This window comes from Abramis brama (genome assembly GCF_963993115.1).
Source record: "Abramis brama genome assembly, chromosome: 3".
NCBI lineage: Eukaryota > Metazoa > Chordata > Actinopteri > Cypriniformes > Leuciscidae > Abramis > Abramis brama.
In genome coordinates, this window is record NC_139965.1 from 32,685,647 (window position 1) to 32,757,735 (window position 72,089).

The following is a 72,089-nucleotide window of genomic DNA, read 5'->3' on the forward strand; positions in this document are numbered from 1 at the left end:
CACTTGCACCCCATCTGGTGAGCAGTTCTCTATACCAATTCATCTGGGGGTGGTGCGGAGCCAACTAAGGATAGGCAAGAATCAGCTAGAACCCAGAGCCTGGGTGAGATGAAACGGACCCTGTGCCAATTAACACACAGACAGCGTGGAACAGTGTCTGCCAAAACGCTTCTATCCATGTGACGTAAAATGGAAAGTTGGTTTTGAGTAAATTCAGTATCAATGATATTGCAGGCACAATAGTGTCTACATTTTTTTTGATTAACCTGATTCTAAATATGTTCATTTGAGGATTAGTAATTGCTGAAAGAATTTTCATTTTTGTGTGGAGTACCCCTTAAAACTGAATATAATGTGTGTTCATTAATTGGTAAAGAGAGTCTAATTGGTACAAGTTTTAATTAAAGGTGTTGTGTTGCATAAGGATATTTTCTGGGTTGATGAACACATTTAGTTTAACCTCTTACATCTATGAACGTTCCAGTTTGAGAAGCAAGACAATAATCATGAGGGCATCACTAAATGGTTTATGGCTAATGGATACAATGCATGGCCCGTGAATCACCAGAGATACAATACATTCTGGAAAAAGAAATTAAAAGGAAGTGAACATTTTTGATAAGTAGAGTATTATATCTCCACACATGCTAGAGGACATTCACTATACCCTGCAATCAGCCAGCCGAGCCATTCTTATTCTAATGGAGCTTGGCCACCTCTTTAGGGAAATTCACACAACTCTCAATGTTCGTCATCAGTCAGGCTCAATCAGATCACCTCTTTGAGAGCTTAGTGCTCTTGAAAGACTCGAGACCATTGTCAAACAAGAACTTCAGTGAATTAATGCTACATCAGTTTAGAGAGGAGAAGCAGATCATTGATGCTTAATCAAAGAAGCATATAGAGAATCACGTTGAACTATATGTAACAATTACACTGTAAAATAAAGTGTTACCAAAAATGATAACAGAAAGAGACATTTTTATTATAAAATAAAACCAAACATGTGCTGTTCACTGATAAAATAAAAATTTAAACATGAAGGATGCACAAGGTTGATCTGTTTTTGCTGAAATCTCACCTTCCTGTCAGTTGCTCTGTCCCTCACTGATTAAGAATGAGAGAAGGGGGAAAGATGAAATGACTGTGACATTTCGAGTCACGTACTGCAATCCCCCATTTGGCAGCATATCAGTGTGGATCTGAAATTAGAATGGAAGCACCAGGCATATGTAAACAATTGTAATAGACAGAATTAATATGCAATTCCTGTAGTATATTTGCCCTGTGAATGAGTGTGAGGTGTGTTTGTTCCTTCAGGGCTTGCTGTAGAAATATGCTTTTGCCTGCCTCAAGGGAGCAAAAAAGATTTACATTCAATAAGCAATCTTTTGTCTCCTCTTTGTTTATAAGTCATTTACATTTAGGCAAATCCTAGAAAAATGCTTGGTTACACATCAGTATAGCAATCCTTACTGTAGCATTTATGTGCCTTTACGCATACAGAACACAATTTTTGACAACACAAGGCATGGAGATCAGTAGCTCATCAGCATGAAAAATGAGCTCAATTGTCACTGCTAATGCCAATAAAATGAAACCTGTTTCTTGGAAGCCATTAACTCAGTTGAGTCACTGGGGCTGAGGCACAGAGTTTTGTTCAAACCAGTTTACTTTAACTGATTCAGAATTCTGATGTGAATTACTACTACTTTGAGTTTTCCAAAGCTTTGAAAAGCAGGTATATTTATAATGTGGCATGAATGTGAAAATGATCTCTAACCACATCCAGAGTATTTCACACCCCCTTGATGATCAGCCATGAGATGAAATTGTATAAGAACTCTATGCTGACTTTCATCTTTGTCTCTACCAACTCTTTCATGACCATTATGCTTCTGAGACAGAAGCTGATCTGTCTGCTGCAGTGATGACTCTGAATAGCTTCTGACTCTTCTGTTCCAGAGCCTAATATTTTGTCTTTAGCCTATGTAATGCAAGTAAGCTAACTCATTTTAATGCCTCACTTTTCCTGATTCCTTGGCACAGAACTAGTTCCAGGACCATATTTACACTTGTATTTTGTGCCCGGACAGGACATCTTGTCCATCTTTGAATATTATCACATGTTTACATAACACAAAACATGGAAGAAACAAAAGCAAAATGTGTAAGATAAAACCCCATAAAAGTAGCTTATACAACTCATGCTGTATTCCAAACCTTCTGAAAACCATACAATGGCTTGGTGTGAGGAATAATAATCGCAGTATAGCTCTCAAATCTTATTTCACATTTCAATATGTATACGTAAAATTGGCTTCACAAAACTTGCCGTCATACATTAGTGCGGCACATGGATAAAAGTAAAGTGACTTTCCTTATGAGAGCGTGTTGGGTTGGATCACTCAAGTCGGATGTTTATATTTTTCGACTGTCTCCTTTTATGGCACACTGTGGGACAATGGCACTATTTTGTGTCCTCCAATGAACTTAAGTTGCTGTCAAGTGTTATTTGTCTTCCCCACTCCACCTGCAAGCCGCATGCTTTTGTGTATCTGGTCCCCTGTGAATCTCGTGCTGGGTAAAGACATAAGTTTTGTAAATATGCAGTTTGAACTTTTTATTTTTATTTTAGGGCTGTCAACGTTAACGTTTTAACGTATGCAATTAATTTTTGTCCAGTTTAACACGTTAAAATTTTTGTCATCCTTTTTCTAGCTTTACATTATATGATCCCACTCTTATTCATGGAAATGCTTTTAAACCATTCAAGCACGTCAAATCAAAAGAGGACATGCTGTCTGTGAATATAGGCTTGTTTAAGTTGTAGGCGAGAGTAGGCGGCTGCAGTGAGGGAAGGAGTGAGAAAGGTACAGGCAAGCCAGACAGTTCCCTTTCAAAATCTACAGTCGATAGCGATAGCTGCGCTGCTTGTGAATATAGTGTGTATCACGTTGTAATGTAGTTCTACCAGAAAGACTCGGGAGATAAAATGATATAACAAGAGTAAATTTATTAATAGCTCAGCAAGCATAAATTTTATAAGTCTTTGGCGTAGGCCCAGTCCATAGCAAGCAATGCGAGGGTAACGGAATCTGCAAATCCCGCCTGAAGATGAAGGCAGAGGCGCAGCCGACCCCCTGGAGGTAAAGGAAGGGATCATCCTGGTGGTGGTGGGGAGGATGGAGGGAAAGGACCATCTTGGAGGTGGTTGGGGAGGATGGAGGTAATTGGCGCCGTCAGTATCTGCGAACTCAGACGAATGTAAGTACCATTCTTTTATACTGAGAGTGTTAACACATGATTGGTTAGAAGTGAGTTAATTCATGACGCGCTGATTGAGTCTTCCTGGCAGAACTTAACGCTAAGCTTACATTTCAGATATTATGGGAAGAAGGAGGCGGGAACCGGCAATCATTCAACAGATTTTAATGATAAAAATAAAACAAATACAAATCGAAAGTAAATTGGGATTCGATCACGATGCGGGCACAACTGTCTCCCGCTCGAATCGAGACCATTCGGCACACCATGAGCAAAGTCAGGCTAGGCCAAGATCGCACTGTTCGTCAGTACCAAAAAAAATTAGGTTTCATGGCTTCAGCATCCACGGTGATTCCTCTGGGGCTGTTGCACATGAGACCGTTTCAGTTGTGGCTAAAAGCCAGGGGATTTCATCCAAGGGCCAATCCTCAAAGGCAAATAAAGGTGACGCACCGCAGGCTTCGTACCCTATCTCTGTGGCTCAGACCCCGGTTCCTCACCTTGGGTCCGATTCTAGGGGCGCCTTGTTGTCGCAGACTGTTAACGACAGACGCCTCCCTGATGGGCTGGGGAGCGGTCTTAAGTGGTCGTCCAGCTCAAGGGGAATGGGAGGGTCATCAGCTCGATTGGCACATCAATAGCCTCAAGCTGATAGCTGTATTTCTGGCCCTGAAATACTTTCTCCCTCAGTTGAAAGGCTGTCATGTCCTAGTGCGGGTGGACAACACAGTGGGCAGTCTCTTACATAAATCACCAGGGAGGTCTGCGCTCACGCAATCTGAACAGAATAGATTTTTCTCTGGGCCCAGGAGAAGTTCCTGTCACTCAGGGCAGTCTACATTCCGGGGCATCTGAATGTGGGAATGGATTTACTGTCCAGACAGAAATTACAGACGGGGGAATGGAAACTCCACCCAGAGATAGTCAAACAGATCTGGACCAGATTTTACGAAGCGGAGGTGGACCTCTTCGCCTCCCATCTGACTCTCTGAGTCACTCAGCCCCCTGGGTCTGGACCCGATGGCGCACATATGGCCCAAAATGTGCCTGTATGTGTTTCCTCCAGTTTCTCTGCTCCCGGGAGTTCTAGCCAGAGTTCGCCAACAAGGGTCGCCTCTTACTGATAGCAAACAGAGTATGGTTCTCGGAGACAATATCTCTTCTCGACGACTCGCCATGGGCGATTCCGGAGAGGAAGGACCTTCTGTCTCAGGCGGAGGGCACGATATTCCTTCCCAGGCCCGACCTGTGGAACCTTCATGTTTGGCCCCTGATGGGTACCAACTGGGGGACACTGGGCTTTCACCTAATGTTATTGAGACCATTCCATGTGCTAGGGCTTCCTCCACTAGAAAGACTTATGCCAGTAAATGGGGTGTCTTTGAATGGTGGTGCACAACACATAATGCAGATCCAGTCAACTGCCAGATTGCTTCAGTTCTGGACTTCCTGCTGGAAAAGTTGTTGACAGGCACATGCCCCTCCATTCTCAGGGTTTATGTGGCCGCTCTTTCGGATGCCATGCCTTGGTGGACGGGGCGGCACTCGGGAGATATCCTCTACTCACTCACTTCATTCATGGGGCCAGACGACTGAGGCCACATGTTAGAACCAAGATCCCTTCATGGGACTTAGCTATAGTCCTCGAGGGTCTGTTTGAGACCCCCTTTGAACCTCTAGAGTCAGCGTCTGACAAACTTCTGACCCTAAAGATGGTTTTTCTAATGGCTATAACTTCTTTAAAAAGAATCGGGGATATGCAGGCTCTTTCGATCTCATCATTCTGCTTAGACTTTGCCCCAGGTATGGTGAAAGTGATTTTGCATCCTCATCCTGACTAAGGTTCCTTTCTCAACTGTACATCCGGTCACCCTTGAGGCCTTCTGCCCTCCACCGTCCAGTCCGTGCTCTTCAGGCCTACGTCCAGAGGTTAAAGTGGGCCGGAATGGTCCGGAACTGTGTACCGGCACCTCAGATAAATGAATAAATAAATAGATTCATTAATATCAATGATAGCGCAATGGTAGGCTATTGATGGTAGGCAAACACGCTTCCCGACGTTATGTTCTCAGTCACGGTTCTCCTGTCTGATTTGAGTGCATCTACGCCGGTTCACGCATGCAGACAAAGTCCTTCCTCTCCTCCTGAACACCAGTGATTATGCGTGAAATGCACTCATGGTGTTTGAGCGCGGTAAAGTCAGTTTTAGGTTCGATGTTCACCGGACATTTGTTTGTCCTTCCCACTGTTCTATAGGGTCGGCAGTCTTACAAAGATATCAATAGCAGGATTAGTTTTAACATTATGTAACCATTGTATATCGACATGAAATATTAATTCAAAATCACCTACGTGCGTTAATGCTGCATATTTATACATGAGAATGTTCTGACGCGTTTCCATGGCGCATGATGCCTAAGGGAACGTCTGCCAATTCCACCAACTGCGGTAAACGTAGCCTATAATTTGTATTATTTAAAATTACTTTTAACATTTAAAAACAGACGTTTTCAAATTCCAAAGCTTGTAGAAGGTTCCTTTTGGCAATACTGACTTAGCCTTGAGTAAATTAACTTGTCTAAGAAAATGATTCATAAAAACATATAAATATCAGTTGAGCCTATGTTTACTTTCTTCACTGACACAGACGACAATTAAAAGACTATCAGTCAAAGTTCAGCTTTAGGAGGGGAAGAAATAGGGCAGGATAAGGAGACAGAGAAAAAGAAATATGAAGATGAGGAGAGAGCAGGTAGCCTATTGACAAATAATCGAATGCCCACTGACGGTTTTAAAGCTATTTCTTATCCATTTTTTTGGATAAAAAAATTGCACGTATGTAGGTCAGAGAAATCCAGATTTTCTCGGGGTAGCATGAGCCCCCCTAACTACCTCACATTTCAATGCCCGTGTCTGTGGCCAGGCCTGTGGATGGTAACAGTGCCAGGGCTGAATTTTTGTCCCAGTCCATTTTCAGCCCAGTAAATTTTAACATAGTACCGTCATCATCATATCAGTGTAGCTAGATGTAGATGGACCAAAATAAAACCATTAAAATATCAAGTAAATAAGTATTTTGATAGTTGGTGCCACAGTGACACTCTTATCCCATAAAGTATTGCTATACCACGACACTCAATATATTGTCCCACAGTGAGTCATTTTTCCCTGTTGCACCTACACAAAATTTGAGGGTTCCCCCACCTGCCAAATCCCACTTTAACCACTGCCTACGTCCACCGCACTAGCCAGTGGCGTAAGTCAGAGCAATTGTTCGTCTGTTATGGGGGCAGTGTTATCAGCGGATTCTGTTCATGTGTGCCCAGACATTTTAGAAATCCCGACCTGCTGATGTTTTACGGCCATGTCCGGAATAAAGAGTAGGCCTCCTATGTATGGTAAACCTATATACAGTTAGGGTGATATTAAAGGACATAAACCGTGATATAAGATTTTCGCCATATTGCCCATCTCTCATTTTTTCCCTGCGTGACCTGTAAAGTCACGTCCACAAACCTCTTGCGTATTGTTTGGTCACACCACAAGGTGTCACTGTGGCCTCAAAGCTTCAGCACTGCCACTCTGAGCTCGATTGCTATGTCTGAGGTAAAACACTTCATTAGCATACAGAGCAATAACTGTATAAATAAATAAATGTGGATCTAAATAAATGTAGACATAAATACATATATACATAAATAAATGTGAAAATAAATAAAAGTGGAAATAAATAAATGCGTAAATGCATAAATAAATAAATGAAAAAATAAATAAATGTGGAAAAATATATAATTAATAATAATTATACATAAATAAGGAAATAAAAGTATAAATAGTAATTTATTTTTATTTTTTTACATTTCTTCGCATATTTATTTATGTATTTATTTATTAAGTCAGGTTTGGCATTCCATACTTATCACATTTATTTATCTATTTATTAATTTATCTATTTATTTATTGATTCATTTATTTATTCATTTATTCATTTTTAATTTCTGCAGGTTTGGTCCTCCATAAAAGTACGTTTCTCTTTCTTGGCGAATGTCTCTAAAGAGCATAGCGCAGATGATTGAACAATTTTATCATGAAAGCGCCTTTTCCTACAATGCATTCCACGGTGAACAGCATGCCTATTTACAACACATTTCTTCATTGCACCAGGGTACAGACAATAACATTATGTGATGTGCCTGCAAACCACATGACACAAGGCACAATTATGTTTCTCTTTCATCTTCTCAAATACAACTCATAGGTACCAATTTAAAAGCAAATATATGTTATGTTCCATATACTTTTTCCTTTTCCTGTTGAAGAAAATAATATATTTGGCTGGTTGGAAAAAGACAAGGAATTTAACGTTTCCATATTCAAAAGTATGTTAAGTATAAGTTAAGTATGTACCATACAGTTAAGTATGTACCATGTACTATTAATAGTCTTAATAGGATTTTTCATGTTTTACATGTATTTTGATTTTTGAATTATGAATTGGATTGTGTTGTGGTTTAGATTTGAAGGAAATTACAACTAGCCTACTGTCCTGACAGAAAATTGCCAGTACCTTTTCCATTTTTCTACATTTTTTTTTCTTCTTTTTTTTACAGTGTATGCATTCCTTTTGAAGGCATCTAGCCTTGACATAGTTTTAAATGAATACATACACAACAACAACACAATGACAGTATAAACTACACTGTGCACCACATGCTTGTATTTCGTTGAAGCACAGCTGACATCACAGCAGATATACTGAAACAACATTCCAGCTTGTGTTAAGATGGAATTCAATTAAAACCTTTACAAGGTCAGGTAAGAATTTTAATCAGAGAAGCATTGGTTTACTTATTATCACAGTAGGTTAAATATAATGAACCATGTAGTGCTGTTACACATTTGAATGTGGTGCATTCTGAAATGCTAAATTTTCTTCAGTTGGGATTTTCACACAGCGTTTAAAGGCAGGGTAGGTAGGATTTTTCTAAAAAAAAAAACATTCCAAATTTGTTTAAACTGTCTTTATATACCAATACATAATTAAAATATAAGTACTCTGAAAAAGAGAGTATAAAAATCGAGTGTCTGTAGACAGGGATGGGCAGTATTTCAGATACACGTATTTAAAATACGTATTTGAAATACAAAATACTATTTTGTATTTGTATTTAAATACATTTTCCACACAGTATTTTGTATTTGTATTTAAATACATTTAAGATGAGTATTTTTGTATTTTCAAAATACATAAAATACTTTTTGCCAGTCAACCTCTTTATCAGGGTATTGATTTTGTGCATCAACTAGTTCAGACATTCACTAGCTCAGCATTGGATCAGCGATTTCTTTTGGAATGAAGGTGAGAATGTCATGATCAATTCTACTTGTTGATTAAAGTTAAAATAGTGCATTATTCACTTCAGTTAACATGAAAGAATAAAAGAGCACAGACAAGTGGGAAAATAGCGTTAGCCAATCAGTCTTCTTGACCGGTTGTTGATTTTTATCAACTAGCTTGTCAAATGTGTTTAAAGGTTGTATCAGCGATTTCAGGCCTAGACATAAATGATCACATTCATCTAATCTTTCCTAACGATCCGCTAAGCTGCCCGTCCCATAAGCATGCTGTCAAAAAAACGCGTCTCTGTAGGCAGCCTAGGCTCTGAGATCTGCACACAAAAACAATTGGTTTCACCAACCACTCAAAACCAAAATAAATAGTGTTCCAAACAATCATCGACAGGGTGTTGTGAGGTTTTGCAACCTCACAACCCCTACAGAGACGTGTTTTTTTGACGGCCTGCTTATGGGGCGGGCAGCTATCGGATCGTTAGGAAAGATTACATGAATGTGATAATTTATGTTTGGGCCTTTTTTGGGCCTGAAATCGCTGATACAACCTTTAAAGCATTACTGCATGTTAGGGCTGGGTGATATGACACTACATATCATAGCGATGATATAAAGTTTGAATTGATGGAAGTTTTTCTAAATCGTTTACATAGATGGGCCTATGTGTGAGGTAAGCAAATTTATCCGTGCAGCTTTTAGTGGGCAGGAATTACTGGAACGTTGGAGTGGAAAAACAAACACTGATGAATGATACACCACAAAAATCTTCAGCTTTTAGTTTTATTGTACATAAAAATAATAATAAAAAAGGGGTAAATAGTGTCAAATGAATCTAAATTAATTCTAATTTAAAATTTTAGATACACTTTCTAATTTTAATAAACTTATAGAAACAAATAAACTTTACATAAAATAAACATAAAATTACTTAAAAAGCATTGAGACTACCTGCAAAAAATAAATTAAAATAAAAAAACCTCAAAAGAGTTTGAAATTCAGTTTATGCTGTGGAATCAAAACTGATATTGAGAATTGTGAAACCATGATATCGTTACTGTGAAGTAAAATTGAGATTTTGGTCATATCACCCATCCATATTCTTTGCTAGATAGCAGAAAAGGTTCCCACATATTTACATACAGTATGAATTTTTTAATAGTGTTCACCACAAGTAATAGACTACATTGTAACCAGAAATAAGTATATAAATGGCTGCTATTTTGCATAGGTTTATTTGTAATTGAAAGAAAGAAACAAACAAAGAAAGAACGACAGAGAGGGCAGAGATGAGGTTAGGAATGATAAGTCAGTAGGCCTATGTAGTTTCTTCATTCACTGTGACCTATACCTGCACTGGATGGCCAATTTCACATGTATTTTGTGTATTTTCAAAATACAAAATACTGTATTTGTATTTAAATACATTTTTTCCCACAGTATTTTGTATTTGTATTTAAATACATTTTTCCACACAGTATTTTGTATTTGTATTTTAAATACATTTCCATGTATTTATGCCCATCTCTGTCTGTAGACCTCTCACGACTGTTGTAAACACAGCTAATTATTTCCATTCACTCCACCCCCTCCCTTCTGGGCTCCTTCCAAAGCCCCCCAAAACACATGAACGCGCGACGCCAAATGCTCAGGCTCAGGAAGACGCATTTATTTACCTGAGACGAGTGGAGAGGAAGGAGCGCAGTGCATGCAGTGACATCATGTCAGAATTACATGTAATAAACTTTATCACTAGAAATATAAACAAATAAGATGGCTTTTAGTACTCACTATCAAGCTAGCATATCGATACTGGTAAAGTTTAAAATATATTTTGTTTGATTCGGTAACGAGCTATATTCATAAGGCAAAGCTAAAAACAGGTTGCATTGATACACGTTTTTCCATTACCATCAGTTAAACTGTGATGAAGGTGAATTTCGTGTAAGAGTCATAACATATACGGTGTTTTGCATGTAAGAGTTTACATGATGAAAACATTGTTGACTCTGATGAGGACTAACGTTACGCTCCGGTGACAAGTACCGCATCGTCGGTTCAAGGACAGGTCCGGGTCGAGGGCGAAGCAGAGGAGGTCGTTCAAGAGTGCGGGCAATCAGGGTCCGAGGAAGTAGTTTTTGCCTTGTTTGCCTTCGCTGACTGCATATGCAGGTGCTTTGAATTTTGAATGCTCTTTTTCTCTGCCATAATTTTACTCTTCGTAGGTTCCGCGCCTCTCTTGCACTCCCCTCAAATCAAACGGGTGCGCTTGCATATGGGCAGATCTAGCAACAGTGGTGGTAGCCTTGGTTGCGAGAGTGAGTGACAGTCGCCCCAATCAATTGTTTCGTCCCGGATGGAAATAATGAGCTGTGTTTATTGCAGATTAAAAGGTCTACAGTCACTCGATTTTTAAACTCTCTTTTTCAGAGCACTTACATTTTAATTATGTATTGGTATATAAAGACAGTTTAAACAAATTTGAAAAAAAGTTTTTTATAAAAATCCTACCTACCTTTAATTGGGATATTGTTTTTTTTTTTTTTTTTTTTTTTAACGGCATGGCATAGGGCCGTTGTAGGCTACTTGTTTTTAATAGGATATTGCAGTGTTTTTTTTATAAATGGTTTATCTGTGCAAATCTTTTTTTTTATTCATGTGCTCTCGTAATCTCGTTAGAATGGCGTGTTCTACGCAAGACGAGAGCGCAGCAGTTACAGAAACTTTCACATGCTGTATTGCCTTTGAGCATTTGAGGGAAAAATCTAAATTTCAAACACTGACAGAAAAGGAGTTAATTATAAGTGAAGTGAAGTATGGTACACTGTAAAAAAAATCTGTAGAAATTACAGTATTACTGGCAGCTGCTTGCCAGTAACTTACTGTAGATTTAAATTGATGTTATTTACTGGCAACAGTTTGTTCAAAGTTAAATGAACACTAAACATTAACAAGTCTTTATCTTTAGAGAATAAAACTTAAATAACAGCCTCATGCAAAGCATTCTGGGAACCAAAATCTGAAGGAAAAAAAAACAGAAAAAGGTTGATGAAGATTTCTGGTTCCCAGAATGCTTTGCATTAGGTTGTTATTTTATAGTTTTATTCTGTAAAGACAAAGACTTGTTAATGTTTAATGTTAATTTAACTTTGAACAAACTGTTGCCAGTAAATAACATCAATTTAAATCTACAGTAAGTTACTGGCAAGCAGCTGCATAACTACAGCAAATTTTTTACAGTGTAACCCATACTCGGAATTTGTGCATTTCACCTATCCAAGTTAGTGCACACACACAGCATTGAGTTTTGAACACACACACACACCGTGAACGCACATCAGAAGCAGTGGTCAGCCATTTTTTTGCTGCCCGGGGAGCAATTGGGAGTTAGGTGCCTTGCTCAAGGGCACCTCACAGTTGTGGGTAATGAGAGTGGAAGAGAGCGCTGTTCATTCACTTCCCCCACCCACACTTCCTGCCAGTACTGAGACTTAAACCTTGACCTTCAGGTTAAAAGTCAGACTCTCTAACATTAGGCCACAACTGCCCACAACTCTAAGAAGAGACTGTTTTATTCTTACTGTTATTTCATTTGTTTAGGACAAAATTGTTGTACAGTCAGAAATACATACATTGATATGAAAGGGCAAGAAAAAACGTCATCTACACAGGTTGCGTGCTGTATTCACCCAGTCAATAATATTGACAAAATTTATGAAGGTACAGTGTGATTGTGTCAGAATTTTAAGTGTGTCCTCTCTCAAGTTGAAATTAAGCATATCAAGAGAGAGCATATTTATGTTCTCACTCTTTGCCTTTCCATTTCCTTTTTTATGTCTCAGTTATTTTATTCTCATAGACACACATGCAAAGTAAAATTTTGTACTGCCCTGAAGCTGATTGTTAAATGGATAATGGATAAGCTGACAAATTGATGAACAGATGTGATACATGGACAGTATTTCAAAGAGATGGGGTGAGATCAGTGCTCTCATACTTATTGTGATTCTCTGGATATGCATTGGAAGCATTGTGATAACTGCTCGGGGCAAAACAAAGGTGTCACAGTCCATCTTGTTCAGTTTAGTATTAACAAGGTATTTTTGCAAATAAAAGCAGCCATTTCAGTGAGGACAGCTTTCACAAAACTTGTGACGTGTGGACAGGCTTCTATGGCAATACAAAATCAGATGGTTTCTTTTCAGCATAATTTATAAAGACGAAGAACTGCCAAGAGACATTCAGCTTTTAACATTGTCTTATTTACTGATCCTCCAATTATTGATAACCAACAGAGTGATCCTTTTCTGAATCTTTAATAACCTTGCATGATCAATCCATATCTTTTATTTAACAATTGTAGCATAGCTCCCATCACACAGGAATTACAGGCCAGTTTACATTCCGTAACATGTAATGTCCCAGTTTACTTTGCTACAATGGTAGCTTACAAAGAGGAAAGCTGAATCCATTCATGATAATGTACATAAATGCTGAGATGTGCTGCCAGGAAACGAAGGCATTTTTGAGGTAATTTATAACCACTGTTTTGTTCAAAATTTCCATGGAGTCTTTCTTTGCATCAACGCAAGTCTGTTCTATTTAATTAAATTTTGTCTCTATGTTTTGCACATTGACTTTCTTTTCTTCACTTTAATGAAAGGAAATGTGATTGAAATATAAATTGCTCCTTAGCCATGTAATTTTGGAAGAAGTGAAAGGATGTGAATTAGGCCAGATTTTCATAGTGTACATATGCCTACTTATGTCTTCATTGACTATTAGACGAAAAGTGGCTTTGATGTTTCACCACCCTTCAGAACAGTGAGAACAGTCATGGTTTCTCTCTCAAGAGTTTACAGTGATGGTGAGGGATATGGACAGTTAGTCTCAGTGGTTCAGTTTTGCTAAAGAGAACACTTGCATTATCTCAGCACTGCTGATGTAACTGACGGTGGCCAACTTGTCTAACCATGAAGACATCAGCAGCCGCCATATATTGACAGATATATGACCAGCAGGTGAAGATGTGAATCCTAGAGACATCACTTGGCCTGCAGTTTCTTGATGTGGGTTGGCAAAATCCCCTTCCTCTGGTTAGAGCCAGTGCTTCCATGGCCTTGCTTTTGTATCGCTTATGTCTTCTGTGAGAGAAGATGGCTTCTCTTGATATTCTTCTCGCTTTCAACTCCTAAAATCCAAAGGTTATCATTACCTTTGTTCTTCTTTCCGTTCCTTATCGCTGTCTGGAAAAAAGATTTCTAAACGCATTGTTGTAGTTCTTGTTAAAGGCTGTGTAAATGAGTGGGTTGAAGAATGAGTTTGAGTAACCCAGCCAGAGAAAGACACTTTTCCAGAGAGGGGGGATGTCGCATGAACAGAGCGGAATGATGAGCTCAGCAAGGAAAAAGGGAATCCAGCAGAGCACAAATACACCAATCAGGATGCCCACCATCAGAGCCGCTCTCCTCTCTTTCTGCTCTCGCCACGTCTCGCCATCCGTCTGGAACGATACAGTTGCGTGACGAATTGTGAAGGCCATCTGTGGCTGCCGTTCGGCCTCCTTTACCTGGCAGTAAACAGGTTAAAAGATGAAATGTATTAGTAGTGTTAGTCAAGTACACAACTATAAGGTACTTCAATAACACTATTGGTGAGCAGAATGCAGCAACCACACATTTTGTCAAAACTGAAGGCGGACATACACTGTGCGATGTCTGTGCGATTTCAGCAAGGTACCTACTCACACTGAACGAGTAGATCGCATGCGATGTAAAGCCAAAGCTCAGGATTTCTGTGCTCACACTATACGGTCCGAACGTCGAGCTGCGACTTCACTGCTCACACTATACATGTGAAATATGCGCGAATCAGCGCGATAAACCCTTGTGCCGGGTTGCCTATAGACGATCCAGTATCCTATTGTCAAAACAAGCATCAGCTATCAATATCAAGATGATTTAGCATTTCCAATTTATGTATTAAATTATTATTAGTATTATTGTAGGCCTATATTATTATTATTATTAGGGAAGGCCTAGGCTACTTTTATTATTAAAGTGATAGGCTGTTAAATTGCCACACAATAATTTCATAGCGCATCACCGCAAAACCAACGCGCTGTGAGGATAATAAAATATCACACAGAAGCTTACTCCTCCTCATTGAAAATTGTCTAAGACATTTAGGTCGATTACAATGAATTATAGGCATATCATTAATTATTAACCGTCTATAATATGTCCGAACACTGCAATAATTCATCAATGAAAATTAAAAACAGCTTTATTTCAAAAACATTGTTTAACAAATTAATAAAAGAGGCAAAGTGTAGCCTACATCGCAGGTGGCTTGGAAGAAGTGCGATCTCCCTCTTTTTTCTTTTTTTTTGCTGCTGATGAAATGGTTTAACTTCTGCTTTCGTGCAGGTGCAGTGAGGGAAAAACACTGAGTTTAGGGCAATCGGTTTGTATCTCTGCTTCAACTGCGCGATATAGTCACGAGAAGCGACCAAAATTTCTAACATGCCCGAAATTCATCTGACCATCCGATTTCCGGTCGGGAGAGGTTAATCGCCTCTCGTTTCCCCCTGTGCACTGCACGAACACTGCACGACAAACGACGCACGACAAAGCTGAAAATCGGCCCGACCAGAAAAAGAGTCGCACAAGTCAGAATTCGGCTCAAAATCGGACAAAAATCGCACAGTGTATGCCCGCCTTGAGGGAGCAACTGCAAATTTCTTTTGTTACATATTTGTGTCTAGACATCACATTTTCCTACTCTGATCTTAAAGCATTACTTATGTACAGGTCTCCATTCACTCTACCTGTTACAGAATATTTAAATTCTTTAACTCAAAGTATATCTTTTACATAAAGCTGTTACTGGACTAAACAATCTGAGACTATTCCACATACAGTACGGTACATGTATTAAAGGCACAATATGTAAGTTTCGCCACTAGAGGTCGCTTATTCAAAACTATAACAAAGGCGTAGCTTGATGATGGCATGAATGAGCATGGAATCGTAGGAGTTGTCGTCGTCACCTCCACATCCGATGGGGCAGAAATCATGTTCATGTATGAGCAAATGTATTAAAGTTTTATTAACGTTACTGTGGTATGAACAGGGTGCGGATGAGAGCCTATCAGTGGAGCTAATGATGGTTGATGCTAAAATGTTAATGCCAAAAAGCTGGTTGACTCAATTAATTTTAAAATATATTGTATGGCAGAGAAAATTATGTACTACAAATAAAGCTCTTTCTGATTTTGCAATGCTAAGCCACTTGACAAAATAGTGTCTCTGAGTCAAGAAAACAAGAGATTCAAACAATAAGACTAACCATGTTGAACTATATAACAATTATTTTCTTTTGGGTTTCCAAATTGTTGGAAACATTTGGGAGAGTATAAGTACACAAGTCAACCAAATATATAACATTGTTCTAGTGTTTTTTGTTTATTTTAATCTTAACATTTTACATGTTGTGCCTTTAATGTTGGAAAATGTGAAGCGTCTTTCCCCAGCTTTACCCACTTTGCTTCTGCAACACATGACATTGTGAGACAAATCTCACATAATTTCCCTTGAAAGCAGAGGCGTGAATTTTCTAAATCAAAATAACAGATTTATATTTCCTGTATGTGCTCACAAAGTTCCCTATGATAATGTAATCAACTAAGAAGTCTGCATCTAGCTCAGTTTGCCCCAAACCAGCCACCCTTTTGGAAAATTGTTTTTAGTTATATTCTAGATTAATCTCTATGTTGGCAAATCACCAAAATGTAATTAAGCAATATCACACTGTGCCAAGAAAAAAAAAGTAAAAAAAAAAGCCAAAGCATCATGCTTTATGTGTTGCCAAGCAACACACAGAGGGACAGCATGTTAAAAATCACACAATTTCAATCCGCTTCCATACCGCTCACATACTATAGTCTGGAATGCTGATATAAACTGTGAAACTTCCCAGTGCTGTTAAATGAACTATTGGCACTTCTGAACTGTAGCTTATCCAATCAAATTAGAGGACCGGAACTAACTAACTGTGAAAATTAGCTTTCACATAAAATCTTACATGACAGTATAAACATTGTCTAATGAACATAAAGTGGGTATTTAAATCAGCTTTTGTTTAAAAGGCTGTAGTTTAGTGAGCGGAGTACTGTGGCAGAACAAAACAAAATTACAGCATATGTGTGTTCATTTGTGCATTTCAACAGATAAAGGAGACAATGGGGCAATTAAATGATTTTTGGATCAGTGTACGTTTGTAATGGTCACCAGCTGGAGTGCCCTTGAGAGCCACCAGAGGGCACTCCACATCAGACTATTGTCATTGTCATTTCCCATTACTCACTGCCCGGACTCATCATCCCTGATTGCATCCACCTGTGTCTCATTACCTTGTCAGTCTCAGACTATTTAAACCATGTACACTCATTCATTCCCTGCAAAGTCTTGTTTAGTGTCACACTGCAATTCCAAGCATTCTCTTTCAATCTTTCGTCTGGTTTTCTTGGTTTCATGTTTTTGCCTGTGCCCCTTTGACCCTGTTATTGTTTGGACTGATTACACGGTGTTTATGACCTTTGCCTGTTTTCGACTACGATTGTGGATTATGCCCTGCTTTTGTGTGGTTCCTCTTTCACGGTTGGTGAGGTTGAGGAGGACATGTCCAATAAAAAAATTGTGGGGGAGGGGCACAACACACCAAGATCCAGTGCCCACGGACCTTTGCCCACCACGGTCACCAGCATCTCCAACCATAGTGGTCGCTAGTCCTGTGGTTCCAGTACCTTCCCGTCCTGAGGTTTCTACACCAGACCTTCTTCACGTCATGCCTGCCGAGCCTGAGCTTCTTCACGTCATGCCTGCCGCACCTGAGCTTCTTCACGTCATGACTGCCGCGCCTGAGTCAGTTCTGGAAAAGACAGCACTCATCATAGTCGCCACGGCAATTTTGAGTGTGTGGGCAGTACCCACATCGGCTCCAGCCCGTCACGTGAATCCTTGGCCAAGATGACCACTGCCAGACAAGATGGCCACCTCCACGCCTGTGTCTTCGGACAAGATGGCCGCCTCCACGCCTGTGTCTTCGGACAAGATGGCCGCCACCACGCCTGTGTCTTCGGACAAGATGGCCGCCACCACGCCTGTGTCTTCAGACAAGATGGCTGCCTCTACACCTGTGTCTTCGGACAAGATGGCCACCTCTACACCTGTGTCTATGACGGTGTCTTCAGACAAGATGGCCACCTCTACACCTGTGTCTATGACGATGTCTTCAGACAAGATGGCCGCCTCTGCCCCTGAACCGTCGGATCCGCCCTGGCCCCCTGAAACGTCGGCGCCTGCTCCACCCTGGATGCCTGCTCAGCCTGTTCCGCTCTGGATGTCTGCTCAGCCTCAGTCTCCAGGCCCTCTTCCGCTCCACGGGCCTGGCCCTCCATCCCATACCCGGGTCCGCCTCCGCTCCACCTCCCTCCTGGACAATTCTAGGAGCGTCTGGAAGCCGCTCCTTTGAGGGGGAGCTATGTAACGGTCACCAGCTGGAGTGGCCTTGAGAGCCACCAGAGGACACTCCACATCAGGAGTGTTGTCATTTCCTTAAACACTACAGGTCTCATCATCCCTGATTGCAACCACCTGTGTCTCAATACCTTGTCAGTCTCAGCCTATTTAAACCATATTCATTAATTCCCTGCAAAGTCTTGTTTAGTGTTACACTGCATTCTCCCTTGTTTCATGTCTCTTGGTTTTTGGATTTCTTGCCTGTTCCGTGGATTACTCTTTTGCCCGTGTTCCCTGCCTTGTTGTGTTTGTATGAACTACCTGTCTGTGTTTGACCTTGCCTGTACTTTGGATTACGTCTTTGGATTACCCTGTTCAATAAATACTGCATTTGGATCCTCAACCTTCGTGTTTCAGAGCAGTTTGTGACAACATTAGTGAGAATAATGGACTCATATTTTTAGATGAAAGGAGGCAGTGTATGTTTGTGTGTACAAGAGGTAGAACAACCCTGTAAAAGAGATGATGGAGAATTTTTGGAAAACATTCCTTACATAAAATGTTAACTGTCTGAGGTGGTTGGACAAATTTAAAGATAAATATGCAAACGTTTTTTTTTTAAAGATTGTTTTTCAGAGGAGTTACTGTTTGTGTTATGACACTATACCCAAAGGTACAACATTCTCATCAAATTCTCTGCATTGAATGTAGAGAATGTTGAATTTATATCAACTACTAGTTTTTTGAAAGGAAGAGAATAGAATTAAAATGAGAGACATGATCAAATTAGTAGAATTAGGCCTTAATTACATTTTACCATTTTACATTTAGTCATTTAGCAGACGCTTTTGTCCAAAGAGACTGACAATTTAGGACTAAATTAAGCGAGTCAACAACGCAAGAAGTGCTCAAAATACAAAGTTCAGGCATTGTTCAGAGTAGCATAAGCCCGATAAGGTAGGATTAAAGGAAAATGTAATTTTTTTAATGAGGTTAATTATGTCTACACTGCCATGTGAGATTTTCTCCATGAGGGTAGGGTGAACACAGAACATCCACATAAACGCATACAAAGAAACACATACTTTGAGTTATTAATTAGGTAAATCAATCAATTTGTGCTTACTGTGATAAATATAAAATGTATATTTTATATACATAAGGAGAATTTAATGATAAGCCAAGTTAATGATGAAATATTATTTTAATAAAGAAATTTCTGTCTTAAAGGTTGTATCAGTGATTTCAGGGCCAAATTTTTTTTATCACATTGATCTATTCTTTCCTAACGATCCGCTAGCTGCCCGCCCCATAAGCATGGCGACAAAAAAACGCGTCTCTGTAAGCAGCCTAGGCTCTGAGATCTGCACACAAAAACAATTGGTTTCACCAACCACTCAAAACCAAAACAAATAGTGTTCCAACCAATCACCGACAGGGGGTGGGTGTTGTGAGGTTTGTAGTGAGAAGCTGCTTCCAATTATACTTGGATTTCTCACTCAATGTGGGGCCAGATGTCAGCTCCTGTGGGTTGAGCCTTCCTTCTGAGAAAATACATCTGCTAGGTTTGATCAATGGTACTTAAACATTTCTATTATCTCTGTCTTTTAGCCTTCTTCATTTTTGTTTTCTCTGGCACCTCACCAACTCTCATAGCTTGTTCACACAGTGGGGTTTTGGGGTTCGAGTCTGACAATCATATTTATTAATGTGTGACTCAAATTATTGTGTCCATATAAAAACTTACAGGAGCAACTCAGATATTGTCTGTATGAACAAATAAATAATAATTAATTAAGGACATCTGGCCTGACAGACTGTCAGTCTGTGCATAGTGGTGGAGTTTTTAGTAACTCTTTTTGCAGGTTACATTGTTCTGCCAGTTGGCTGTCTTTATAAATGTGAGGCATAATTTAATCATTCAGTCTATTCATTCATAAATGACGATTCATTTGTGAATGGTACAAGTGTCTACCTTTATGAGTGGCTCATTGAATTATTTAATCGATTAGTTCATTCAGGAATAAAAAAAATGACTAGCTGCATCTGAATAAGCATACTTTCACCTCTATAGTAGGTGAAAAACAGTTTGTAAAAAAAAAAAAGTAATATGTCTGAATTCACAGAATTCTTAAAACAGTAGGCAAAAAGTACCTGACCTAGTACTTCCAGTGAGATGCATGTACACTTTACTATACCACAAGGTCACGGGAGCGGATTTGTGAATGGCAGTATATACAGTACAATGGCAAAAATACAACCCCAAATCCAGAAAAGTTGGGACATTTAGTAAAATGCAATAAAATCAAGAATCTGTGATTTTTTCATTCGCTTTCAACTTTATTTAACTGACAAAAGTACAAAGAAAAGATTTCCAACTGATGTTTCACTGAACAACTTAATTGTATTTTGTAAATATAAACAAATTTTGATTTTGATGGTTGCTATACACTCCAAAAACGTTGGGACAGAGGCAAAATAAAAAAACAAAAAGTGAAAAGCTTATAGAACATCCAAGTTAAACTCTTTTGAAACAGTCCACAATAAGTATAAGTGAATTGGTAATAGGTGAGGGTATCATGATTTAGTGTAAAAGGAGTTTCTCTGTCTTTGCAAGCAAAGGCTTTTATTATTAGCCTATAATAAAAGATAATGAATTTCAAACCTGAACCAAACATATTTTTATTCAAAGATCAACAGTCTGTCATTAGTCTTTAGTCTGCCACAAAAAAACAACATTAAAATCATGAACTCAAATGTCATTGTGAAAAAGCGTAAATCAGACCTTTCAGGCTATAGCCTATCGCTAATAAGCCTTATGCCAAAATTATTATTACAACTAAATTGTCGGTCATTAAATAAGAAAACTAAATAATTGTGTAGATGATTTGCTTTGTGTAACCCGACATTAGACATTAGGTCGAAGTATTTTTTTGCACACAGTGCCGTGACCAATCAATCACTCCTTTACGACTGGCTGCCTGCACATTCACTGTCCTCGCGGCTGCTGCAACTTGCGCTCGCTTATAAATGCATATAAATTCATGCCTTCTTTGTAGAACTTCAAAAAAAGAAAAAAAAAGATACTGCAGTCAATGAGCATTTGTTCACCACACCGGCAATAACTACTCAAGATTTTGCTTTAGTATAATTTTCGGGACAATTAGGGCCGGATTCGGGATTCGGGACAACATCTTAGATTTCGGGACTGTCACAAATTTTTCGGGACGTCTGGTCACCCTATTTGAGCCCTCAGATGGTACTGCATGAGAAACTATCATTCTACTCTGTCAAATATAGCCACATGGGCTCGGGTATTCTTTAGAAAACCGTTGTCACTTAACACAGTCTGCTGCTGCATCATGAAATGCCACTTGAATCTCTTTTACACAAGGAGAAAGCTATACATCAGTTCTATGCAGATATGCCTCAGAGCTCTCTGGGCTTAAGCTCATATCAGATGGTGCTGCGGTCAGATGAGTCCACGTTTCAGGTTGTTTTGGGGAAAAATGGACATTGAGCTTTCAAAAGGGACCATCCAGACTTTCATCAGCAACAGGTGCCAAAACAAACATCTGTCATGGTATGGGGGTGCATCATGTAAATGGAATGGGTGAATTGCATATGTACTACTGACGTAGAAGCATATCGGGATTGTACAGATACATTTAATGGCATCAAGATGACATCTTTCCTGGGAAGCAAGACAATGCCAGGCCTCATTCAGCATGTGCTACACCGCAGAGTCGATGTGCTTGACTGACCTGCCTGTAGTCCAGATCTGTCTCTTATTGAAAATGTATGGCACATCATGAAGAGGAGAACCAGACAACAATGACCATAGTACGGTGACCGGGAGGGGTCAAAAAAGTCTAAGAATGCGCTTCATGTGTCTTTCACTTATAACGTACCCATGTCTTAATGCCAAAGACCGCACTATATCTTTATATGACATTCCTAATTTAAGGTAAAATGTTATTTATTTTGTCATCTCCATCTCTGCTGTAGCCCAGTCTATGCTATGGTACGGTTACAGTATTGGCCGCTGTGGCTCCCTCAACTCGTGGCCACGACAAATTATGTCGTTCTCGCAAAATATGAAGTCGTGACCACGAGAAAAATATATCGTTCCCTCAACATATGATCTCGAGGCTACGACTTTGCATCGCGTGGCCACGACATGATGTCGTTACCTCAACAAAATGATCTCGTGGCCACGACTTATAATCACGTTCCCACGACTTAATATGACGTTCCCACAAGATATTATGACGTTCCCACGACTTAATATCACGTTCCCACGAGTTTATATGTTGTGGCCATGACAAAAATACCGAACATGTCCCCTCCCGGTCACCGTACCATAGACTGTTGAGCAAGTGGAATTTTTGCCCAATTTTGCCTGATACAAAAGAAATCCACGTTCAAAACTACAACAATTAGTACCCTCAATTCCTAAACTATTAAAAAGTGTAATTAAAAGGAAAGGTGATGTGACAGTGGTAAACATGCCTCTGTCCCAACTTTTTTTTTTAAATGTGTTGCAGCCATTAAAATCAAAATGTGTTTATATTTACAAAAGACAATTAAGGGTGCAGTAAGCGATTTTTGAAGTGGATCAGACTGAGCACCAAAACACCCTTGTAGCCAATCAGCAGTAAGGGGTGTATACACTCATGATGGGGGAGGAGAGAGAGCTCAGTGCGCAAGACTGACATTAGTAGAACGACTATTGAAAGAAAGAGATGGCAGAGAAAAAATAAAAGAGGAAAAGGCCAGGGAAATATAGCTTTAAAAAGAAGGGTTACGATCAGGCAAGAGGTAGCACCTGTGTTAATATTGGAGAAGCTTTCCAGCGCTCAAGAGACCTTAAGGAGTGGGAAAGCCTGAAAACTGATGCAGAGGTTGCTTTATTTCTTCTCGATACGTGAGTAACATTGGTTTTGCTGTGTATCACAGAACTAGGACATGTTGTCTTTGGCTTGAATGTACTCGTATGCAATCTTCGCTTGTTTGTTCATTTGCATTATTATTACTATAAGCCTGGAACGTCTAAACCTCTTCCACCGCCCATTTCAAGCATTGACTCCCAAAGTGTGCCCAAGTGTGTTTTTTGGCTCGCTACAACCCCTTAATATATTAGTTACTTGGACTATTGTGGTATGTAGGGAGCTGTTCATGAAAACTGTGTTTGTAGGGGTAGGGGCACGTTTGTTTTGGTGATTACAAATATCAACAGTGTTTACCAGACGTCACTTACTACATCTTTAAGTTGTTCAGTAAAAACAATGGAAATCTCTTCTTTGTACTTTTGTCAGTTAAAGAAAATGAACAAATCACAGATTCTTGATTTTATTGCATTTTACAAAATGTCCCAACTTTTCTGGATTTGGGGTTGTACGTTTGAGAACCCTTTGAAAATATCAGAATTTCTAGTGATTATTTATAAAATGTGGTCTGATCTTCAAATTCACAATTAAAGACAAACATAATCGGACTAAACTAATAACACACAAACAGTTGTACTTTTACATTTTTTAATTGAAGACAGTGAGTGATCATTAACAGGGCAGGCTGGGGAAAGAAAGTGAAACTCTGTGTTAAGACTTCTTCAAAGGCTAATTGGATTCAATTAAGGAGATGAGATTGGAAGTGTGAGTTGCACACAATAAAGGCACACTGGTTACTGTCAAATCTGTTCTTCAAGACGGATTGGTTAGTGTGGACCATGCCTCAATCCCAATTTCTTAAACACATCACAGAGATGCACAAAGATGGAAAAGTCTATACAAAAGCATTGCTAAATACCTATGTGTTCAGGTTTTATTTTGACATTGGTGGGGACATAACAACAGTTCCCGCTGAATTAGAACATTGATGATTCTAAAAGAAAACATGCACAGGTCCCATATTTCTATAGTAGTGAACAACTTTCAAGATCATCTAATAAACAACATGATCTTATTTCAGTGTTGCTTTTAATTTTGTGGATATTCCAGCTAACAATTTGCATTCATATTGTACATTCAGTTCAACAACATTAAAGTTAAAAAGGGTAAACTTTATCATTAAACTAAACTGTGCACATATGTTTTAAACGCATACCTTATGTTCTTACTCCGTCCATGCAATAAATGCACATCCTTGAAAAAGCAGTTTTCTACATGAACTTCTCAGGTCATGTCAAATGCGGACAGAATTACATCAACAGTGATAACATTTAAATATATTTTAATTGTTTGATCTATATTCTATCTCCCCAGCGTCCCTACTAAATGTCCCTACTATGCCCTTGCCGTCTTCAAATGTAGAAAATTCTGGATTGATGCTACTTTCCCTAGGAGTGGGCATCCTGCAAAGATCACTTTCAGAACACAACAAGAGGTGTGAATGAACCCAAGGATAACAACAAAAGACCCCTGAAAACTCTACAAACTGCAGAAGTCTTTGTTCATGTGTCCACTATTTCAAAAGCACTGAACAGTAATGGTGTTCATAAAAGGAAAACACTAGGGGAAAAAAATAAATACAATTTTGTTGAGGCATGTCTCATGTTTGCCTAAAACCACCAGGTTGTTCCATAATGCTTTTGGCAAATGTTCTGTGAACAGTGGAGACAAAAGTTGACCAGTCGAGACAAAAATGCACAATGTTTTGTTTGAATAAAAAAGGGAACTGCACACCAACTCTAAAACCTCATCTCAAATGTGAAGCATGGTGGATGGAGCATGGTTTAATGCTGCTTTGCTGCCTCAGTGTCTGGACACTTTGAATTAATTAATGGAACAATGAATTCTAAAGTCCATCAAGACATTTTACAGGAGAATGTTAGGACAGAAGCTAATGACTTCAAGCTTTAAAGAGGATGGTTGATGCAACAAGACAATGATCCAAATCACACAAATAATACCAACCAAAGAATGGCTGAAAAAATGTGACCAGAGGGCTGTGCTATCAAGACAAGACAATCTAGAATTTCTAAACTGAAACAGATTTGTGGGGAGCTGCTAATGGAGGATCTAAGAGTTACAAAATGTTTCACTTACTTTTTGCTCAATATATTTAATAAAAATGTGAACAGTTACAGTTATTTGTGTTATTAGTTTAGTCAGATTGTGTTTATCTATAATTATATATATCTATAATCTATAAAATAAGATTTAAAGATCAGACCACATTTTTATGAGTAATCAATGCAGAAATCCAGGTATTTTCAAAGAGATCACAAACTTGCCACTGTGTATATATAATCTTATATAAACTTTATTTTTACCTCTATGACTTCAGCCATGGGTGTGATGGTGTTGGTCTTGCGAGAGCCAATGCGGAACTTGGCAGCCTTGTAGATCTTCCAGTAGACAAAGAGCACCACACAGAGGGGCAGGTAAAAGGCTCCAAAGGTGGAGAAGACTGTATATGAGGGCTCCTGACTTACTTGACAAGCCAGGCTGACTTCTGAGTAGGTCTCACCCCAACCAAAAAGCGGAGAAAGCGAGATAACAGAGGAGAGTAGCCATGTGAGGCCAATCATCACATTGGAGATTCGTTTGCGTGTTTTTAATGTGTACTCCAGGTGGCGTGTTATGGACCAGTAACGATCTAGGGCAATGGCCGTCACATTCCAGATACTGGCTGTGCAACAGAGTACATCGCATGAGATCCAGACCTGACACAGGGCCCGACCCAGAATCCACCGCCGTCCATAAAGCTCCCTAACCAGACTTAGGGGCATAACCAGTCCTGCAACCATCACATCCGAGATGGCCATGGAGGCAACCAGATTGTGGGGAACACGATGGAAGGTGCGCACCCTCAGGATGGTCACCAAAACCAGAAGGTTCCATAAAAAGGTGGCCACCACAAGCATGGCCAGCAAAGTGAGCGTGAGAACACTGAACACAGAAAATGGACGGTACAGATTACCCAATTCAGATCCTCCAGAGATATTAGCCAAGAGTACTGTAACATTGGGTTGAGTCATGGCAGCATGTGACTGTATGCAAATATATATCTGGCTCTAATTAGAAGGCAAGGTGAAAATAAATTAAGTCACTTATGAGAGTGAATGGATTTTTTGTTTTTTAGGTCAGGCATGGTTTTCTTTTGGGATGTTTTCAAGTTAATTCATTTGAAAACATTTACAAGAGTTTGTATTCTGAGTGGGTGTTGTGTATGCCGGTCACTGAAAAGGTAGGAGTTTTAAAGTGTTGCCATACTGATTATAGATGACATTATGATTGCACATATTGATAATCGTGAGTTTATAGCCTTCAGCAATTTAAAGGTTCACAGGACACACATCTGAAGATGGGAGAAGCCATCCTCCATCCTTCATCCTAAAAGACAAGAAAGAAAAAAAGGCATAAATGAATTTTATAGTTCATCCCACAAAATTGTCTTATTCAGCTACCACCTGAAATAGAAAACAGCTCTAGGCTATGGAATGGGTTTCTTTTATATATACAGTATATATATCTCATGTGTTTGTGCCAGGACATTGTAAACACATCCTGGCTGAGGATGTGCACACTGTGAAGGGTTTTATTCTGGCCTCGAACAGTACAAACTATAAGCTTTGCCTCACTTCCCAATCCCATGAATGTCCCATCTATAAGTGCAAAATCAAGCGTAGCGTTAGTTCTGGCAGGTCACTTCAGTCAAGCTTGCATCAGCAGACTCTCACCTATCACAGCATCCCTATATATAAGGTGCATTCGGTATTATTGTAGAAAGTGTTCCCCTTTGGCACATGGACTCTCCCAGTCACACTCAGTTTTTATCAGTGTGCTGATTGCTGATCCTGATCGATTGCTCCTGTCTGCCCTGCTGATACTGCTGAGTTGCTGAGCTGATAAGTTGGTTTGCGTCTGTAAGCCTTGTATATATTTCTGTTTTGAATCTCTGTTTACTATCATTCACCGTTGTTTAAGCTAAATATAACTTACTCAACATCACATATTAACCTGTGATCGCTAGCTTCAATCTAATTCATTGCTAGCACAAAACGCTAGTATTTCGCTAGCCTGTTAGCGTGCCATCCGTGCACTCTTTATTTTAATTTGCTCGTGCACTTGCGCCAGTCAACAAACATGGTAAGTCATGTCTTCTCCTCCTCTTATTGTCACTTGCACTTCATGTAACATGTATAGCATAGCTTTCTCTATCAGCATAGGATTTACATGTGATAAATGCAGGGAGATAGTCAGGCTGACGGAAAAGATTTCAGAACTAAAGACACGCATCCAAACGTTAATTGACGATAGTAAGAGTGCAAGGGCTTTAGATACTGCTTTGGATGTGACTAGTTTAGTGAACACTGTACATTGTTCGGTTCCGGCTCGAGTAGAGCCCGTGCAGCAGGGCAGTTGGGTGACGGTACGACGCTATACTCGCGGGACAAAACACCGCTCTTCCGTTCCGATTGCCACAACAAATAAATTCTCCCCACTCAGTGAAACACCCACTGAGAATCCTGTTGAATGTGCCCTAGTTACTGGCGATGCTATTACACGGAACGTGAAAATAGAGACACCAGCCACCATAGTCACATGTTTGCCGGGAGACAGAGCGCCTGACATCAAAGCAAATTTAAAAGTGCTGCCTAATGCTAAACGTAAATTCTCTAAGATTATTACTCACGTCGGCACTAATGATGTTCGACTCCGCCAGTCGGAGATCACTAAAATTAACGTTAACGTGTGAACTCGCAAGTACGATGTCAGGCACTGTAATTTGCTCTGGCCCCCTTCCTGTTCACAGGAGTGATGAGACAGCAGATTGTCATCACTCAATGGCTGGCTGTCTAATTGGTGTCTGTGAAATAATATAGAATTCATAGACAATTGGAAAGGTTTTGGGGCAGACCTGACCTGTTGAAAAGAGATGGTATTCATCCCTCCTGGGATGGTGCTGCTCTTCTCTCTAGTAATATGGCATATAGTCTTAGAGCTCAACCATGACAATCTGGGGCTCAGGTCAGGAAGCAGACAGACTGGCTAAACCGACCGTCTGCCAGCCGTCTCACGTCACCAAGGTCAGATAAATCCCATCACATAGAGACTCTTTCACCGAGATATCATCATATAGAGACTGTGTCTGTTCCTTGAATTAGGAAATACAAAAAAATTCCAAACCCATCTAAGGGTACAAATTTAATTGATGTTCAACAAATAAAAAACAGATATAATACAAATGAACAAATGATAAAGCTTGGGCTGCTGAATATTCGATCTCTCACTTCAAAAGCACTTATTGTTAATGATATGATTACAGACCATAACCTAGATGTGTTGTGTTTGACAGAAACCTGGCTAAAACCAAACAATTACATTACTTTAAATAAGTCCACCCCCCAAGATTACGGTTATAAACATGAACCTCGTCTGAAAGGCAAAGGGGGAGGTGTTGCTGTAATTTATAGTAATATTTTCAGAATTACTTAGAAGTCTAGTTTAAAATATAATTATTTTGAAGTGCTGGTGCTTAATATAACAATATCTAGTGTAAATGATAAATCATGTTTGAGATTTGTGCTGGCTACTGTATACAGGCCACCAGGGCACCATACAGACTTTATCAAAGAATTTGCGGACTTTCTATCAGAATTAGCATTGGCTGCAGATAAAGTACTAATTGTTGGTGATTTTAATATACACATAGATAATGAAAAAGATGCATTGGGATTGGCATTTAAAGACATTGTAAACTCAATTGGAGTTAGACAACACGTGTCAGGACCTACTCATTGTCGTAATCATACTCTAGATCTAATATTATCACATGGAATAGATGTTGATGCAATTGAAATACTGCAGCAGAGCGATGACATCTCAGATCATTATCTAGTCTCATGTAAATTACATTTAGCCAAGGCTGCAAAGCTGACTCTGTGTTATAAATATGTTAGACCCATCACTTCTGCCACTAAAGATTGCTTTATCAATAACCTTCCTAATCAGTTTCATCATCTCAGCATCCCAGATAGCTTAGAAGAACTTGATATTGCAACAGAAACTTTTAACTCTCTCTTTTCCATCACTTCATAACACAGTTGCTCCATTGCGCTTAAAGAAGATTAAAGAAAATAGTCCAACGCCGTGGTACAATGAGCACACTCAGGCCCTTAAGAGATCAGCCAGAAAAATGGAGCGCAACTGGAAGAAAACAAAACCAGAGGTATTTCGCATTTCATGGAAAGAGAGCTCGATTGCATACAGAGAGGCTTTAAAAGCTGCTAGATCTGCTTAACTATGCAACCGTCTACTACAGTATCGCATCAGGGAGTGCATTGTAGTCTCCCTGAGGAAAAATTTGATTAATTTATTGCTATAGGAGAGGAAGAATTTTCTAAACTCGTTAAATCATCTAAATCGACAACATGTATGTTAGACCCTATACCGACTAAGCTACTGAAAGAGATGCTTCCAGATGTCATAGATCCTCTTCTTAATATCATTCATTTGTCTTTGTCTCTAGGATACGTACCAAAAACCTTTAAGCTGGCTATGATTAAACCGCTTGTTAAAAAAACGCAACTTGATCATACAGAATTAGTCAATTACAGGCTGATCTCGAATCTACCTTTTCTGTCAAAGATACTAGAAAAGGCAGTATCTTCACAACTATGTTCCTTTTTGGAAAGAAATGATATCTGCAAGGATTTTCAATCAGGATTTAGACCGTACCATAGCACTGAGACAGCTCTCATTAGAGTCACAAATGATTTGCTCTTATCATCCGATCGTGGTTGCATCTCTCTATTTGTGTTACTCGATCTTAGTACTGCATTTGACACTATCGACCACAACATTCTTTTAAATAGACTCGAAAATTATGTTGGCATTAATGGAATTGCATTAGCATGGTTTAAATCATACTTATCTGACCGTTATCAGTTTGTAGCAGTAAATGAAGAGATGTCTTATCGATCACAAGTTCAGTATGGTGTACCACAAGGCTCAGTACTAGGACCGTTGCTGTTCACTCTGTACATGCTACCCTTGGGAGATATCATTAGTTGTCATTAGTTTTCACTGTTATGCTGATGATACGCAGCTCTATATTTCTTCACACCCTGACGAAACTTACCAATTCACAAAATTAACGGAATGCATAGCTGATGACTAGCAAAACTGGATGACTAGCAACTTCCTATCCTACTACTTGATTATGAAAAAACAGAGATTCTAATTATTGGACAAAAAACTTCCTCACTTAATAATCTAGAATACTGTCTTACACTTGATGGCTGCTCTGTCAAGTCTTAGTCGTTGGTTAGGAAGCTGGGTGTGCTCTTTGATACCAATCTTTTATTTGAAAGTCACGTGTCTAGTATCTGTAAAACCACATTTTTTCATCTTAAAAATATATCGTTTAAAAATATAATTACGTCATATGCTCTCAATGAAAAATACAGAACAATTAGTTCATGCGTTCATGACATCAAGGCTAGATTGTTGTAATGCTATTATGGGTGTTTGCCCTGCACGCTTAATAAACAAACTACAGCTGGTCCAAAACGCAGCAGCTAGAGTTCTTACTAGAACCAGGAAGTATGACAATATTAGCCCGGTTCTGTCAACACTACATTGGCTCCCTATTAAACATTGTATAAATTTTAAAATATTGCTGATCACTTACAAAGCACTAAACGGTTTAGCTCCCCAGTACTTGAGCGAGCTCTTAACGCATTATAGTCCTTCGCGTCTATTGCGATCTCAAAATTCCGGCCAGTTGATAATACCTAGAATATCAAAATCGACTGCTGGCGGTAGATCCTTTTCCTATTTAGCACCAAAACTTTGGAACAATCTTCCTAACATTGTCCGGGAAGCAGACACACTCTGTCTGTTCAAATCTAGACTAAAAACACATCTCTTTGGTCTAGCATACACATAACACATTATAGACTTCTATAATTTAATGTTAGGCTGCATAGTTTAGGTCAGCTGGAACCGGGAACACTCGCCATAAATCCTGATGTACTTGTTACATCATGAGAAGGATGGCATCTACGCTAATATTAGTCTCTCTGTTTATCCAAGGTTTACCGCAGTCCGCCGGATCCAGGCCGTATCCAGATCTGATGAAGGACCTGCACCTGGACACGATGACAACGCAGTCCTGAAGTGTCAACCAGTCCTTCTCCCCTCTTTACTGAAGTCAGCCGGATCCCGGCCGTATCCAGATCAGATGGTGGACCTGCACCTGGACCCATCCATGAGGCATCCCTGAAGTGCCAGCCTCATCGACACGACAGCCATCAGCACTGATCCTCATCAAACTCGTCTCCATACCGGTGTGATGATTCCTACTTCCAACCAGATGGAACTGGATAAATATTCTGAATGTTCTGATCCAATCTGACTTCTGACCTGTAATTGGTCAAAGACTTCTGACCAATCCAATTCTGCCTGGATCATAATCATACACTGTTCGTGTATGGCCCCCTACTGGTCCCCCGACTTAGCCTAGGTTCTCCCAAGGTTTTTTTCTCCATTCTGTCACCTGATGGTTTTGGTTCTTTGCCACTGTTGCCTTGGCTTTTGGCTTGCTTAATTGGGGACATTTAATATTCAACAATAGTATTGATCTGCCTTACTTAAGGTGGACAATGATGCAATTTTCTTCTAGAAACAAACTTTGTTGTATTATTTTCATGTTATCACTGTGAAGCTGCTTTGATACAATCTGTATTGTAAAAAAATAAAAAATAATAATAAAATAAATAAATAAATAAATCGCTATATACTGTAAATAAAGGTGATTTGACTTGACATTCCTTATAATCACCAATGCACGGTTGTATCTCAGGTCGCGCGCATGCGCTCATAGTTGTTTACATCTCGGTTTGACCGCACATGCAGCAGTAGCCATGCTCGCATGCACAGATCGTGCACAGCTCGTGTACAGCGTTAGCACACATATTTATATGCGTATTTTGTATTCACAGAACCACACATCTATGCACCTTTAATAAAACAACGATTTGGAATATAACCTGAGTGAGACATCATTGTTCTGACTGGACAAACTGTAGCCTTCAGCCAACCTGAACTAGCAATTAGAGTTAATATACTCACAAGATTTTTCATGGTTCTTCGAGCCGGATTGGTGAATTGCTACAGAGATGTCTCAACCCGAGAGAGAAGCGCCTGTTGTGCGTCCACGAAGACAGATCAACCCACCGACTCATTTAGTGGATTACGAGCTTGGTGAGCCATTGCCACATCGACAGCCACTTCCAGACTTCAGCCATAGCAGAGTCCAGTCATCAAGTATGGTAGGATGGACCCGATCGACTTCTCCTGTCAGTCAAGAGTTAGATCATGATAAGTGGACACTGAGAGATGAATGGCAAAGTGAAAGATCTGATGGGAAAGGAGAAGAGGAAGTAGAGCTTACAGCCATGCTGCAGGTGATGAAACACAAGAACGCCGACTTGCGGCTACAAACCAGACAGCTTCCAGAGATTATTTCAGCATTACAGGACATGCGACAACAGAATGCCATGTTACATCAGGAACTTCAAAGTCTTAAGGCAGAAAGGGAGCTCCCTCCAGGCCAGTGACTTTACCAGTGCTATCTACATTTCCCTTTTCTCCAGTGGTGAGCCCTGAGACTCCACAATGGTTCTGTCCTACTCCAGTCCCACGGACAAACCCACAAACGCCGCCTACGGTCATGAGAGAACTGTGCCCAGCTACAATGGATAAGCGTCCTGGATTAACTGAGGATTTCAGAAACATGGACATTTCCTCCTCAATACATGATAGAGTACCACCACAAGTGCGTTACAGTGACCCACCTCAACCTAGGTACTCACGTTCCTCCCAACACATTCCAGCTCATCAGTCAGAGTTCGAGATCACAGCATGAGCGTATGCCACCTATGCATCCAGGATACAGACAATCGTATTATCAGCCTCCATCAATGCAGGAGAAAATGTACAGAGGCCCTGCTGCAACCATTCCCTTCCTAACATCCCCTGATCCAAGAGTTATCTAGACTGAGAATAGCATTGGAGAACATTTTGCCTGAGGATGCAACAGAGCAATTCAAGTATCAGATCCTCACTGACCATCTTAAATTGGAGGAAGCCCTACATGTTGCAGACTCATACAGTAACTCAAGCTTTCCTTTCACAAACACCATGAGAGCTCTCAATAAAATGTATGGCCAGCCCCATCAGCTAGCCTTACAACGCATTGCAGAACTGATATATGGACCAAACATTCACAGTGGAGATGTTAAAACTTTTCGCATGTTCGGACTCCAAGTGCGTTCCTTGGTCAGTATGTTAGATCACCTGGGTCAGAAAGGCAATGTCGAGTTGGAGTGTGGATCACATGTGTCCAGACTGATAAGCAAACTGCCACATTATCTCAGGTCTCAAGAACTAACCAGCAGACTTTCCCCACAGCAATGTCTTTTCACCAGCTTTCGGCCCACTAACGACCTTTATGCGAATGTGGAGAAACTGTGGAAAATGGACATTCTTCCATATCGAAATGAAAAGGTACTGACAAAGTCTAGACAAGACCAAGAGTCCATCCAACTTCTCCAGGACAAAACCGTGAGAGTGGATGTTAACAGAATCCAGCGCTATGCAACCCCTCTTCTACGTGCCAAAGGTATGCAATGTCTACATGCACCCAAATAAGCTGTCCTGCCACAATTAAGGGGAATAGAGAATCAGCTGAACAAGAATCCTGATCAAGCGGCAGCCTACCAAGAGGAGATAGTCAGGTTACAGCAAGCTGGCTACATCACAAAACTCACTCCTGAGCAGGTGGACTGTTCCAAAGAGAGCTGGTACATTCCACATCATCTGGTGGAGCATAATGGGAAGAAAAGGGTTGTCTTCAACTGTTCGTTTGCTTACCAAGGCCACAACCTGAACGAGTACTTTCTCCCTGGTCCACCACTCAGTCCTTCTCTTCTGTCAGTTCTTCTGCGATTCAGAGAACATTCCATTGCCATTAGTAGTGACATTCATAGGATGTTCCACTAGGTACGCCTTTTGCCTGAGGACAAACCACTACTGAGATTCATTTGGAGAAATCTTCAGAGAGACAAGGCACCAGACATGTATGAATGGCAAGTACTTCCATTCGGAACAACCTGCAGTCCTTGCTGAGCAACATACGCGTTACATAAGCACGTCCTGGATCACAGTGAGTCTGAAGACACACAGTTCTCAGTAGAGAAATCCTTTTATGTTGACAACTGCCTTCAGAGCTTCACCTCAAGTGAGACAGTGAAAGGTCTTGTAGATAGACTCCGCAGCCCCTTAAGTTCCAGAGGCTTTGACCTAAGACAGTGGGCGAGCAATGATCCATCAGTCATCAGCCACCTGCCAGCGGATGCTCGATCTCAAAGCAGCATCCAGTGGCTCAGCGAAGGTTATCAAGATGCACAAGAGTCAACTCTTGGGTTACACTGGCATTGCTCATCAGACACTCTCTCCTATAAGCAGCGGCACTACCCACTTCCATCTATGTGGAGCATATACCATATCCTCACTAGCCAGTATGACCCCATAGGTTATATTGTGCCATTCACAACACGGGCCATGGTGATCGTACAGAAGTTATGGGACAAGAAAAGAGACTGGGACGATCCCTGTCTGAGAACCTGTTGAACTTGTGGAAAGCATGGGAGAGTGAGCTGGATGGTTTACAGCACGTTGTTTTGCCGAGGTCTTACTGCAGTAAAGAACTGGATCAGCCTAACAGCATGAGGCAGATCCACATTTTCTGGGACGCTTCAGAGCGAGCCTATGGTTCTGAAAACGAACTGAAAACCTGGAAGGTAGAGTGGAAGTAGCCTTTGTAACCGGTAGATCTCAAGTAGCCCCGAAAAAGCAGCAAACCATTCCACAGTTGGAGTTATGTGCAGCACTCACAGATGCACAACTCGCAAAAGTTCTGAAGACAGAGCTAACTTTGCCCATCCACAGTGTTACTCTGTGGTCTGACACCACAACTGTCCTTACCTGGCTGCTGTCACCCTCATGTCGTTTTAAAGTGTTCACAGGCACCAGACTGGCAGAAATCCAAGAACACACAGAGTCTGATAACTGGAGATACGTGCCATCAAAGGTGACATAGGCCAGGAAAGCAGATGGAATAAGGGTCCAAAATTGTCACGGTTCACGAATGCATTGCTTTCTTTTTGTCTCATGCGTTTGTTATTGTGTATGTGTGTGTGTGTGTCGCGTGTATCTGTGGGTGTGGCTGGAGCAATCACGCTCATTCATCAATCTGCAATCATCATCGGCGCCAGCTGCGACTCATCATCACATCCTTTAATACTCACCGTTTTCTCCTCTCCATTGTCAGATCGTTTGTTGAAGTCTCGTGCTGTTTGGTGTCCTGATCCTGTGTTCCTGTTCCCCGTTCTGTGCTCGTGTGGTGTCTGTTCCCGGAATCCTGTTCGCTGTTCTGTTCTTCGTTCACGCCTGGATTCACCATCACCATCACTGCACTTCAGCACCAGCCTAGACTCACCCGTGTTTGACCATCGAAGTCCCTGCGCCACCCGCCTGTGCCTGTTACCTTGTTTGTGTCTTCATATATATAAATAAAGAGTTTATTGCACCTGCTATTGCTTCCTCGTTCTCGCATCATGACAGAAATTCCTCAGACAGACAACTGACCACTGGCCAGAGATGCCACCATTTACGACCATTGATCAGGACAGTGAACTGAGAAAGCCAATCTTCATTGGTATATCAATCTCCACACCACCTACTCCCGATCCACAGAAATACCATACACTTCCAGAGCTACTGAAGCTATTATAATAATAATACAATTATTATACAAAGCTGGTTTCAATTATCTACAAATAATGCTGGTTTCTTCTGTCTTTTCAGATATCTAATTCTGATAATAATATAATCATTTAAATTAAATATCTATCTAAATAATAACATGTTATTGTATTGTTGTATATATAAGATCCAAAGTAACTAGTAACTAGCTACTTGAGTATATTTTTCATGGGATACTTTTTTACTCTTTTTATTAAGATTATTACTTTTTCTTTGAGTAATTATTTCTATAAGTACTTGTACTTTTACTTGAGTACAGTGTTTGGATACTCTACACACCTCTGGGTAATTTGTTCTTGTGTGCTTTCGGATTCGGTTCAGTTATTTGTAGCAATTGAAATTACACAGGAGACTTCAATTGACTACCTGTCTTCATATTGACCTTCCTGCAATAATGTCAGCTGCTAAAGATCCATCCTCCAGGAAGAAGCATCTTTATCCCAGAAGCACAGAAAAGTAGCTGTACTAGAGGCTGTCAAAGAGGCAGCAATTATTATAGAGCTAAAAGGTTTTGATTTTCATTAAGCGTGTCAAAATTGAACCTCTGTTGGCCTTCAAAACCCGATTAAGGGTACAAAGGCCAGCATGCTTGTCAAGAGAGCTCATAGGTAAAATCATCAAAACATCAAATACCTGTCAGCAGCACAACAGTGCAGGGAATATTACAAGCTGTCATATCAGTAATAACAACAATGAGAGGCCTGAGTTTTCTGCTCTGATTGCTGTGTGTCTCTTTTCAGACAAAATAATACATGTGTGATTTTTGTGTTAGTTTAATTCATTTCAAACAAAGCATAAAAATAGAAAATAAATGGGATTGGTGACAGAAGGGCACTAAGGTGTCAACAGACATTGCGTCTTGATTAACACACCTCTGATTGCCCATAGTGCATCTCATTACCCAGCATGCTCATCATCAGTAAGTCTAGAGTCTGTCCTGTCAGGAGGAACAGAGAGGAAACACACAATGTCCACACTCGACAGGCTCATTACCACACACAAGCACAGAGGAACACTGATTACAGATTCCTGCTCATTTTCTCTCTGTGCTGCTGAGCTCTGTTTACTCTGTTGGTATGACAAAGTCACTCCAAAGAAAAAATTATATTTATGGAAAAGATCTAAGATGTGCATCAACAACTCTGTCTTAGTGACTGGCCAAAAATAGTCTACCCTTATTTTTGATAATATTCCTCCTTTTTACCCATCATTTCCTCTACTTTCATCTTCCTTCTCTCTCAACATCTCTTCATGTCATCTTTAAATATGTCCCTACTATCGTTCGTCTCCATCTCTTTTATTAGCTTGTGCCCAGAGCCATGAAATTGGACACACATGCACCTAAACACATAATCAGTGGCAAGAAAAGCCCTCAGCATATTGTCGTGGCAGTGTTTAACTAATCATCCCTGACAGTTATACATCAGCAAATCAACCAGGGCACTGGACACATCCTTAGAGATAAAGAGACTTGTCATTTAATGCCATTCCCTCAAGAGTGAAATATGAGTTTGTTTCTAGCTTCTTTTTTTAACTATACTATTCCGAGGATAAAAAGCATTCTGTTGTGTTTGAGTTTGTTCTGACAGAAATAGACAGTAAGAGATTAAAGGGATAGTTCACTCAAATGAAAATTCTATCATGATTAACTCACCATCATGTTGTTCTGAACCTGTATGACTTCATGTCTTCTGTAGAACACAAAAGATGATGACAAAATGTTAATATTAGAGTGAACCATTCCTTTAAATAACAGAAAAAGATGCAAGGAAGAGAAAAGAGAATGTGTACAAATATACTGTTTTACACATATGCTGTGCTCTAGGGACTCTTAAATGGACTGCTCACTACTCTAGATCAATATTTAACAATGTTCTCAGGATGATAAACTTAAGCAATTAACCTGTATAAACTTTATTCTTAAATGTTTTGAACCTTTTTTGTTAACATCTATCTTCTCGACCTGATGAGAAAGACAAGGAGCCGGTTCTCAGAGTGGCTGCAGATAAATGGTTAAGAGTCCACCAGCTTCATTTCCAATTAATATAACGCAGGAACTGAATAGTTACCAAGATCACAATCCTGCGCTGACAATATTGTGCTCTCGAGCACAGCACATGACCACAGGCTGCTGCAGGGGGTTGTCTCAGTGTATGTTACTTTGCAAAAGTCATATTAAATAATATATCTGATTTTACTTAAACTAGTACATTTAGGTGTTACCATTCTTAATTTTGGAATATTGCAGTAGCCTATTTATAATAAATGATTTATCCATCCACGGCGTGTTTTTTTTTATTTATTCATTTTTACTAACTTTCCCTCATAATCTTTAATCAAAATATTGCCAAAACATAGGCTATCTTCTCATCTTTGATGACGTGTTTACTGGCGCGAAGGCGGGACAACCTGTCACTCAAATGAGATCATAGCAATAACAAGCCAGAAGGATCCAATCAATTCCCAATGGATAAAAAGTCCCTTCCTACATTTTTTTTTCTTTTTTCGGTAAGCTGTTTCACTTGGATATCACAAAACGGAAGAAAATACGATTGCAACTTCTGTTTTATGTCGACTTTAAAGTATGTATCACATATGAGACCATGATTAAGAGATCATAAGAGATCATCAAGAAGCTGTACAAATACAAAGTGCTGCAATACCCTACACCTAACAGACACGATACAATAAAATCAAGTGAAAAACCACCTAATGATTTTTTTACTTTAAAATTATGTAAATGATCACGCATGATTGGTCTGTGCTGTCTAGTTAAACCAGTAGTGGCTACTTAATGACGGCAATTATGACAGCCATTGAACAGAACTATTATATTATACTATTATAACTATTATAATATTCTGTGTAGTAGGCCTAGGTGCTTTTTTTTGGGGGGGGGGGGGGTCAAAAAAGCAACCGTGATAATAGTGCACTGCACAATTAACACAGTGATTAAATTAAATACCCAATTATATTTGTTCTAATAAAAGAAAGAATCTTTCAAACGCATCTCACCTCTCACTTTTCTGTAGCCTATTTTTTTATTATTATTGATAATTTAATAGTAATTTTGTTATTTAATTATATACTGTGCACGAACGCAAAGCATGTAAATATGACCCCGCATGAGTGCAAACTCTCTGATTTGAGCACTTGTCACCAAATGAGGGTCTCGCGGGGTGATGAAACATCAGTCGCTGATTTCTATGAAAATGCTCGCGACTCGTAGCCTACCAGTCCAGCAATATCGCCTGAAGCTCCAGTTCGGTACAAAGTGCTGAAAGCATCTCACTTCAACAACCTACCTGTCAAGTTCAAATCAACAAATTTCAGAGTCAAGCGAGAGCGATCATGAACCAACGTTAAATAACGTGGTCACTTCACGACACGGGCTCCTGTTCCTGCATTTATTGGGAACATGACTTTTTCTCTGATATCTGCATTTTAAACGTTACATTTAAATCCCAAAGGCTTTAAAGGTGCTGCATTAAAAACGCTGTGTCTACACTTCACTTCAAGGGCAGCCGATTTGTTTTCAGTGCTCTACATCGTCTAGGACAGGACAAACATAAATAAGATTTTTTTTTTTTTTTTTTTTGCGACGACCACCTCGTGCCACTTATTTTGAAATGGATATGAAAAGCATTTCATTGTCTCGATAAATGTCGCTAATTCAGCACACTTAACATAGCGTTATTTACACTTTGCACACAGCAAACGTCTGATAAAACTCTTAATACTCACCCTTAATCACAATAGCAATACGAAGATGCCACTAAAGTGCAGGATTGATTCGCTTTTTACTGTCAAACGCAACTGTTCTGCCCACCTGAAAACGTCTTCATCTAAACACATTATACTTCAGCCAAGGCTTCTTCAACATTGCATGTGGGTTGAACCAATGTGTGGCGTAGGGGTGTTGCATCAAAACGGAACGGTGAAGTATAGGCTACTTCCGATAAGAATCACATATTCAGTCGATTAAGGACTTTAGCCTACTGTAAATAACAGATCAAGAGCACGATGATTAGCCTTATCTCAAACTTTTTTTTTACCTGTCTTGCACTAGTTGTCAAACATTATGTTACAGTGACAGGCAGTTTAGATCACGTTAAGGCTCTGTTCCACACAGTGATCTATATTAATATTTAATTAGTTCAATCTGAAACCTATTTCAGATACAGCTTGTTTTTTTTGTGTTTTTTTTTTTTTTTTTGCACGCTGTCTAGCTTTTCCCTGAGTGGGCGCTTTCCTTTTGAGATACTCTTGGGGGGGATCAACGCGCGCATCAAACTGGAAATGATAAAATCCTAGTGGGCACTCGGCTTAATTAAATGGGGAAAAAAGTCTTCATATGTCCAACACAAAAACTGCCAGAGATTCCTAAACTTATAAATGGAGAGGAAACGATTTCTTCAATGCTTTGACCCAAGACTGTCTATAGGCCTAGTCCAATAACAAATCATGTTGTTGGTGTTGTTTGGTAGGCTTAATCACAATATCAATACAATAGAAATGTAATGAAAAGTAATAGATGAAATGTAACATGAGAAGGTCCTTGCATCTCTGGTCCATGCCATATAAATTATGTTACTTCCTCATAGCCTGGGCCAATTGAAGAAACTAATTAGACCTACTATTTAATTTATAATAAATCTAAGGCATGTTTTTCAATGGTAAGTGAAATCCTGTAACTGTTTGGCATTATTGGGGAGACTTTGGTATGTAATGTGTACTGTATATCACCACATCACCATTTATGTTCAAATTAAACTAGCCTTTCTTGTGAGTGAGACATTCATGCACATCAATGTGCATCAAGGTCACTCTATTGTGGAGACCATAAACCAGAATAACAAAGGGACAGCTTAAATAGAAAGAATTAGCTTGTCCTAATGCATCTATTGTTTGTCTCCTAGACTTGTCACACAGACAAAACTTTAAGTTAAAGGGGTAAGGGGATTAAAGTTCACTAAAAAAATGGTTAGCGCTATTTCATTTTTGGGTGAACTATCCCTTTAAGATAAAGAAGGTCATATACATAACAATCTTTAATACTCTCTTCTCCCAAACATTTTTGTCCAGACATTATTTGTATAGGCTGTTTGAAGAACACTGGCTATCCACCCAACAACTACTCAGCTTAATACAGGAAAATCACTATAATGAGACAACAACTAATATACAACGCTTCTATACAAAACATGTTGAAAATAATTTATTTCACTTGGGTTGCTATTACACATACTGTATCAACATAGAACTTCAAATAAGCATAACAATTAAAAACTTTCACTTGAAAAGGGTGAATTTAAATGGTCATAACAAGGGTAATATTTGAGACCAGCAGAGTGACCTTTTCATTCACTGTGCTTTTTAATGAATCTGTGGCAAGAACCCATGGGAATTTTTTTTAGCTCATGCTCTTAACTCAGTGAGTGATTATAATGTCATCAGTGATAATATCATCTCTATCTCATGGGGACACTTAATATTCAACAATATTATTGATCTAACTCTGACTGTATTGGCACTGTTGTATGAGAACTGAACTGAGCTGGACTGTACTGTGACATAATTTGTTGCAGAACTGCTTTATAGATTAAATGAAAATTTAATAATTGATGATCTTTAAAATGGAACTGGATCCACACTGAACTGACTTAAGCTGAACAACAGCCAAAATTAATATTTTTTTCTGTTATCACTGTATAAAGCTGCTTTGAAAAAAAATCTGTATTTTATAAAGTGATATATAAATAAAGGTGACTTGACTTGACTATCTGAGACCCGTTTTGTACTGTGTGGAGTAAAAACATTACATTAAATACATATAGCAGCGCAATTTTGACCTAATTGGTCAAATTAACATAATTGTGAAAAATGTACTTTATAGGAATGACAACACTTGTGCTGCATTATACAGTGGTTCCGGTCCTCTAATCTGAATGGCCATCCAACAGCTGTTCCACTCTTGCCTATGTGATATTGCTTAACTGAAGCTCATTTGAGTTCTCAAAAGGGCTAGAAGCTGAGAACTGAGAGAGTCTTGCAATGATTTCTGGTGGTGTAGCAACGGGTGGTTGCTTCTTGATTGATGTCTTGTCTTCTCTTCAGTCCAGCTTATCGTGCGAGAGATGGTTAATATAGAAAAAAAATCGCTTTCCAATAAGGCAGACAGTGGCTCCATGTCCAATCTATTTCATACCTGACTAGTATAGCTGGTATAGTATAAGACAGGCCACTCACATTTTCTGGAGCAGAGGTTGCAAAAAAAAAAGGCTGATGAATATATGTGCTCTTTGAAGCAAACATTGGTCTATGTGATCAGAACAACCTTCACCTTAGCTGCCTGTTCACACAAACTTGTGCATGGAAGAATGGGTACGAAGGCCATGTCAAAATACTGTGTGTATAATCAAATGCACAGTGGCTGAAAGGGATAATGTAGAATTTTTGTACCATGCAGATGGGTATTCTGTTATAATGATCAACTGACTGTTTATTATCTCACTTCTACGTCTACTCAACAAATAAATAAATAAGAAAACATTACAGGCTATATTATAAATAAATACATGAACAATATTAAACAATATTAGCCAGCTGAGCCAACTGATATCAGCATTGCTGTGGACAGCAACAAATAAAGAAATTTAATCAATTAAATTGATTGATCAATTAGAATTAATTATAAGAGAGTGGCGTATAAATTCCTAACTAAATATCTGAATATACACTCCCCTACAAGGGAAGTCAAAATTATTGTAATTACGAGTTCCGAGCACTTGAATGACTGAGACAAGTCGTATGTACAACTCAGAAATTTAGATGATACACAAGTTGCCGAATTGTGATGTTGGAAGGGGCATGCCAATTTGAAACATGGCAGAAACATAATATTATATTATATATTAATTATAATATATTAATATAATCTAGATATGGTCATATCTGAGACAGAGAAAAAAAAATGAACTCCAATGCAGGGCTTTACTGAAAGGTTGGTGACTGACAGGAATACAGGTGAGTAAACAGGTGACTGTTTTAACAGACTTAATTTTGCAGATGCTGACAGACATGGAGATACAATAGACAGTCAATGGAGATCAAAACTGGGAACAGATGATGGAGAATCCACAATGAAGAATCGAGACTGAGAACAGACAGGTAATTAATCCACAGGGAAGATACATGGAAGTCTGAACAGTCTTTGTGTGTAACACAGCACTCACACTAACTCTTTGTCTGGTATTGTCTGTAAGTCCTTGAGGTTAACAATGTCCAGATGTGTAGCCTGGAAAATCATGTGATTGGAAAGGAAGGATGTCAATTCAATTCTGGAAAGAAACTGTAGGGGGCATGTCTGGCTGACAGGATCCAAACACAAAGGTTACCTCAATGACCAGTTCCTCACATTGACTGTCTCAGTGACGACAAGCTTTTTATTATTTTAGAAATGGAAACATACTTGAAGTACCAAGGACTTGAATTATTTTAATTTCTCCTCAGAGGAAGAGAAGCAAATGGCTCAGAAGCCGCTATTTCACATCTTTGACTATGCCTAAAGCTATTTCCTGCCAGTAAGACTTATCTTCTGCTTCCCATGTCTCTCTCTATCTCTTACTTAAAAAACACACATGCTCCTACTGTCGGCATCCCACACAGCACAGAGGCAAAGAGAGAGTGACAGAGGGTGATTCAGGTGATTTCCTGTTAAGGCACCTGCTGAGAGAGCGGTTCTGCTGGGTTAGTCTATACAGATTTGACATCTGCTAAATGATAATTTATGCTGCACCTCTCTCACGGCTCTAATGTCATTTTAACTTAATCCCTTTTCTCACATTTAATGTTCCTACTCCCCTCACCTCACGATATTTGCTCTTTCAAGTATCAAACCCTTCTGGTCGTATCTGCTCTTTTGTCTTTTTTTTCCCCAAAACATTCTAGCTTAGCTTTTTTTTTTTTTTTTCATATTTATCCTCCAACAATCTATAAGTGCATTTATGTTTCTTTTGATAACTGAGCCTTGTTTCTTATGTGAATAAGAATGAAAACAAAACAGCTAATTCATTTAGAGTAGTTTATGTGTCAATAATAAACTGGCAAGTTCAAACTCACAATGCAACAGTTACCTCCCTCCAGTATTCACCAGCAATGGAGAAATGACATGTGGTAACATGCATTCATGAATAAACCTGACCACACACATAATGATACATTTTATGGTCCCAGGTGAGGGTACAAATAATAATAATTTGTTACATTTATATAGCGCTTTTATGGGTACTCAAAGAGGTCAACCAATTACCAAGCAATGCTTAAAATTGTTCAGTCTATGGTGTAAAAATGTTGCATTAGCAATTAAAGAAAAAACACTTAAAGTCCCTGTAAAGTCAAAATTAAGTATGTGTTCTGAGTTTGTCACACCACAGAAAAATGTGTTATTAGCCACCCAGCCAAATTTGAATGATAAAAAAAGCCGGTAAGTACATAAAATAAGCTATCAAAATCTTGAAAAAATGAGCAGTAGTCTCTGCTCTCAAACGCTGGGGGCGTGTCCGCTGGCTGCGCTGAAACCACGCCCACTCGCGGGAAAGCTCGCTGCCGTTGCCACACTCAACTGTCACCGCTACAGCCGGAATGGATGCTCCTAGCAGCTTAATTTGTTTTACAAAGCCATACATGTTCGAGCCTGGACTACCTACTATAATTATAACATAAGCACACAAGGCAGCTTACACTCATTGGTGGGCACGCACTACCGACGATGGCACTAGTTGTCGGACTCGGCGCGACGGGAGGATGAAGGCCGAGGCGGGAGTTTACCAGTAACAGCGGATTATCAGTGAATCCCAGTTGTCTCCGACGAAAGTTTATAAAACTATCCCGTGTAAAATGATCACTACAGAGGCGGGTTTTGGCGGTGATCCTCAGCTGTCCATCAAGGTGACTCTTCACAAAATTAATCCACCTCTTGTTGATATGATAGTTTTTCGCAAATTTAACCCTCTGGGCTTCTTCGTAAAATAGTCACACTTAGCTTCCTCCCGCCCGAAAACGGGCGAAGCCTTAAAATTTTACCAATATAAAAATAACCAATCAAATATACTTTTGTTCTATAATGTTTTCTGATTATTATTTAGAATTTTTAGAATTTTTTATGATACTTTGATTAATTATATAATTTTTATTAGCTATTTTTTCCATTAGAATTAATATATATATTTTTATTTTATTTATTTTATTTTATTTTTCAATAAATGCAACATTTCACATCAAAATAGAGTGCAGGCCTAGAAAATTTTTTTTTTTCAAGTGAGAAGAGCGCCATCTAGTGGCTTCAAAATGTATTAATTTGTGTCATGTCCTATAACCGCCTATAGGCGGCCTATAGCTTTTTTATTTATTTATTTGATTTATTCCCATTCGGAAAGAAAAAAAATTATTACTAAGCAACCACTGAATGGAACAACACAAATTATATATCATTTTCAAGCTTAGGATCTCAGCTTTTTAATGCATCTAATAACATTTATTAACTCCTAACGAGTGCTGAGTAATCCCTCTAAAACCGAGTGTACCGCCAGCAGGCGCCACCTAGCTGCGAAAATATTCTTTACCATATTTTTAAAAAATCTTGCCTTGATTAACACAAAGTTGATGTCATTTGAAAGCTTAGAGTCTGAACTTTACAGTGAATGTATCCACTTTGAAAAACTTAAGTATTGCTGAGTTATTTGCTGATAAATAGAATTTCTTTTTTTTCATAATCTATAAAATAATGTACTGCAATGTGTCAAAAACATCATACAGCTCATGAAACATTCTCAGATACTTGAAAATGGCACTTCATTTTTTACAGATTATTACAATTAAAATGAGCCCAAAATTAACATAATCTATTGCTTTTATGACAAGATATTCTTCATGGAGAAAAAATTGCCCATGAGGGGGTGTCAAAGACTGTACAAAAAGGCTGTCTCTTTTCCAAATGCTGTAACTTTTGATTCCTTTATCCAAAAATTATTATTTTTTTATCCAGATGCAGCTAACATGTAGGGGGACTTCACTAAAAAATAATTTTCCTCCTACCTTATTTCCTTCCTGAGTTATTCCATGACAAATAAGAAAGATATGCAAAATCATAATAAAAATTATATATATATATTGTCTTTTATCTGCTGTTTCTTGGCAGGACAATGTCCAAATGTAATGTAATTTATATTTTCAAAAAATTTAAAAAAGTTCTTTCAAACGATACCTACCTTTTGACTCTCCTTGCTATAGTTTTGGAGTTATTATGATTATATAATTTTTATATAGTTTGGGGCAAAATTTGCTGTTTCAGTCTTACCAGTTCATTTCTCTCTGTGTGCGTGTGTGTTTGTGTGTGTGGGTGTGGGGGGGAGGGTGTCTTATTTGCACTCTTGATGTTTTAGAGTGTCACCCCTTCATTGCTGTACACTTTTTTTCAGCACAGTGGCTGATCTGTAGCTTGTACCACCAAAAGTTTCTCTGAGTTTTCCTATTTTTTCGTATTTCCCATTCTTTTCCTATGTCGCCCGTTTTCGGGCGGGAGGAAGCTAAGTGTGACTTTTTTTTTACGACCCTTTAACATATCAGAATCATCTCCTTAATTTTTTTTGTGTGTTCATATAGGTAATAAAACAAAAGTCACCAAGTTTCACCCCCATCCGATGAAGCAAAAAAATTAAACAATTCGAAACGTTCAAGAAGCCCAGGGGGTTAAATAAGGACACCGATTTGTTTTGTACGTGGTCGCATCCAGGTAATACGCATTTCCGTGACGAAGGCATAGCTAGCTAGCAAACTGTAGGATGTAGTAACTAATAGTACTGACAGTAACTCGCGATTGAGTTGCAAACTGATGTGAATGGGCTCCAGTGCGTATGTCCAGGAGCTCAGGGGCTCCAGTGCGTCATCGTCTAACTTCACAGTTCACAGTCTTTGTAATATGATTTAGCAATACATTTCTAACATTTATAATGTGTTTAGATTTTTTTTTTAGAATTGCCTTTATAGGGACTTTAAGCAAAACATAATAATAATAATAATAATAATAATAATAATAATAGGAATTCATTACATTTATATAGTGCTTTTCTAGGTACTCAAATAGAAGGGGAGAATCTCCTCAACCACCACCAATGTGCAGCATCCACCTGGATGATGCGACAGCAGTCATATTGCGCCAGAATGCCCACCACACACAGCTTATTGGTGGAGAGGAAACAGAGTGATGAAGTCAATCGGTATGCATGGGGATGATTAGGAGGCCATGATTGACAAGGGCAAGTGGGCAAATTTGGCCAGGGGTTGCCGGGATTACACCCCTACTCTTTTTCCAAAGGGCATCCTGGAATTTTTAATGACCACAGAGAGTCAGGACCTCGGTTTAACGTCTCATCCGAAGGACGGTGCTCTTTGGCAGTATAGTGTCCCCATCACTATACTGGAGTGTTAGGACCCACACAGACCACAGGGTGAGCACCCCCTGCTGGCCTCACTAACATCTCTAACAGCAGTAACCTAGTTTTCCCAGGAGGTCTCCCATCCAGGAGATGGCATTTTGACATCTCCCTTAGCTTCAGTGGGCAAACAGTCTTGGGCTACAGGGTGATATGGCTGCTGGCAAGGCTTCAGAAGGCTTAAAGGGATAACATGCTTAAAGGGATAGTTCACTCAAAAATGAAAATCAGCCTATCATTTATTACACCTGAAGACATCCTATTTGACATTCTTCTTTCAGACGAATACAATCGGAGTTATATTAAAAAATGTCCTGGCTCTTCCAAGGTTTATAATGGGAGTCAATGGGTATATTTTTTCCATCAAAGCGTATCCATCCGTGATAAAAGTGCTCGAAATGTCTCTGGGGGGTTAATAAGCCTTCTGAAGTCAAACGATGCGTTTGTGAAAGAAAAATATCCATATTTAAAACTTTATCGACTAAAATAACTTTACTCTACCTTAAATTAAGCTTCACTACACTGAAGCTGCCCCCCTGGAAAATGTAGCAAGCTAAGCTACAGCAACATGGCAAAAGTAGCACTACATCTAAGCTATTTTTTTTAATTACATTTTTATATTGAACCAACTTCATTCCAAGTTAATGCTATCTCAGTGATTAATAAAACTGTCAGTCAAACAGATAGGCAGGCATAATTGTTCAGTTCACTTGTTTATTCAAAAACTGTTCCAAATCTATTTGGCAACAAAAACAATAACAAATATAGCTGCAAGCAGCAATACGGGGCCAAGCCCTGCAAGGCAGAGCAAGCAACAGCCGCTGTAGCGCAATGCGGAGCCAGAAGAGCAAAACATCAGAAATTTAATGTACATCAAGCACAGTAAGCACATCAATTACAGCAGCACAGCTAGCATTTAAGCACCAACAGCAGTGCAGAGCCGGAAGGAATTTAAATTATTATTTTATACACAATTTCAAAGTCGCCCCACACTGGTCTCGAACCCACGACCACAATGGTTCGGGATTCATGACGCATGGTTGAACCACTTGCGCCACCCAGAGGACATGTTTTACAAAGCTGCAGAGGAGAGGCTTCAGTGTGTGAATGAGCACACAAAATCATGTTAACGAGATTAGCATGCTAAGCTAACTTAATGCTAATATAGCTTATGATGTGGTACATCCAATGCTGGCAAAATAGATATCCTCAGATTCGACATGACGCAAGGAATCGATAGACACCAATTTTATGATTTTGTGACAAACTGTTCACAAGTTACAGCCTCTGAACCAATTATGGGTTGACCTCATTAAGTTTGCGACATCATAACTTTTTTTTTCCAGTATAGCAAAAAAATCGGGGACAGTACTTTTATGCGGCTCAGTCCGAAGATCATTTGAGTACATGTTTGGACAAAATTAGACCAATTTTGAAGGAGGAGTAGCGAAAAAACTGTTTTACATTCACTCCAATATGGCGGCCAGTCACATTGTTGATAAATAACATATGAGATATCGTTGAAATCGGCATAAGCCAAGGAATATATTGACATAAAGAAATCAAATTTCAAGCAATGTTAGCAAAAGTTATAAGCGTTTTTTCAAAAAACAATGATATCTCTGGAACACTAGGTGGCGCTGTGATCAAATTTCTCAGGTACCTTCGGGCCATGCTAATGATGATCCATACCAAATTTGGTGAAGAAATTTCAAATAGTTTAAAAGATATTGCAAATTATGACATCATTCAAAATGGCGGACACGTGGTACATCCCATCATGGCAAAATCGATATCCACGGATTTGTCATGACCCAAGGAATCGATAGACACCAAGTTTATAATTTTCTGACAAACTGTTCATAAGTTATTGGCCAAAATATGCATTTTCCATATCTCATGACCCGTAGGTGGCGCTGTTCCCAACTTTGGCATGGAACCTCAGATCATGCTTCCGATGAAGTGTACCAATTTTCGTTTCGATTGATCAAAGTTTGGCCGAGCTATAGCTTCTGAACCAATTTTGGGTCGACCTCGTTAAGTTTGCGACGTCATAACTTTTGATCAGAGAAGAATAAAAAAAATCGGGGACAGTACTTTTATGCGGCTCAGTCCGAAGATCATTTGAGTACATGTTTGGACAAAATTAGACCAATTTTGAAGGAGGAGTAGCAAAAAAACTGCATACTGTACTTTTCAAAATGGCCACTACTGTAATGGGCGGAGTCTTAATGTAAGATATTGGTTCTAATCAGCATGATGAGATGAATCAGGTGTACTAAGTTTCATTTTTCTAGATCAAAGGGTTCAAAAGTTATAACCATTTCAATGTTGAATTTTTGAACTGCTGGTGGCGCTATAGAGTTGGACCTAGAGACTCAAAAATTGCTACAATTACTTTTCATTACCATCACTACAAGTGTGCCAAATTTCATCATTTTCCTATGTATGGTTCATAGGGCTGCCATAGACTTCAAGAGGAGGAAGAAGAATAATAATAATAAATATAGCTGCAAGCAGCAATACGGGGCCAAGCCCTGCAAGGCACAGCAAGCAAAAGCCGCTGTAGCGCAATGCGGAGCCAAAAGAGCAAAACATCAGAAATTTAATGTACATCAAGCACAGCAAGTTCTGTAAGCACATCAATTACAGCAACACAGCAAGCATTTAAGCACCAACAGCAGTGCGGAGCCAGAAGAACAAAAAGAGCAGAAATTGAATATACATGTAAATGTACATCAAGCACAGCAGCGCAGCAAGCATTTAAGCACCAACAGCAGTGCAGAGCCGCAAGAACAAAAACAGCAGAAATTAAATATAAATGTAAATGAAGCACAGCGAGCATTTAAGCACCAACAGCAGTGCAGAGCCGGAAGGAATTTAAATGACAACTTTAAAGTCATCCCACATGGGACTCGAACCCACAACCAGAATGGCTCAGGATTTTAGATTCATGGTTTAGCAGATTGCACCACTCAGAGGACGTATAATCACAACCTTCAGAGGAGAGGCTTCAGTGTAAGAATGAGCACACAAAAGCAAGTTAACCAGATTAGCATGCTAAGCTATCTTAATGCTAATGTAGCTTATAACATGGTACATCCAATCCTGGCAAAATAGATATCCTCGGATTCGACATGACGCAAGGAATCGATAGACACCAATTTTATGATTTTGTGACAAACTGTTCACAAGTTACAGCCTCTGAACCAATTATGGGTCGACCTCATTAAGTTTGCGACATCATAACTTTTTTTTTTCCAGTATAGCAAAAAAATCGGGGACAGTACTTTTATGCGGCTCAGTCCGAAGATCATTTGAGCACATGTTTGGACAAAATTAGACCAATTTTGAAGGAGGAGTAGCGAAAAAACTGTTTTACATTCACTCCAATATGGCGGCCAGTAACATTGTTGAAAAATAACATATGAGATATCGTTGAAATCGGCATAAGCCAAGGAATATATTGCCATAAAGAAATCAAATTTCAAGCAATGTTAGCAAAAGTTATAAGCGTTTTTTCAAAAAACAATGATATCTCTGGAACACTAGGTGGCGCTGTGATCAAACTTCTCAGGTACCTTCGGGCCATGCTAATGACGATCCATACCAAATTTGGTGAAGAAATTTCAAATAGTTTAAAAGATATTGCAAATTATGACAAAATTCAAAATGGCGGACACGTGGTACATCCCATCATGGCAAAATCAATATCCACGGATTCATCATGACCCAAGGAATCGATAGACACCAAGTTTATAATTTTCTGACAAACCGTTCACAAGTTATTGGCCAAAATATGCATTTTCCATATCTCATGACCCGTAGGTGGCGCTGTTCCCAACTTTGGCATGGAACCTCAGATCATGCTTCCGATGAAGTGTACCAATTTTCGTTTCGATTGATCAAAGTTTGGCCGAGATACAGCCGCTGAACCAATTTTAGGTCGACCTTGTTAACTTTGCGACGTCATAACTTTTGATCAGAGAAGAATAAAAAAAATCGGGGACAGTACTTTTATGCGGCTCAGTCCGAAGATCATTTGAGCACATGTTTGGACAAAATTAGACCAATTTTGAAGGAGGAGTAGCAAAAAAACTGCATACTGTACTTTTCAAAATGGCCACTACTGTAATGGGCGGAGTCTTAATGTAAGATATTGGTTCTGATCAGCATGATGAGATGAATCAGGTGTACTAAGTTTCATTTTTCTAGATCAAAGGGTTCAAAAGTTATAACCATTTCAATGTTGAATTTTTGAACTGCTGGTGGCGCTATAGAGTTGGTCCTAGTGACTCAAAAATTGCTACATTTACTAATCATGGCCATCACTACAAGTGTGCCAAATTTCATCATTTTCCTATTTACGGTTCATAGGGCTGCCATAGACTTCCATTGGGAAGAAGAAGAATTGTTATTCTGACAATAACAATTGCTAATATAGCTGCAAGCAGCAATACGGGGCCAAGCCCTGCAAGGCAGAGCAAGCAACAGCCGCTGTAGCGCAATGCGGAGCCAGAAGAGCAAAACATCAGAAATTTAATGTACATCAAGCACAGTAAGCACATCAATTACAGCAGCACAGCTAGCATTTAAGCACCAACAGCAGTGCAGAGCCGGAAGGAATTTAAATTATTATTTTATACACAATTTCAAAGTCGCCCCACACTGGTCTCGAACCCACGACCACAATGGTTCGGGATTCATGACGCATGGTTGAACCACTTGCGCCACCCAGAGGACATGTTTTACAAAGCTGCAGAGGAGAGGCTTCAGTGTGTGAATGAGCACACAAAATCATGTTAACGAGATTAGCATGCTAAGCTAACTTAATGCTAATATAGCTTATGATGTGGTACATCCAATGCTGGCAAAATAGATATCCTCAGATTCGACATGACGCAAGGAATCGATAGACACCAATTTTATGATTTTGTGACAAACTGTTCACAAGTTACAGCCTCTGAACCAATTATGGGTTGACCTCATTAAGTTTGCGACATCATAACTTTTTTTTTCCAGTATAGCAAAAAAATCGGGGACAGTACTTTTATGCGGCTCAGTCCGAAGATCATTTGAGTACATGTTTGGACAAAATTAGACCAATTTTGAAGGAGGAGTAGCGAAAAAACTGTTTTACATTCACTCCAATATGGCGGCCAGTCACATTGTTGATAAATAACATATGAGATATCGTTGAAATCGGCATAAGCCAAGGAATATATTGACATAAAGAAATCAAATTTCAAGCAATGTTAGCAAAAGTTATAAGCGTTTTTTCAAAAAACAATGATATCTCTGGAACACTAGGTGGCGCTGTGATCAAATTTCTCAGGTACCTTCGGGCCATGCTAATGATGATCCATACCAAATTTGGTGAAGAAATTTCAAATAGTTTAAAAGATATTGCAAATTATGACATCATTCAAAATGGCGGACACGTGGTACATCCCATCATGGCAAAATCGATATCCACGGATTTGTCATGACCCAAGGAATCGATAGACACCAAGTTTATAATTTTCTGACAAACTGTTCATAAGTTATTGGCCAAAATATGCATTTTCCATATCTCATGACCCGTAGGTGGCGCTGTTCCCAACTTTGGCATGGAACCTCAGATCATGCTTCCGATGAAGTGTACCAATTTTCGTTTCGATTGATCAAAGTTTGGCCGAGCTATAGCTTCTGAACCAATTTTGGGTCGACCTCGTTAAGTTTGCGACGTCATAACTTTTGATCAGAGAAGAATAAAAAAAATCGGGGACAGTACTTTTATGCGGCTCAGTCCGAAGATCATTTGAGTACATGTTTGGACAAAATTAGACCAATTTTGAAGGAGGAGTAGCAAAAAAACTGCATACTGTACTTTTCAAAATGGCCACTACTGTAATGGGCGGAGTCTTAATGTAAGATATTGGTTCTAATCAGCATGATGAGATGAATCAGGTGTACTAAGTTTCATTTTTCTAGATCAAAGGGTTCAAAAGTTATAACCATTTCAATGTTGAATTTTTGAACTGCTGGTGGCGCTATAGAGTTGGACCTAGAGACTCAAAAATTGCTACAATTACTTTTCATTACCATCACTACAAGTGTGCCAAATTTCATCATTTTCCTATGTATGGTTCATAGGGCTGCCATAGACTTCAAGAGGAGGAAGAAGAATAATAATAATAAATATAGCTGCAAGCAGCAATACGGGGCCAAGCCCTGCAAGGCAGAGCAAGCAACAGCCGCTGTAGCGCAATGCGGAGCCAGAAGAGCAAAACATCAGAAATTTAATGTACATCAAGCACAGTAAGCACATCAATTACAGCAGCACAGCTAGCATTTAAGCACCAACAGCAGTGCAGAGCCGGAAGGAATTTAAATTATTATTTTATACACAATTTCAAAGTCGCCCCACACTGGTCTCGAACCCACGACCACAATGGTTCGGGATTCATGACGCATGGTTGAACCACTTGCGCCACCCAGAGGACATGTTTTACAAAGCTGCAGAGGAGAGGCTTCAGTGTGTGAATGAGCACACAAAATCATGTTAACGAGATTAGCATGCTAAGCTAACTTAATGCTAATATAGCTTATGATGTGGTACATCCAATGCTGGCAAAATAGATATCCTCAGATTCGACATGACGCAAGGAATCGATAGACACCAATTTTATGATTTTGTGACAAACTGTTCACAAGTTACAGCCTCTGAACCAATTATGGGTTGACCTCATTAAGTTTGCGACATCATAACTTTTTTTTTCCAGTATAGCAAAAAAATCGGGGACAGTACTTTTATGCGGCTCAGTCCGAAGATCATTTGAGTACATGTTTGGACAAAATTAGACCAATTTTGAAGGAGGAGTAGCGAAAAAACTGTTTTACATTCACTCCAATATGGCGGCCAGTCACATTGTTGATAAATAACATATGAGATATCGTTGAAATCGGCATAAGCCAAGGAATATATTGACATAAAGAAATCAAATTTCAAGCAATGTTAGCAAAAGTTATAAGCGTTTTTTCAAAAAACAATGATATCTCTGGAACACTAGGTGGCGCTGTGATCAAACTTCTCATGTACCTTCGGGCCATGCTAATGATGATCCATACCAAATTTGGTGAAGAAATTTCAAATAGTTTAAAAGATATTGCAAATTATGACATCATTCAAAATGGCGGACACGTGGTACATCCCATCATGGCAAAATCGATATCCACGGATTTGTCATGACCCAAGGAATCGATAGACACCAAGTTTATAATTTTCTGACAAACTGTTCATAAGTTATTGGCCAAAATATGCATTTTCCATATCTCATGACCCGTAGGTGGCGCTGTTCCCAACTTTGGCATGGAACCTCAGATCATGCTTCCGATGAAGTGTACCAATTTTCGTTTCGATTGATCAAAGTTTGGCCGAGCTATAGCTTCTGAACCAATTTTGGGTCGACCTCGTTAAGTTTGCGACGTCATAACTTTTGATCAGAGAAGAATAAAAAAAATCGGGGACAGTACTTTTATGCGGCTCAGTCCGAAGATCATTTGAGTACATGTTTGGACAAAATTAGACCAATTTTGAAGGAGGAGTAGCAAAAAAACTGCATACTGTACTTTTCAAAATGGCCACTACTGTAATGGGCGGAGTCTTAATGTAAGATATTGGTTCTAATCAGCATGATGAGATGAATCAGGTGTACTAAGTTTCATTTTTCTAGATCAAAGGGTTCAAAAGTTATAACCATTTCAATGTTGAATTTTTGAACTGCTGGTGGCGCTATAGAGTTGGACCTAGAGACTCAAAAATTGCTACAATTACTTTTCATTACCATCACTACAAGTGTGCCAAATTTCATCATTTTCCTATGTATGGTTCATAGGGCTGCCATAGACTTCAAGAGGAGGAAGAAGAATAATAATAATAATAATAATAAGAAAACTAACAGATACAATAGGTGCCATAGCCCCTTCGGGGCTTGGCCCCTAATAATAATAAGAAAACTAACAGATACAATAGGTGCCATAGCCCCTTCGGGGCTTGGCCCCTAAATATAGCTGCAAGCAGCAATACGGGGCCAAGCCCTGCAAGGCAGAGCAAGCAACAGCCGCTGTAGCGCAATGCGGAGCCAGAAGAGCAAAACATCAGAAATTTAATGTACATCAAGCACAGTAAGCACATCAATTACAGCAGCACAGCTAGCATTTAAGCACCAACAGCAGTGCAGAGCCGGAAGGAATTTAAATTATTATTTTATACACAATTTCAAAGTCGCCCCACACTGGTCTCGAACCCACGACCACAATGGTTCGGGATTCATGACGCATGGTTGAACCACTTGCGCCACCCAGAGGACATGTTTTACAAAGCTGCAGAGGAGAGGCTTCAGTGTGTGAATGAGCACACAAAATCATGTTAACGAGATTAGCATGCTAAGCTAACTTAATGCTAATATAGCTTATGATGTGGTACATCCAATGCTGGCAAAATAGATATCCTCAGATTCGACATGACGCAAGGAATCGATAGACACCAATTTTATGATTTTGTGACAAACTGTTCACAAGTTACAGCCTCTGAACCAATTATGGGTTGACCTCATTAAGTTTGCGACATCATAACTTTTTTTTTCCAGTAGAGCAAAAAAATCGGGGACAGTACTTTTATGCGGCTCAGTCCGAAGATCATTTGAGTACATATTTGGACAAAATTAGACCAATTTTGAAGGAGGAGTAGCGAAAAAACTGTTTTACATTCGCTCCAATATGGCGGCCAGTCACATTGTTGAAAAATAACATATGAGATATCGTTGAAATCGGCATAAGCCAAGGAATATATTGACATAAAGAAATCAAATTTCAAGCAATGTTGGCAAAAGTTATAAGTGTTTTTTCAAAAAACAATGATATCTCTGGAACACTAGGTGGCGCTGTGATCAAACTTCTCATGTACCTTCGGGCCATGCTAATGATGATCCATACCAAATTTGGTGAAGAAATTTCAAATAGTTTAAAAGATATTGCAAATTATGACATCATTCAAAATGGCGGACACGTGGTACATCCCATCATGGCAAAATCGATATCCACGGATTTGTCATGACCCAAGGAATCGATAGACACCAAGTTTATAATTTTCTGACAAACTGTTCATAAGTTATTGGCCAAAATATGCATTTTCCATATCTCATGACCCGTAGGTGGCGCTGTTCCCAACTTTGGCATGGAACCTCAGATCATGCTTCCGATGAAGTGTACCAATTTTCGTTTCGATTGATCAAAGTTTGGCCGAGCTATAGCTTCTGAACCAATTTTGGGTCGACCTCGTTAAGTTTGCGACGTCATAACTTTTGATCAGAGAAGAATAAAAAAAATCGGGGACAGTACTTTTATGCGGCTCAGTCCGAAGATCATTTGAGTACATGTTTGGACAAAATTAGACCAATTTTGAAGGAGGAGTAGCAAAAAAACTGCATACTGTACTTTTCAAAATGGCCACTACTGTAATGGGCGGAGTCTTAATGTAAGATATTGGTTCTAATCAGCATGATGAGATGAATCAGGTGTACTAAGTTTCATTTTTCTAGATCAAAGGGTTCAAAAGTTATAACCATTTCAATGTTGAATTTTTGAACTGCTGGTGGCGCTATAGAGTTGGACCTAGAGACTCAAAAATTGCTACAATTACTTTTCATTACCATCACTACAAGTGTGCCAAATTTCATCATTTTCCTATGTATGGTTCATAGGGCTGCCATAGACTTCAAGAGGAGGAAGAAGAATAATAATAATAATAATAATAAGAAAACTAACAGATACAATAGGTGCCATAGCCCCTTCGGGGCTTGGCCCCTAATAATAATAAGAAAACTAACAGATACAATAGGTGCCATAGCCCCTTCGGGGCTTGGCCCCTAATAATAAGAATAGCTGCAAGCAGCAATACGGGGCCAAGCCCTGCAAGGCAGAGCAAGCAACAGCCGCTGTAGCGCAATGCGGAGCCAGAAGAGCAAAACATCAGAAATTTAATGTACATCAAGCACAGTAAGCACATCAATTACAGCAGCACAGCTAGCATTTAAGCACCAACAGCAGTGCAGAGCCGGAAGGAATTTAAATTATTATTTTATACACAATTTCAAAGTCGCCCCACACTGGTCTCGAACCCACGACCACAATGGTTCGGGATTCATGACGCATGGTTGAACCACTTGCGCCACCCAGAGGACATGTTTTACAAAGCTGCAGAGGAGAGGCTTCAGTGTGTGAATGAGCACACAAAATCATGTTAACGAGATTAGCATGCTAAGCTAACTTAATGCTAATATAGCTTATGATGTGGTACATCCAATGCTGGCAAAATAGATATCCTCAGATTCGACATGACGCAAGGAATCGATAGACACCAATTTTATGATTTTGTGACAAACTGTTCACAAGTTACAGCCTCTGAACCAATTATGGGTTGACCTCATTAAGTTTGCGACATCATAACTTTTTTTTTCCAGTATAGCAAAAAAATCGGGGACAGTACTTTTATGCGGCTCAGTCCGAAGATCATTTGAGTACATGTTTGGACAAAATTAGACCAATTTTGAAGGAGGAGTAGCGAAAAAACTGTTTTACATTCACTCCAATATGGCGGCCAGTCACATTGTTGATAAATAACATATGAGATATCGTTGAAATCGGCATAAGCCAAGGAATATATTGACATAAAGAAATCAAATTTCAAGCAATGTTAGCAAAAGTTATAAGCGTTTTTTCAAAAAACAATGATATCTCTGGAACACTAGGTGGCGCTGTGATCAAATTTCTCAGGTACCTTCGGGCCATGCTAATGATGATCCATACCAAATTTGGTGAAGAAATTTCAAATAGTTTAAAAGATATTGCAAATTATGACATCATTCAAAATGGCGGACACGTGGTACATCCCATCATGGCAAAATCGATATCCACGGATTTGTCATGACCCAAGGAATCGATAGACACCAAGTTTATAATTTTCTGACAAACTGTTCATAAGTTATTGGCCAAAATATGCATTTTCCATATCTCATGACCCGTAGGTGGCGCTGTTCCCAACTTTGGCATGGAACCTCAGATCATGCTTCCGATGAAGTGTACCAATTTTCGTTTCGATTGATCAAAGTTTGGCCGAGCTATAGCTTCTGAACCAATTTTGGGTCGACCTCGTTAAGTTTGCGACGTCATAACTTTTGATCAGAGAAGAATAAAAAAAATCGGGGACAGTACTTTTATGCGGCTCAGTCCGAAGATCATTTGAGTACATGTTTGGACAAAATTAGACCAATTTTGAAGGAGGAGTAGCAAAAAAACTGCATACTGTACTTTTCAAAATGGCCACTACTGTAATGGGCGGAGTCTTAATGTAAGATATTGGTTCTAATCAGCATGATGAGATGAATCAGGTGTACTAAGTTTCATTTTTCTAGATCAAAGGGTTCAAAAGTTATAACCATTTCAATGTTGAATTTTTGAACTGCTGGTGGCGCTATAGAGTTGGACCTAGAGACTCAAAAATTGCTACAATTACTTTTCATTACCATCACTACAAGTGTGCCAAATTTCATCATTTTCCTATGTATGGTTCATAGGGCTGCCATAGACTTCAAGAGGAGGAAGAAGAATAATAATAATAATAATAAATATAGCTGCAAGCAGCAATACGGGGCCAAGCCCTGCAAGGCACAGCAAGCAAAAGCCGCTGTAGCGCAATGCGGAGCCAAAAGAGCAAAACATCAGAAATTTAATGTACATCAAGCACAGCAAGTTCTGTAAGCACATCAATTACAGCAACACAGCAAGCATTTAAGCACCAACAGCAGTGCGGAGCCAGAAGAACAAAAAGAGCAGAAATTGAATATACATGTAAATGTACATCAAGCACAGCAGCGCAGCAAGCATTTAAGCACCAACAGCAGTGCAGAGCCGCAAGAACAAAAACAGCAGAAATTAAATATAAATGTAAATGAAGCACAGCGAGCATTTAAGCACCAACAGCAGTGCAGAGCCGGAAGGAATTTAAATGACAACTTTAAAGTCATCCCACATGGGACTCAAACCCACAACCAGAATGGCTCAGGATTTTAGATTCATGGTTTAGCAGATTGCACCACTCAGAGGACGTATAATCACAACCTTCAGAGGAGAGGCTTCAGTGTAAGAATGAGCACACAAAAGCAAGTTAACCAGATTAGCATGCTAAGCTATCTTAATGCTAATGTAGCTTATAACATGGTACATCCAATCCTGGCAAAATAGATATCCTCGGATTCGACATGACGCAAGGAATCGATAGACACCAATTTTATGATTTTGTGACAAACTGTTCACAAGTTACAGCCTCTGAACCAATTATGGGTCGACCTCATTAAGTTTGCGACATCATAACTTTTTTTTTTCCAGTATAGCAAAAAAATCGGGGACAGTACTTTTATGCGGCTCAGTCCGAAGATCATTTGAGCACATGTTTGGACAAAATTAGACCAATTTTGAAGGAGGAGTAGCGAAAAAACTGTTTTACATTCACTCCAATATGGCGGCCAGTAACATTGTTGAAAAATAACATATGAGATATCGTTGAAATCGGCATAAGCCAAGGAATATATTGCCATAAAGAAATCAAATTTCAAGCAATGTTAGCAAAAGTTATAAGCGTTTTTTCAAAAAACAATGATATCTCTGGAACACTAGGTGGCGCTGTGATCAAACTTCTCAGGTACCTTCGGGCCATGCTAATGACGATCCATACCAAATTTGGTGAAGAAATTTCAAATAGTTTAAAAGATATTGCAAATTATGACAAAATTCAAAATGGCGGACACGTGGTACATCCCATCATGGCAAAATCAATATCCACGGATTCATCATGACCCAAGGAATCGATAGACACCAAGTTTATAATTTTCTGACAAACCGTTCACAAGTTATTGGCCAAAATATGCATTTTCAATATCTCATGACCCGTAGGTGGCGCTGTTCCCAACTTTGGCATGGAACCTCAGATCATGCTTCCGATGAAGTGTACCAATTTTCGTTTCGATTGATCAAAGTTTGGCCGAGATACAGCCGCTGAACCAATTTTAGGTCGACCTTGTTAACTTTGCGACGTCATAACTTTTGATCAGAGAAGAATAAAAAAAATCGGGGACAGTACTTTTATGCGGCTCAGTCCGAAGATCATTTGAGCACATGTTTGGACAAAATTAGACCAATTTTGAAGGAGGAGTAGCAAAAAAACTGCATACTGTACTTTTCAAAATGGCCACTACTGTAATGGGCGGAGTCTTAATGTAAGATATTGGTTCTGATCAGCATGATGAGATGAATCAGGTGTACTAAGTTTCATTTTTCTAGATCAAAGGGTTCAAAAGTTATAACCATTTCAATGTTGAATTTTTGAACTGCTGGTGGCGCTATAGAGTTGGTCCTAGTGACTCAAAAATTGCTACATTTACTAATCATGGCCATCACTACAAGTGTGCCAAATTTCATCATTTTCCTATTTACGGTTCATAGGGCTGCCATAGACTTCCATTGGGAAGAAGAAGAATTGTTATTCTGACAATAACAATTGCTAATATAGCTGCAAGCAGCAATACGGGGCCAAGCCCTGCAAGGCACAGCAAGCAAAAGCCGCTGTAGCGCAATGCGGAGCCAAAAGAGCAAAACATCAGAAATTTAATGTACATCAAGCACAGCAAGTTCTGTAAGCACATCAATTACAGCAACACAGCAAGCATTTAAGCACCAACAGCAGTGCGGAGCCAGAAGAACAAAAAGAGCAGAAATTGAATATACATGTAAATGTACATCAAGCACAGCAGCGCAGCAAGCATTTAAGCACCAACAGCAGTGCAGAGCCGCAAGAACAAAAACAGCAGAAATTAAATATAAATGTAAATGAAGCACAGCGAGCATTTAAGCACCAACAGCAGTGCAGAGCCGGAAGGAATTTAAATGACAACTTTAAAGTCATCCCACATGGGACTCGAACCCACAACCAGAATGGCTCAGGATTTTAGATTCATGGTTTAGCAGATTGCACCACTCAGAGGACGTATAATCACAACCTTCAGAGGAGAGGCTTCAGTGTAAGAATGAGCACACAAAAGCAAGTTAACCAGATTAGCATGCTAAGCTATCTTAATGCTAATGTAGCTTATAACATGGTACATCCAATCCTGGCAAAATAGATATCCTCGGATTCGACATGACGCAAGGAATCGATAGACACCAATTTTATGATTTTGTGACAAACTGTTCACAAGTTACAGCCTCTGAACCAATTATGGGTCGACCTCATTAAGTTTGCGACATCATAACTTTTTTTTTTCCAGTATAGCAAAAAAATCGGGGACAGTACTTTTATGCGGCTCAGTCCGAAGATCATTTGAGCACATGTTTGGACAAAATTAGACCAATTTTGAAGGAGGAGTAGCGAAAAAACTGTTTTACATTCACTCCAATATGGCGGCCAGTAACATTGTTGAAAAATAACATATGAGATATCGTTGAAATCGGCATAAGCCAAGGAATATATTGCCATAAAGAAATCAAATTTCAAGCAATGTTAGCAAAAGTTATAAGCGTTTTTTCAAAAAACAATGATATCTCTGGAACACTAGGTGGCGCTGTGATCAAACTTCTCAGGTACCTTCGGGCCATGCTAATGACGATCCATACCAAATTTGGTGAAGAAATTTCAAATAGTTTAAAAGATATTGCAAATTATGACAAAATTCAAAATGGCGGACACGTGGTACATCCCATCATGGCAAAATCAATATCCACGGATTCATCATGACCCAAGGAATCAATAGACACCAAGTTTATAATTTTCTGACAAACCGTTCACAAGTTATTGGCCAAAATATGCATTTTCCATATCTCATGACCCGTAGGTGGCGCTGTTCCCAACTTTGGCATGGAACCTCAGATCATGCTTCCGATGAAGTGTACCAATTTTCGTTTCGATTGATCAAAGTTTGGCCGAGATACAGCCGCTGAACCAATTTTAGGTCGACCTTGTTAACTTTGCGACGTCATAACTTTTGATCAGAGAAGAATAAAAAAAATCGGGGACAGTACTTTTATGCGGCTCAGTCCGAAGATCATTTGAGCACATGTTTGGACAAAATTAGACCAATTTTGAAGGAGGAGTAGCAAAAAAACTGCATACTGTACTTTTCAAAATGGCCACTACTGTAATGGGCGGAGTCTTAATGTAAGATATTGGTTCTGATCAGCATGATGAGATGAATCAGGTGTACTAAGTTTCATTTTTCTAGATCAAAGGGTTCAAAAGTTATAACCATTTCAATGTTGAATTTTTGAACTGCTGGTGGCGCTATAGAGTTGGTCCTAGTGACTCAAAAATTGCTACATTTACTAATCATGGCCATCACTACAAGTGTGCCAAATTTCATCATTTTCCTATTTACGGTTCATAGGGCTGCCATAGACTTCCATTGGGAAGAAGAAGAATTGTTATTCTGACAATAACAATTGCTAATATAGCTGCAAGCAGCAATACGGGGCCAAGCCCTGCAAGGCAGAGCAAGCAACAGCCGCTGTAGCGCAATGCGGAGCCAGAAGAGCAAAACATCAGAAATTTAATGTACATCAAGCACAGTAAGCACATCAATTACAGCAGCACAGCTAGCATTTAAGCACCAACAGCAGTGCAGAGCCGGAAGGAATTTAAATTATTATTTTATACACAATTTCAAAGTCGCCCCACACTGGTCTCGAACCCACGACCACAATGGTTCGGGATTCATGACGCATGGTTGAACCACTTGCGCCACCCAGAGGACATGTTTTACAAAGCTGCAGAGGAGAGGCTTCAGTGTGTGAATGAGCACACAAAATCATGTTAACGAGATTAGCATGCTAAGCTAACTTAATGCTAATATAGCTTATGATGTGGTACATCCAATGCTGGCAAAATAGATATCCTCAGATTCGACATGACGCAAGGAATCGATAGACACCAATTTTATGATTTTGTGACAAACTGTTCACAAGTTACAGCCTCTGAACCAATTATGGGTTGACCTCATTAAGTTTGCGACATCATAACTTTTTTTTTCCAGTATAGCAAAAAAATCGGGGACAGTACTTTTATGCGGCTCAGTCCGAAGATCATTTGAGTACATGTTTGGACAAAATTAGACCAATTTTGAAGGAGGAGTAGCGAAAAAACTGTTTTACATTCACTCCAATATGGCGGCCAGTCACATTGTTGATAAATAACATATGAGATATCGTTGAAATCGGCATAAGCCAAGGAATATATTGACATAAAGAAATCAAATTTCAAGCAATGTTAGCAAAAGTTATAAGCGTTTTTTCAAAAAACAATGATATCTCTGGAACACTAGGTGGCGCTGTGATCAAATTTCTCAGGTACCTTCGGGCCATGCTAATGATGATCCATACCAAATTTGGTGAAGAAATTTCAAATAGTTTAAAAGATATTGCAAATTATGACATCATTCAAAATGGCGGACACGTGGTACATCCCATCATGGCAAAATCGATATCCACGGATTTGTCATGACCCAAGGAATCGATAGACACCAAGTTTATAATTTTCTGACAAACTGTTCATAAGTTATTGGCCAAAATATGCATTTTCCATATCTCATGACCCGTAGGTGGCGCTGTTCCCAACTTTGGCATGGAACCTCAGATCATGCTTCCGATGAAGTGTACCAATTTTCGTTTCGATTGATCAAAGTTTGGCCGAGCTATAGCTTCTGAACCAATTTTGGGTCGACCTCGTTAAGTTTGCGACGTCATAACTTTTGATCAGAGAAGAATAAAAAAAATCGGGGACAGTACTTTTATGCGGCTCAGTCCGAAGATCATTTGAGTACATGTTTGGACAAAATTAGACCAATTTTGAAGGAGGAGTAGCAAAAAAACTGCATACTGTACTTTTCAAAATGGCCACTACTGTAATGGGCGGAGTCTTAATGTAAGATATTGGTTCTAATCAGCATGATGAGATGAATCAGGTGTACTAAGTTTCATTTTTCTAGATCAAAGGGTTCAAAAGTTATAACCATTTCAATGTTGAATTTTTGAACTGCTGGTGGCGCTATAGAGTTGGACCTAGAGACTCAAAAATTGCTACAATTACTTTTCATTACCATCACTACAAGTGTGCCAAATTTCATCATTTTCCTATGTATGGTTCATAGGGCTGCCATAGACTTCAAGAGGAGGAAGAAGAATAATAATAATAATAATAATAAGAAAACTAACAGATACAATAGGTGCCATAGCCCCTTCGGGGCTTGGCCCCTAAATATAGCTGCAAGCAGCAATACGGGGCCAAGCCCTGCAAGGCAGAGCAAGCAACAGCCGCTGTAGCGCAATGCGGAGCCAGAAGAGCAAAACATCAGAAATTTAATGTACATCAAGCACAGTAAGCACATCAATTACAGCAGCACAGCTAGCATTTAAGCACCAACAGCAGTGCAGAGCCGGAAGGAATTTAAATTATTATTTTATACACAATTTCAAAGTCGCCCCACACTGGTCTCGAACCCACGACCACAATGGTTCGGGATTCATGACGCATGGTTGAACCACTTGCGCCACCCAGAGGACATGTTTTACAAAGCTGCAGAGGAGAGGCTTCAGTGTGTGAATGAGCACACAAAATCATGTTAACGAGATTAGCATGCTAAGCTAACTTAATGCTAATATAGCTTATGATGTGGTACATCCAATGCTGGCAAAATAGATATCCTCAGATTCGACATGACGCAAGGAATCGATAGACACCAATTTTATGATTTTGTGACAAACTGTTCACAAGTTACAGCCTCTGAACCAATTATGGGTTGACCTCATTAAGTTTGCGACATCATAACTTTTTTTTTCCAGTATAGCAAAAAAATCGGGGACAGTACTTTTATGCGGCTCAGTCCGAAGATCATTTGAGTACATGTTTGGACAAAATTAGACCAATTTTGAAGGAGGAGTAGCGAAAAAACTGTTTTACATTCACTCCAATATGGCGGCCAGTCACATTGTTGATAAATAACATATGAGATATCGTTGAAATCGGCATAAGCCAAGGAATATATTGACATAAAGAAATCAAATTTCAAGCAATGTTAGCAAAAGTTATAAGCGTTTTTTCAAAAAACAATGATATCTCTGGAACACTAGGTGGCGCTGTGATCAAATTTCTCAGGTACCTTCGGGCCATGCTAATGATGATCCATACCAAATTTGGTGAAGAAATTTCAAATAGTTTAAAAGATATTGCAAATTATGACATCATTCAAAATGGCGGACACGTGGTACATCCCATCATGGCAAAATCGATATCCACGGATTTGTCATGACCCAAGGAATCGATAGACACCAAGTTTATAATTTTCTGACAAACTGTTCATAAGTTATTGGCCAAAATATGCATTTTCCATATCTCATGACCCGTAGGTGGCGCTGTTCCCAACTTTGGCATGGAACCTCAGATCATGCTTCCGATGAAGTGTACCAATTTTCGTTTCGATTGATCAAAGTTTGGCCGAGCTATAGCTTCTGAACCAATTTTGGGTCGACCTCGTTAAGTTTGCGACGTCATAACTTTTGATCAGAGAAGAATAAAAAAAATCGGGGACAGTACTTTTATGCGGCTCAGTCCGAAGATCATTTGAGTACATGTTTGGACAAAATTAGACCAATTTTGAAGGAGGAGTAGCAAAAAAACTGCATACTGTACTTTTCAAAATGGCCACTACTGTAATGGGCGGAGTCTTAATGTAAGATATTGGTTCTAATCAGCATGATGAGATGAATCAGGTGTACTAAGTTTCATTTTTCTAGATCAAAGGGTTCAAAAGTTATAACCATTTCAATGTTGAATTTTTGAACTGCTGGTGGCGCTATAGAGTTGGACCTAGAGACTCAAAAATTGCTACAATTACTTTTCATTACCATCACTACAAGTGTGCCAAATTTCATCATTTTCCTATGTATGGTTCATAGGGCTGCCATAGACTTCAAGAGGAGGAAGAAGAATAATAATAATAATAATAATAAGAAAACTAACAGATACAATAGGTGCCATAGCCCCTTCGGGGCTTGGCCCCTAATAAGAAAACTAACAGATACAATAGGTGCCATAGCCCCTTCGGGGCTTGGCCCCTAATAATAAGAAAACTAACAGATACAATAGGTGCCATAGCCCCTTCGGGGCTTGGCCCCTAAATATAGCTGCAAGCAGCAATACGGGGCCAAGCCCTGCAAGGCAGAGCAAGCAACAGCCGCTGTAGCGCAATGCGGAGCCAGAAGAGCAAAACATCAGAAATTTAATGTACATCAAGCACAGTAAGCACATCAATTACAGCAGCACAGCTAGCATTTAAGCACCAACAGCAGTGCAGAGCCGGAAGGAATTTAAATTATTATTTTATACACAATTTCAAAGTCGCCCCACACTGGTCTCGAACCCACGACCACAATGGTTCGGGATTCATGACGCATGGTTGAACCACTTGCGCCACCCAGAGGACATGTTTTACAAAGCTGCAGAGGAGAGGCTTCAGTGTGTGAATGAGCACACAAAATCATGTTAACGAGATTAGCATGCTAAGCTAACTTAATGCTAATATAGCTTATGATGTGGTACATCCAATGCTGGCAAAATAGATATCCTCAGATTCGACATGACGCAAGGAATCGATAGACACCAATTTTATGATTTTGTGACAAACTGTTCACAAGTTACAGCCTCTGAACCAATTATGGGTTGACCTCATTAAGTTTGCGACATCATAACTTTTTTTTTCCAGTAGAGCAAAAAAATCGGGGACAGTACTTTTATGCGGCTCAGTCCGAAGATCATTTGAGTACATATTTGGACAAAATTAGACCAATTTTGAAGGAGGAGTAGCGAAAAAACTGTTTTACATTCGCTCCAATATGGCGGCCAGTCACATTGTTGAAAAATAACATATGAGATATCGTTGAAATCGGCATAAGCCAAGGAATATATTGACATAAAGAAATCAAATTTCAAGCAATGTTGGCAAAAGTTATAAGTGTTTTTTCAAAAAACAATGATATCTCTGGAACACTAGGTGGCGCTGTGATCAAACTTCTCATGTACCTTCGGGCCATGCTAATGATGATCCATACCAAATTTGGTGAAGAAATTTCAAATAGTTTAAAAGATATTGCAAATTATGACATCATTCAAAATGGCGGACACGTGGTACATCCCATTATGGCAAAATCGATATCCACGGATTTGTCATGACCCAAGGAATCGATAGACACCAAGTTTATAATTTTCTGACAAACTGTTCATAAGTTATTGGCCAAAATATGCATTTTCCATATCTCATGACCCGTAGGTGGCGCTGTTCCCAACTTTGGCATGGAACCTCAGATCATGCTTCCGATGAAGTGTACCAATTTTCGTTTCGATTGATCAAAGTTTGGCCGAGCTATAGCTTCTGAACCAATTTTGGGTCGACCTCGTTAAGTTTGCGACGTCATAACTTTTGATCAGAGAAGAATAAAAAAAATCGGGGACAGTACTTTTATGCGGCTCAGTCCGAAGATCATTTGAGTACATGTTTGGACAAAATTAGACCAATTTTGAAGGAGGAGTAGCAAAAAAACTGCATACTGTACTTTTCAAAATGGCCACTACTGTAATGGGCGGAGTCTTAATGTAAGATATTGGTTCTAATCAGCATGATGAGATGAATCAGGTGTACTAAGTTTCATTTTTCTAGATCAAAGGGTTCAAAAGTTATAACCATTTCAATGTTGAATTTTTGAACTGCTGGTGGCGCTATAGAGTTGGACCTAGAGACTCAAAAATTGCTACAATTACTTTTCATTACCATCACTACAAGTGTGCCAAATTTCATCATTTTCCTATGTATGGTTCATAGGGCTGCCATAGACTTCAAGAGGAGGAAGAAGAATAATAATAATAATAATAATAAGAAAACTAACAGATACAATAGGTGCCATAGCCCCTTCGGGGCTTGGCCCCTAATAATAATAAGAAAACTAACAGATACAATAGGTGCCATAGCCCCTTCGGGGCTTGGCCCCTAAAAATTATATAAAACCATATAACTATTAGGGCTGGGTATTGACACAAATTTCACGATTCGATGCAATTTCGATTCATAAGCTTGCGATTTGATTCGATTCCGATTCAATATCAATTATTTTGTATCATATACAGTACATGGCACATATTCTCAAGGGAAAAAAATCTTTCAACTAATGTTATAAACTATAGGCCTACATGGGAGTCAGTTGCATTAGCCTATAATATTGAAGGTTAAAATTAATTTGTCTCCAAACACTTAATACACTCAAGAAAGTTTTTATAAAAAATAAAGTTATACTACTAACTTTACAATAACATAATTATATTTCAACTCCAATTCATTTTTGGAATATAAACATTTAAATAGTGGCTGTCTATTTGATGGATCTATTTAAACATGCATTAAATATTGAAGAACATTAAATATTATAATGAATATGTAATATGGTGCATATATTTAGCAAAATGCTCCTTTCTAAAATTAATTTTTCTAGCTGACTAACGAGTCATGTTCACTGAATATGTTTTTTTCTGTGGTAAATGTGATGTTACTTGACATTGTTTATAAGCTGTTTTATTGACGTCTTTCTGTGGTTGAAACACAGACTGAGCGATTACATGAGACTTGATACAGATCTCGGAAAGTTGTATTGTATCTTTTAACATGCCTACCATCCGTGATCCTTAGCAGTTGTATTTCAGATTTTAGCTCAAGCTTCAGAAATGCTTGGGAAAATGTAGCTTGTTTGGACGCTACCGTACTACTTGATCAACAGAAGAGCTTCGCTACTGAAAAGCTATTTGATTAAAAAAAAAAAACAGCGATGCTACCACCACGCTACTGAGAAATGTAGTTAAACTAGTAACGTCACTACTTGTAGCAATGCTACTGCCCAACACTGGAGAGGGGTTAAGGTGCCTGGCGATAGAGGGCTCCATGCCGAGAAAGGCCATATCCTTAACGTCTAGACCCGCGAGACGGTGTTTGAGGTTTAGGGAGTCTACCCATCAATGTTTTATTAGTTTAGCACACGTAGGGAGGACTGGAAAAAACTGCTTTCTAGGGCAGGGAGGGGGTCCCAGAAGTTTACCATCATAGGCGTCCCGCTCTTGGTCACAGGCACTTTGATGGGCCGGCAATTCGATACTGAGGCGAGTGGCCACTTGCTCACAAGCCTCGAAGAGGACCGACTGGGGTAAAGCAATGGGAGTGTCTGTCTGAGGAGTCACAGATGACGGGATGGCATCCTCATCTTCCAAGCCATTGAAGCTCGCACTCGTCCCCAGAGCTGGGTGGCTCATCCATAAAAGGGGGTTTGACAGACAAGACATCCACGAAAAAAGCCAGGTCGTTTTGGTTGGTCCAGTGCAAAGAGGCTGCATCACGGGAGGCCTCTGTGTGCACAACTGCGTTGGCCTTTTCCCAATCAGAGTTGCACAGACCTAAATCAGAGCTCTGTGTAGTGGCCACATTGAGCCTGCGGCGCCGGAGTTTCTTGGGGAGAGCCAGGCAATGGCTACAGCTCTCTGGGAAATCAATAGCCTCTTCGGCATGATTAAGGCCCATACACACCACACAGTAAGGATGGGAATCCCTAGCGACCATGAGGGTGCCGCACACGGCCGGGCAGGCACGCGACTGGTTGTCCCCGGGGGTAGCCGCTGTGGGTTTAGAGAGAGCCATCTATGAAATTAAAGAATAATCCGACAGGCGGGCAGCCGTAGAACAGGGGAAAATATCAAAGAGCGTGAGGCGGGCAACCTGAGACAGAGTGCGAGCACGGGCAGCTTGCAGTAAGTACTTCAGCTAAGCTGGCCAGGGCCTGAAGTTAACTTTTTTGACCACCAGCCACAGTGACTTTTTACCAGCCAGTTTTTTTTTTGGCCTCATAAAAGGCGAACAAAAGGAATTGCACAAACATTTGTTCTTTAACTTGTAAGAATACACATTTAAGTGCTGTCAAGTTATTAACGAGATGAGATCCATACAAGTAATAATAACTCTTAGAATACAGATATAGACCAGCTCGTAAACAAATCACACGCGGCTGTGTTGATGGCTGGGCAGCTGTTAGTTTATAGCGTTCAGGAACCGTTAAGCAGAACTAAATTAACATTGTTATTACTGGTAAAGTTACCGGGTAGGTTACCGGACATTTTCTCACCGGTTCCCAACTCCCAACATCTGTGCAACTGTCATTGTAATGTAGCCTATGTCAGCGTTGCATTATCTCATCTCATCTCACCAACAGTTTAATACTTAACTCACACATTCAAACGTAGTCAGAGAAGGGCCTCATCTTTCTCTCCAATCACATATACATTCCGAAACACTCAAACTGCGCTGCTTTCACAGATGCTTTCTTTACTCCAGTAATGTGCCGCCACATTTTTTAGCTAAAATCCAACGAAATGGCTGACTTCGTTTAAATGTCAAAGAACAACAGTTGCAAAAAAAAAAAACCTTCGCAAAGACCCGGCCCCTTTAGTTACTGTTGCTATGTCCGACAAGCTACACCGCGCTCAAACCATGATCTCACGCAATGAAAAACACATTGCGCAGCAGAGACACTGACAACACGCTGACAGACAAGACAGTGGTTACTTTTGATATTAAACAAAGTCTCAACGTTAAAATTTGGTCATTTTTAAAGAAATTTAGACAATACCGTTTTGTGGCTCTGTAATGTGCCTTGACAGATCGCTGTGGTGCCTCAGTTAAAGCTGCTCGTGAACCGATCATCTCTTCCTTCTAGTTAATTTATAGCATCAAATAAACATGAATGAACATATGAAGGAATGTAGTTTTAACTGCGGAAAGATGTCAGTAGGCCTATTCAGTACACTCAGTTTGTTCAACTCTCTGAACTCTCCTGACTGCTTTGTCGGACAAAAAAGGCAGATTCGGCGGATTATGATTGGCCAGATCGCCTGTCAATCAAACTCCCTGCGAAGGGTCGATTCTCATTGGCTACCTGCCAATGTGGCAGGTAGATGGACAGAATTACCCGCCAATTGCAGAATTCACCCGCATTTGGCGTGTGGTCGGGTGTTAATTTCAGGCCCTGAAGCTGGCTGATAGGTAAAACACGTGCGGTGGAGGCTGATGTGTCCTCCTGCAGACAATAGTGAAGTCCGTAAAACCATGAGTAGAGTGTAAAATATTCCAGAGGTCGCGAGAAGCAAATGACAACTGAGGAAAGGTACCGAGTGCAGGTTTGCCCTGCAGCGAGCCCTTGACTTACTGACACATTTGATTTGGTGTTGTCACATGGTTTTCCTATAATAAATCTGAGAATGATTGATGCCGCTGTCTCTGACCATTTGCCAATTGTGTTTGAATCTGTCTGTGTTTTTCCCACCTCCACTTGCTCTCAGTCTGTGAGTTATTCTCGTTTCATTCAACCTTCCACTACCAGTTTATTTTCAGAGTACTATCAAACTAACTTTGCGGATGCCGTCTTCTTTGACGAATTAAACATCGAAGAGATGGACCAGG

General features: G+C 39.5%; 1 protein-coding gene across 2 annotated transcripts; it reads right to left on the minus strand.

Moving 5' to 3' along the window:
* Window positions 1–12,286: 12,286 nt before the first annotated feature.
* Window positions 12,287–39,796, minus strand: htr5ab (5-hydroxytryptamine (serotonin) receptor 5A-b). 2 transcript variants are annotated; one of them, XM_084109688.1, is made up of 3 exons: window positions 39,719–39,796; window positions 25,411–26,473; window positions 12,287–14,185 (listed from the first exon to the last, which is right to left on the minus strand). In XM_084109688.1, the coding sequence occupies exons 2-3, from the start codon at window positions 26,116–26,118 to the stop codon at window positions 13,853–13,855; spliced, it is 1,041 nt and encodes a 346-aa protein (XP_083965814.1). In that variant the 5' UTR covers window positions 26,119–26,473; window positions 39,719–39,796; the 3' UTR covers window positions 12,287–13,852. The 2 variants fall into 2 exon arrangements, with proteins under 2 accessions (XP_083965814.1, XP_083965815.1); XM_084109689.1 differs by lacking the exon at window positions 39,719–39,796 and adding an exon at window positions 37,629–37,659.
* Between the last annotated feature and the right edge of the window lie 32,293 nt (window positions 39,797–72,089).

Bases quoted from the DNA above. Each gene is read 5' to 3' on its own strand.
- htr5ab (XM_084109688.1), bottom strand. From the start codon at position 26,118: ATGACTCAACCCAATGTTACAGTACTCTTGGCTAATATCTCTGGAGGA. The intron at 14,186-25,410 runs GTAAAAATAAAG...GTTTACTGCCAG, and splicing joins CCATGGCTGAAGTCATAGAG to GTAAAGGAGGCCGAACGGCA.